Below are 69,372 nucleotides of genomic sequence, written 5' to 3' on the forward strand. Positions count from 1 at the left end.
ATTATTAATAGTATGTTGGACAACCCATTGTTATCAAACTTCTCAGTACAAATTAACGTAACGAGTGAATAATTAAAATATTATTTGTTTCTCTTATCACTTCCTGCATCAACGTATTTGTTTGCGAGAATTTGAACATGTAATTAACAACATTTACCTAAATGTTGTTAATAAATATTGAGCAGCAAGCGCGGGAGTGTAGCAGATATTAGTAATGTACAAAATTACTGTGAATTAACGGCCCAATTTCCTTTGGTTTTATTGCGATTTTATCATGCAATTTTAATATAGTTTGATTTTCATTTACTTCTGTTAACACTTACTGCGAAGTTTTAGCGATTACTTAAGTTTTTTTTAATATATATACACCTTCGTAGTTAGGTTAGGCAGACCAGGTTTGGTTCTCTTAGCATTAAAAGTGCCTAAATGCATTCTACTAAGGTTCCGATCTACTTCTACATTAATTCCCACAAGTCTACGATACTTACCGTCGCTTGTCAATGGAAAATGCATTATCCATGGGAAGCATGCATGCGTAAGGTAATTTTGAAGTTGTGTTTTTCAACATAAATAACTAGTTTTCGAAATCCAAACAGTGCTCATTACTTTAAGGAAGGTTCAAATTTCGTGTGACAATGATTGCAAATTAGTCTTCATGCTATGAGAATTTGAAAAACAATCAGAACCGTGACTGACATGTACACCCTCGAAAATTTCAACTACATTAAATTTAATAGACAGGTTTCAGTGTTAACGTAAAGTAAAATATTCATTAATTTATTTTCCATTCATTAGATCATAATGTACATGATGTTGAACAGGTCAATTCATTTACAATAACATATATCAACACACTATTACATTTACATCGATCTTATCTTCTAGGAAAAAAAAGTAAAGACAACTATCATATCTGTCACTAATTTGGTTATAAGAAAGAAACAAAACATAACTCGTATCCTAATATGAAGTAATATAGCCCAGCAAAGTGAAAAAAAGCAATGGAAATTGCCTATTTTATGTGTCTAGCTACAAGAATTATCTTATGTACGGATCCGGCTTGCATATGAACTTTTTCATTTTTTTTGTTTGTAACTGTCTCTAGTAAAGTAAAAACTTAGTTGTCGCTATTTTATACACTATTTATCCACTTACTAATTACATCACATAAATAAATTTTGCGTAAATAAAGAAAAGCATCACATATGAAAGTGAATAACATTGAAATACTGTACTACAAACTAAAAATGAAGATTATCCTGCACTTACAAACGAGCGATATTTTTAATTCTGATTTACATGCCAGAATACACCTTCTTTTAATGAAGCGTTCCAGGAAACCATTAGTTATTTTATACCGAAGTTCGGAACGAAAAAAGCTATGAACATGTCTTTAATTTTATTTCTACATCGGGATGATGATAATACTATCCCTTATGGATATCTTTTTCTATGCATGTGCACAAATTTACTTTGCACTTACCTTATCACCTTCGCCCATTTCTTCTTCTCAACTTCGTTCGTAGGGAAACGAAAGAAATTACACGAATCTCTCTCACTGTAATGTTTACAGTCTGGTACAAAACACATAACCATCGTTTTTTTGTTTATTCCTACGCACTTCACGGCCTATCAACTACGCTTATCAGTTGATTGGAAACTAGCATGGCGGTTGCCTAGGCAACTAACCGGATGTGACGCACGACTTAGCCAGTCCATTCAAAAAGTGTCTTTGGTTTCTGCTATTCATAGAAATATCTCACTCTCCATCGCCATCTTCTGTGCTGGTTGTCAAGGAAGACGCACTGTATTAAACATATGATATTTCGATTTTGGATAAATTTTTCAAGTTAAGAAATACTCATTATCTTCGCATCCAATCTAATATAATTTCCATAGAAATGTAATTATGGATATTATCGATTTTAAAAGTATGAAATTACATTTTATATCGATTCCTTTATTTGAAATGTTTCAGTAAGATGTATCTTTTTTAGCGTGATGAAGAAGTGAGAAAAAAATGTAAATTAATTAATTTAAATATTATCTTAGTATTAGGTTTACATGAATAAAAATTTCTATGAGTTAGAATTATAATCGACAGTTAATAAGTATCCACAGTTTGCTGTATCTTTGGTGTAGGTTGTTTGTACTTTTCATTTGACCTTGCTTTAGTGCATGCACTGCCTTCAACAATTATTTTCCCTTCTCGTTGTTGCAGAGTAACTATGCCCCTTATATCTACATTTACAAGAAAGAAGAGCATCAAGCATTACTCATTCCTCGATCTCGATCATCATCGACTAATTTGTGTGGATACAGGCCCGTACCCAGGTTATTTTTGGGGGCGGAATATATATATATATATATATATATATATATATATATATATATATATTAATTTGCTGCATTAGAAACTAGGATATTAATTCCTTTAACGACTGATTCAAATTGTCAGGAAATTAGAAGATAGATTGATAGATAGCAGTTAGAATTATAAGGGACAGTTACCGCAGTTTGCTGAAACTTTGGTGTAGGTTGATTGAAATTTGCATTTGATCTTGCTTTAGTGTATATACTGCCTTCAAGACTTATTTTGTTTTCTCGTTGTTGCAGAGTAAACATGCCTCGTAAATCTCCATTTTCACAAAAGAGGAGCATCGAGCCAAGGAATATAGAGATTAGGTAAAGCCATCCGAAGATTGCCGATCTTGCACGAACGCGTGACGTCACCGGAGAAGCAGTGAGCTCGGCTGAAGCAGACGGCCCCTAGCATTTATATGGGAGATTCAGAGAGCGAAAGTATATTATTACTTTTAGGAGGGGGAAAATAATAATTGTCATCCTCCAAGATGGTATTGAGGCATCCTTTTAATGATTAGTAACATAATTGAAAACGCGCTACTTTTAGAAGGGGGCAAAGTACATGTGAAAAAATGTATTTTGAAAATCCATATTCCTGAAACTTTCTGACCGATGCGCTACAAAGAAAGTTGCGTGTTCTCTTTTAGAATTTCGTCATTTTACAAATCGTAATATAATTTTAACAAAAACGCGGCATGCTAAAGAAGAATTAAAGAGTTTAAAAAAATAATTGATTAATAGACTTAGTTTATTTTACTTCGCTTATCTGTCACATTTGGCTAATCGCAAAGATGAGGATGCGTGATGATATGATGAAATTGAAGAAAGGAAAGTAGACCCATGCCCAGGCGGGGATTCGAACCTGGAGGCCCTTGGCATCGTAAAGCGTTGTGCTAACCACTTCGCCACGGAGGTCAGCATTACAAGGAAATAAACAGAAATTGGCATCTATGTTTTAATATGCGAGAAACATTTGCGAGGAGGTTATTGAAGTAACAAATAATTATTACAACACGTTGTGATGAAAATTATTAATATATCTGAAATATCGAGAGTCGACCTTGCAGTCTCTAAATGCACTTTTAGGGTTACGCAAAACCTTTACTCAAAATTGCTAGTGTAAATTTATAAGCTATTAAAATTTAAAACTTATTCCTGTTCGAAAAGAGAAACTGCCAAGTCAAATTAATATTTTGTAGAAATACATATATTTGTCTTTCATGAGGCCAAGAGAATATTTGGAGGGGACGCTGGCTTGGGAAGGCTATAGCCCCGGATCTCGATCTACAAAGGGGCTTCCAGTGGGAAAACATTGCTATGAAATAGTCCAGAAGAAGGGGCGAAATGATTTTTTTTTTAAATGGCTCAAGAATACAAATATAAGTGGATATTTGACAAGCTTAGTCTAAAACTTACAACTGAAGTCGTACGTGTGTGTGTGGGAGGGGGGGTGGCTACGTGAGGTAACACAGTGGAATATGATTCACAATACTAAAATTAAAATAAATATGTGGGAACAATAGAAATCAAAATATGTTGTAGCTAGTGACGGCGCAATAGAAAAGATGGAGGGGTAAATCATATTTTCCAGGGGCAATCATTTTTATTATTCCGTTACATACGACACAAAAATGAACATTTTGGCTAAAAGAGCATTCATTCATTTATTTATTTTGTCGTTTTACTGGGGGCAGATAAGAGAGAGAGAGAATTTGTCGAACCAGAATATGGGGGAATATGTGCCAGAAGTGTTTTTTACGAAGGTGTTACACATGCACGGAATGCACAATCCACTCGACAATACAAGATTCAAACTGTGTGCTGGGAACTGGAATCAGACAGTTCACGAATATTCGAGCCTGAACACCACTAATGTGTCTTGTCCTCCCATGTTTGCAGCTCTTATAAAAGCCGAAACCCACCAAATTGTTCATATTCATGCCTAAGCACTCGCAAGTGTCCAAAATTGTCTGTTGACTGTGTGTCGAACCCAGTAGCCTTAAACAAAAGTATTTTTTTTATGCCATGAAATTCTCGGGCTGCAAACACAAAATTTGGTCCTGGCACAACCAAATCATTACTCAAAACTTTGATTTTCAGTTGATCTGTGCAGCTTATTTCTTTTTTAATAAATCGCTCCAATACCCAGCCCGATACTGCCGAAATATTCACTTTAGAGAGAGAGACCTTCCGTCTCTTCGTCTTTCGACCCGAACTACTCGTAGCACTACTCGAAGTTCCGCTGTCGTCAATGTCTTTAGCTTTGGGACCGAACTGGAACTATTGGTAGACTTCGTTACTTTACGGTATTTAGTTCATTTCATTTTCGAATCACTAGATCTTATAAAGCAACCAATGGACAATGACTGATCACTAATCGACTGTATGAATTGTCACACTTACCTCTGAAGTCTCCACCTATTCTGTTGTACAGATCAACCGGGAAATTGAAGCCGCGTATTAATATCCTCATTATATTCTAGAACGTTTCGCAGATATCACGATTCGTAAATATTGCCAGTAGTTCGACTCCTTCTCTTTTTCAAGAACGTTCCCTCTCGCGCTTTCCAGAGATTAAAAAATTACAATGAATCCGAATCGCCCTACCTGCGGCGCTACCTTTGTTGTGCAGCTTCCAAATGCTGACAAGTCACTTCTACATAGTGTTCAAGTTCGCTACGACAACACCGAAAGCGTAAGAAAAGTTTACGTGCAATATTATCAACAACAGGGTTATAGAACATTCTCCGTCTTGCCTTGATAAGTATTTCTCTCCTAAAATTATCGTCACATTATTCAAGAAGACAAAAACCTAATTTTATCTAGTGTAAAATGAAAAATTTCCTGGTGGGGGGAGTCCACGAGTTACGATCCCCACCTTGGATACGCGCTATAAACAATAAGAGGGTCCGTAGAACATTCTCCTTCTTGCCTCGATAATTATTTATCTCCTTAAATTATCGTCACATTATTGAAGAAGACAAAAACCTAATTTTATCTCGTGTAAACTGAAAAATTTCCTGGGGGAGGGGGCTGGAGACACCTGATGTCCACCTTGGATACACACTATTAACAATAACAGGGTTATAGAACATTTTCCGTCTTGTCTCGATAATTATTCCTCTCCTTAAATTATCGTCACATTATTCAAGAAGTCAAAAACCTAATTTTATCTCGTGTAAACTGAAAAATTTCCTTGGGGAGCGGGTGGGGGCCTCGAACCACCTGATCCCTACCTTGGATACGCGCTATTAAAAATAACAGGCTTATAGAACATTCTCCGTCTTGCCTAGATAATTATCTCTCTCAAATTATCACCATATTATTCAAGAAGCCAAAAACCTAATTTTATCTAGCGTAAACTGAAAATTTTCTGAAGGGGGGCTTGAGCCCCCTGATTCCCACCTTGGATACGAGCTGTTACCAATAACAGGATTATAGAATATTCTCCGTCTTGCCTCAATAATTATTTCTCTCCTTAAATTAACGTCACATTATTTTATTTGACACCACAAGAAACAAAAAATCTCATTTTATCTAGTGTAAACCGAAAACTTTCGGGGCACGTTTATTACACCCTTACATTTACATACAATATTATAAAGTTCTGCTTTTAGATCTCGCACAATGCCTTTTTCACAAAAATGGGCAATCTCGCATTTTTTTAAATCAATCAAGCTGTGATATTTTAGTTTTCTTCCGTTAGTTTTCTGATAATAGTTTTCACAGCTTTCCATAGCATTTAGGCATGATTTCAGTTGACAAGAACAAAATAATATTATTTCAAAACATAGAGCAAAAAGAAATCCAACGCGCTTAAGTTAAAACTTCCTTACATTGGAAGCCTGGAGAGAACAAAACAGGGGTTCCTTAGTAACACGATTTCTTGAAAACCATTTTACACATTTGAATCAACTTTGTGATAAATTGATTAGAAAGGATGAATCTTAACAGTAAAAGTTGTAACTTTTCCCTTGCTACTATATTTTAGAAGATATTCGTTGTCAAATTTCTCAATATTTGCATAAGGAACCAGCCTTTTCCGTGCCGAGTGTTTCGATGGTGACGTCATTCATCCACGGACAACTGCGCATACGATCTGCGCCGCCGAACGAGCACCCCCTGGCATCGAGCATTACTCATTCCACGATCTAGATCATCATCGGCAATTTTGTTTGGATACAGGCCCGTACCCAGAATATAGAGGATGTCAAGACAAACAGTAGTGCAGGTGCACCGGTTGACAAACCTCTTGTGGTGAGCTGAAGTGGTGAGCAGTGTTGCCAGCTTCTTACTCGAAAAAATCACCAAGGTTTTTGTTTTTGGGTCTAACCTAACCTAAAGCAAGGAGCTGGCAATCTTGCTTGAGGTATTTTCTCGCAGTGTTGCCAACTCCTCACTCGAAAAAATCACCAAGGTTTTTTTTTTGGGTCTAACCTAACCTAAAGCAAGGAGCTGGCAACTTTGCTTGAGGCTTGGTTGACAGTGCATAAAGCAAGGTTGCCAACCCACTGGTACTTTGCCATAGCCTTTTACAAGAAAAAAAAAGAGAAAGGGAAGAGTTAAACAACCGACGGCTTACCCACAGCTTTTTTGTCTAACCTAACCTAAAGCAAGGAGCTAGCAATTTTGCTTGTGCAATCAACCAGGTTGACCGCCCCTCAAGTAAAAATCAGCGTTGCCAACTCCTCACTCGAAAAAAAAATCACCAAGGTTTTTGTTTTTGGGTCTAAACTAACCTAAAGCAAAGAGTTGGCAATTTTGCTTGTGCAATCAACCCGGTTGACCCCCCTCAAGTAAAAATCAACGTTGCCAACTTCTCACTCGAAAATAAATTACCAAGATTTTTGTTTTTGGGTCTAAACTAACCTAAAGCAAGGAGCTGGCAATCTTGCTTGAGGCTTGGTTGACAGTGCATAAAGCAAGGTTGCCAACCCACTGGTACTTTGCCATAGCTTTTTACAAGAAAAGAAAAAAGAAAGGGAAGAGTTAAACAACCGACAGCTTACCCACAGCTTTTTTGTCTAACCTAACCTAAAGCAAGGAGCTGGCAATTTTGCTTGTGCAATCAACCCGGTTGACCGCCCCTCAAGTAAAAATCAGCGTTGCCAACTCCTCACTCGAAAAAAAATCACCAAGATTTTTGTTTTTTGGGTCTAAACTAACCTAAAGCAAGGAGCTGGCAATTTTGCTTGTGCAATCAACCTGGTTGACCGCCCTTCAAGTAAAAATCAGCGTTGCCAACTTCTCACTCGAAAATAAATTACCAAGATTTTTGTTTTTGGGTCTAACCTAACCTAAAGCAAGAAGGCGGCAACTTGCTCGAGGCTTGCGTTACAGCGCATAAAGCAATTTTTGCCAACCTGCATATACTAAACAAGGAGAGCCGGCACTGCCGTAAAAGAGAGAGAGAGATGTGTGGATGGCAACGCAGTATGTGCGTGCGTGTGTGCGTATAATATGTAGCGTTATTAACTAGAGTGTATTGGCAATTTACTTACAACTAAAAGAAAATAGAGATGCCAACGTTGGTGTAAGATGAAGAGAGAGAGAGAGAGACCCGTGGCTGGCAACGGTAATGAGCGAATGCGCCACATCGTAATTTTCCAACTCCCGGGGGCCAACGTTTGTATATCGCGACCTTTGTAAACCTCTCTCTCTCTCTCGGGGGGAACGACGTGCCGCGCACACGCACGCACACGCACACACGCACGCGCGCACGCACGCGCGCGCGCGCATGTATTGTGACGCAAACAAACAAACAAAATAATAATTGTTGTTTTTAGGATGCCTGGCCCCTAACCTCGCCAGGGTGCGTGGTGCCCAACCAAAAATGTAAAAATTTTCTAATGGCTGCGGTTATAGATTACCGCACCTCTGTAGAGTTTCACGTGTTTTTTTTTTTCCCCAAACTTCCATGAAACCCTACAGAGGACCTCCGTAATGCATGCAACGTGTACTAACGACTCTAGTGTTATTTGATGTTGTGTCACGTGTTTTTTTTTTCCCCAAACTTCCATGAAACCCTACAGAGGACCTCCGTAATGCATGCAACGTGTACTAACGACTCTAGTGTTATTTGATGTTGTGATATTTTTGGATATAGAGTTTTATTGTGAGATATAGATAAAAATAATTATGTTTATTATTAATATTTTCTTGATGAAGATGGAGAATGTATGTGTATGTGTTACAAATAAAGTTGCATGCTTTTTTCTAGTGTGTGTGTATGTGTTTTTGATGTTTCGACAGCATCTGAAACGACAAAAAAAAGAAATTTTATTGTTAATTTTCACGTGTAAAAACAACAACAATTTTTTTTTTTTTGTGCAAATTTTCTGATTGTCTCTTGTGCTATAGTGCAAAAAAATATTGTAACTGATAACTAATAAAATTAATATTTGTAACTGATCTGAACTAGTGAAATTCGTATTGTGCCATTGTAACTGATTGTGCTAGTACAAAAAATTACTTATTGTGCAAGAAAAGATGTTAAAAACCTGTTAAAACTGCTCTGTGACTCTCTCATTCTTCACGTCGTAGGCGAAGGACTTCTCTGCAATCAGGATGACACTGCATAGGGTATCCTCGGGCAAGGCATCGTGGAACTCGCAGACGACCTTGATGTTGGTTCGATCGTTGACCACAACCTTTTTTCTTTTAGATGTGTTGATGACGAACATCGGCCTGTGGATTTTGAATTCGCTGGGGGTGTAGTACATGTCCACACTTCCCTCGGTCACGCGTTTGTAAGCTGTGTAAGCTTCGTAAAGTTTGAGGTAATCGTTTTTGGCCACGTCGAGGTTGTAATTTTCGCGCGGGAACACTTCGTTGCGCCCATTCTTCAGATAAACGTTCTTGATCTTGCAGTCGTCGAACTTGCTGGAATTTTTTTCCTGGTTGTTATCGCGTCCGGTCTGAAAGAGCACTACGACGAAATCTGGCATGTCGAACTGTATGTTGTTGAACTGCGTCGTCACGTCGAATTCCATGTGACTTCCCGACGCCATCTTCTGCACGCACTGGTAACCGTGAAAGTGAATCAACACCTGCGGACTTTTCAAGATCTCCGCTTTGTACTTGAGGGCGTAGTTCGTTTCGTATTCCACCACCGGCATTCTCAATTCCATGCTTCGGATGACGCACTTGGCTGCTTCGGGTAAAGTGTTGGCTATCGGCGTGGTGCCGTCCGGACCTAAAGTAGCGTATCGCATCAGTGCGTCGTTGTTGTTGGCCGCTCTTCGAAACGTGATCCTCAGTCCTCCCTTCCACATGATCTCCTTGTAGTCCGAGAAGAATCCCGGCAGCAGACGCATGGGAAAGAGCACCGTGTGACTTCTCGTCGATATTTTGGTCCCGGCTTCGAATCCCCCGGCCTGGTAGTACGCTGCGTCCGTTTTGGATAATTTCAACGTTCCCACCGCCGTCGACGTGATGCCTGGATAATCTATTCTGTCGATGACGGTGTTGTGTTTTCTTACTTCTACCTGCGAGAACAGGTGAGGCACGAAGTTGTCCACGAGTATCAAGTTTGCTGCTGCGGGAAACGCGTCTCCGCTTTCCTTCTTCACCACGTCGAATTGAAGGTAGAGGTCTGCTCTGTGAGGATGAATGAACCCATCCCCTACGTCCACGTCGTATTCGATCTCCCTGTTCGCTTCGTTCAGATTGGCGAACGTGCGACGGTTGGGAGGGAAAGATTGCAATTCGTAACTTTCGATTTGCTCCATTTTACATGTATGGTTATTTATTATATGTTGATCTCCACGATGGCCGTCGTAGTGGCACCTGCGAAATCCACCACGTCTCCTTTCTCGTTCGTCACCACCAACTCTATGTCGTCTATGCGGTTGTGACATACTGGAAAATAGATCGGCGAAGAGGGCGTGTAGATGATCGGTTCCATGAACTCGGAACTTGGTTTGAAAGTGGCTATGATTCCCGTCTGCTTGTGACTTCCTAACAATCCGTCCGAAGATTTCGTGATCATGCCTTCCGCCACGTTACAGTGTACGTTCAGAGTCTCTATGGCCAAGAATTTAGGAATGTTGGTTGCCACGTGCTTGATGCCAGCTTCCAGTTTGGTGTCGTTCTCGAAACCTAAAAGTTCTCCCATGGTGCCCAGGTCCACGGTCTCCGTCGCGGATAGGATTTCCACTCTGTGCGTGACCGAATTTTGAGAAAGGTATGTGCCTTTGGGTAATTGAGCTTGCAAAGTGGAAAGATTGTATTGGCCTGGCGTGACGACGATGTGTTCGCTTCCGACGCTAATTTTGTTGTTGTGCTGCGTAACATTGGGTATGAGGTACATGCTGTAGAATGCACGCAGAGCCACGGATTTAGGATAGACGATGTCGTCGTGCAGCGTGAGTTTCAAGATTGAAGATTCGCTCGTGAGATGGAACACGCCCATCCTAGTGATGCTGTTTGAGGTTCCACAATGCTTTCTGGAAATCTTCGACCGTAGGGTTATTTATTTTAGAGAGAAACGCGAGCACGGAGAGGCAGAGATGACCGCAGTTTACGTCTCCGAAATCTTGAATGCGTTCGTCGTTGTAGTATATGGAGGTTTTGTTCGTTTTCAGATAATAAACTAAATTTGTAGGTGGAACACCTCCGAAAGAATCGAAAACGAATGCTTTATCATTGTCGTTTTTGTGGTAACATATCCAATGCGTGCCTGGATTTTCTTGACCGTCCAAGTTGACTACTCCGCATTCTTTTCTTTTAACGCTTGAAGGTAGCGAGTCGGACATGAAAACTCCTCTGAAGTGTTTGATTTGTAACGGTCCGATCAGAGATTCAATGTCTCGGTTGGTGAGTGCTTCTGTTTCTTTTTTTTTAAACTTTTTCATTACGCCCTTCCCCTTCTTCTCCATGGCCAGGTTGTGACGTTTCTGTTCTTCCAATTCCGCCTTGTTCTTCTTCGAGTCGATGACGGTTTTCGCGATGGCGGCACTTCCGCCGGCCAAACTTCCAACGGCCCCCAATGCTGCCAGGATGGCCGGGATGCTGAATATGAAACCTCCGATCTTTTGCTGTTTCCGCGAACGCTGCAATCTTTTCAATTGAGGTGTACTGAGCAGCAATTTCATTCCATGTCCTTTCGACAAGCAAGAACGTTTCTTCTCGCGTTGTTTCTTGGTGAGTAACCCATCGAGAGCACCTAGATTTTTTAGATTCGAATATGGTATCTGGTACACGACACCCTTGGGCTTCATGTTGATGCTCTATGTGTTATTTTCACGGTATGTTATTTATATATATATTCTGAGATTTTTTCTTGTGTAGTTTTTTTACGGTATGTTATTTATATATTTTCAAGGCCTCGCAGTCGTTACACAAATTCTATTACGTGCTTTGTTTTCTTGCCAAGAAGTTCCTTTGTCCCCTTGTACATAATTCGAGTTTTGTTCTCGATTAAAATAGATAGCTTGTCGTCGGATAACATGCTAGCGTATCGATCTGGTAAAAATAGACTGTATTGTGCGTTGAGCAACAGGCGTACCTTGGGACCATACTGGGTAGAAACGATTGAACCAGAAGTTATCGTGTAAGGTTTGTCGACTTCCAATTCCTGAATTTTTACATACTCGACTGACAAATTTAGCATTTGTTTTAATGCTTGGAGATCACTTATTTTTTCAGTCGTCATATCAAAAAAATTTCAAAGTGTTAGAGAGAAATTTAATTGTTTTTTCACGATGTGTGTTATTTATATATACCGAAGATTATTTATTTATATATCAAGTTTTTTTGACACGTATATATATTATTATTTTTTAACAAGGAAGAAAGTCCGTGCTTCGGAAAACGCGATGATGTGCGTAATGATATCTTCCGTCTCCTGCATAGACTTGTACCAATCATCAGTATACCGTCTTCTTCCCTGCATTGCCTCGTGCAATTCATCCGACCTATCGTTTAATTTCCCCCCTGCGGCCGAAAGCAGAATGTTGAGATCGCCGCACCTCAGGCCACTGATCTCCCGAAGATGGTCCTTGAGAACCATTTCACAAGGGATGCGAAATTCCGGCGTTGTTTTTGCTATGATCACAAGTTTATTAACATCTCCGTTAACTACTTTTTTGAATATTTTAGATAGTAGTTCGTGCGGCAAATCAGTTATGCAAGCCATGTTGTTTTTTTTTACTGTATGTTATTTATATACCCCACCCCAATTTTTGTTTCGTGTTCATGGCGATGGTGGTGCCTAGTGCGGCGACCCGTTCACCCAACGATGCGTCTCTGCTCACGAACCTTTCGAAAGCTGCGTGCTCTAACTTTCTATCTGCTTCGTGACGTGCATCCAGATCCGTCTGCGTGGTGTTGTAGGCGATGTCGTGATCTTTGCATGCGGCGTCCAACGGATTCACACCCTTGTCTCCTCTCTCCAATCTTTTCTCGAGTTTGGTACCCGGTCCACAGTACTGGTAGCCAGGTAGATGCATCTCGAAAGGTAACTTGTTGATGATGTCGTTCACAAGTCCCTTTCCTTCGGCCACGTTCCAAAATTTCGGAGGCAGCGTGTTGATGATTTTGATCAGGTAACCTATGCCCTTGTCGTCGTTCACGATGAAGTTGGAAAGTTTCGTGCTGATCATGTCCACGATGCCAACCTTCTCGTTGTAGAAATTACGGTTGCCTGCATTCTCTTCGCCGGCTATCACCAACAATCGGTCCACGAGCTTCCTCACGTCGTCCACCCAAACGAATTCTTTGGGTAACGTGTTGTAGCGTTTAACGCCGCTGCCCGTTTTGACCTGGTTCCAAATCGGTTTGATGAGATTCCTGTACTTCTCGCCGCTGCTCGATTTCACCCTATTCTGCGAGGCGTCGTTGTTCTGGTACAAGGCATCCGTCATGATCAGAATTTCCTTGTAACTCTGGTAATCTTCGTCGGTGTAATCTTTCGGCTGCTTTTTGGCGACGAGTTCCCACAGTCCCACCGTGCCCGGATACCTGTTCCAACTATCCTTGTCGCCTAAATTGATTTTAATGTCGTTGCCTTCGAAGGTCACCTTCGATTTCCCAATCTTCCACACCACACCGCCACCTTCGCTGGTTTCCATGCTGGGATACAATCCGAACACTTCATCCTTGTCGAATTTCCCCGTGCTCAGGTAGTCTCGTGCCAAAGGTCCCAACTCGATTTTATCCGAAGACGTGCTGCCTATGGCTCGACGTCGTGCAGGTGCATCCTTCAGTTCGAACGGCGTCGAAGGAATGCTCGAAATGGGCGTGGGTACGGCGTAACTTTTAGCAGCAAGCGGTACGAGTTCATTAATCAAATTTTTATTTTGTTCCGTGACACTTTTAATTTCTTTACCTAGACTGCTGATGGCATCGATCACGGGTTGATCCTGACGTTTCTTCTCTTCGTAGAATCCACGATTCTCGGATTTCCAACCTTTGAAGCGTTTCGCGAGGTATTCTCGCAACTTGAGATTTTCGTCTTCGATTTTTCGTTTCGTCATGACGTTATTTATATACGTCGTTTCTCACAACGTTGCAACGTTTAGAAAGTCGTTGATTTTGTTTCTGTATTTTCCGTCGTTGGGTTTCCTCGTCATGTCGATCGTCACGAATCCGAAATCGTCACCGTTCCAGCAAGTAGAGCAGCAGCGTTCCGAAAATTGATTGTAGTTCATGTCTCCGCCTACGTAGTCATCGTACGCGTGCTTGAGGTTGGTGTGATCTTGGCGAAACAAACATATGAAATTAGCGTTGTCGCGCACTAACTGTTTTGGAATTTTGGAAAACGTTTGAGCTAGGTAAAAACAATCCATTCCTTTGTGACGACCTTGCGTGAAAAAGTTGCGAATTTCATTTTGATTTTCCAGGATGGCGTCGTCGAACACGACGACTGAATTTTCACGACAATTGTCGAGTGGTTTTATTTCCGAGGCGAACGTTGCAATGTCCAGACCATCGTACAGTTTCATCAGTTGCTGGTATTTGGATTGCTCCAAACTTTTCGAGAACACGTACAGGTGTCTGTTCTTCCAATCTAACCAATTTGGTGCGAGGAGAAAATTGTCCACGAGCAGTGTTGTTTTCCCACACCCCGAAGGACCTACGATCAGACAGCGGATGCTGTCGGGAAGCAACTCGCCGTTCTTTTTCTTCGTTTGACTTTCCGGATCCGGTAGACGCTTCACCACGTTCCACGTACTCACAAGATCACTTCGTTCGCGTCGATCCAACTCTTTTCCGGAAGTCCCAGCCATTTGACAAACAGTTTGTCACCTTTCCTACGCAATACTTTCTCGATGAGGTACGTGTCGGGGTGTTTCGTTTTAGAGAGTTCCTCTTCGTAAAATCTTCCTTTCAAAATCTCGCCGCTACTATCTTTTATTATATACGTGTGTCGGTTTCCGGGTAGAACTCGAACCACGGTAAAGAGTTCCGTGCTCCAATTTTTTGTGAATCCCTTCTCGAAGGTGCGTTTGAATTTGCTGATCCTCACCCGGTCTCCAATTTTGAATTTAGCTTTCTTTGTCGTGGGTGTGTACTTTGGACAGTAAACGGTAGAAATTAAACGCTGCTCGTCGGACTTGGTAACGTCGGCTGGCTTCATGCCTATCGTTCTGTGTGCCGTGTGATTATAGGTGTCGACGAGTTCCGGCAGGACGTCGACCCATTTGTAATTTCCCCGAAGCGTGAATCGTTTCCACATGTGTGTTTTCAAGGTTCGATTGAATCTTTCCACGATGCTGGCTTTGATGTGACTGAAGCTCGAATAATGTCGAATCTTGTGTTTTTGAATAAATTTTTGGAATACGGTGTTGTAAAATTCTTTACCGTTGTCCGTTTGCAGAAACCGTGGTCGTCTGCCGCCGCTTTCGCGAAAAATTAATTTGAATGCTTCCGTGACGCACGTCCCCGTTTTCGCCTTCAAAGGTAGAGCCCATGCGAATTTCGAAAACGTGTCTATGACGGTGAGAAGGTACTTGTTGCCCTTGTTCAATTTATGCACGTTTTTCAAATTGCCGCTACTCATCTCCACGAGGTCGCTTTGCCAGAGGTCGTCGATGCCCTTGGTTACCACAGCCAAACGTTCGTAGTTGCGGCGTGCAGGTTTATGCAATTCTTCGACGATGGCTTGCCTAGACATTTTTTTAGAGATTACGTTTCAAGAGAAGCACAAGCGTGATGGGATTCAAAGAGGGTGGCACTTCGCTCGTGTTTTGAACGATCAGCTTATCGCCGGCACTTACGTCGAAAACGGTGAGATCTTCGTCTTCGTGTATTTCATATATGTTGCGCGTTTCGTTCCAACGTGCCAGAGGAATGTTTCCTGCTTTTTGGACACCACGATTCGATATCAAAGTCATGGTGGGAACGCTAGCTTTTCTACCGTGAGACCAGTACGAAAATTCGTTTATCTGAATCGTGCCATCGAGGAGAAACTTGTAGTACGGATGATAAGGATGCAACATGTACAGTTTGTTACCTTCGACGAACGTGGAGATTCTCTGTTGATTGGGTACGCTGTTGATTTCGATGGCTTGCAGAGAATGCAGTTTAGCGAATTTAGTGTCGACGCCGAGCAGATTACTGTGAACTTGTCCGAGTTTATTTTCGATGGGCAGCAAATGCTCGACTATGGTATCCGTTACGGCAGAAAACGACGGTTTGATTTTCACTTCCACGATCAACTGCTTGTAGTTTTCGTTGAGTTCTTGCAACTTGGCACCGAAAGAGGTCAGCGTCGATTCCTGCGTGGATTCCAGCACTCCAACTTGATCTCTGATGTTGACGACAATGTTCTGAAGGTTCTCGACTTGATTCAATTTCGAGCTCTTCTCGGTAAGATCGTTCACGATGCTTCGCATCTCTGTAAACTGCGTGTGAAGGTCGGCTACGCTCTGCGAAGTGGGCAGCGTCGACACCAGCGAAGCAAGTTCATCTCGAATCTGTTCCACGTTCGCCGTTTCCGTTTCCAGTCGTTTCAGCATTCGAGATATGTTTCTTTTCAAAGTGTGCAATTCTTTGGAGGTGGGGAGATTGGCCACTTTACTCTCGAGATCGCTCAATGAACTTTTGATGTCGCTCGATTCGGATAGTGCCGTCACCGCCGTTTTCAATTTTTCCAAATCTTCGCTCGAAGGCACGCTCGTCCGTAACGATTCCAAGTCACCCTGTATGTTGTCGAGTACGTGATGAAAATGAGCGAGATTCGTTTCGACGTTCAAATTTTCTAAATATTCGATCTTCTGCTGAACCGTGCTTAACGTGTCCTGAATGCTCGTCAACGCTCTTGCTTCGGCGTGAATATTTTTAATTTCTTCGTTGATCAATTCCAAGGATGCCTGAAGCGTAGCGATGGTGGTTTGAATGTGTTCGAAATCTTGATAGGCTTCCAATTGAATTTTTATGTTCGCGACGCTTTTGCCGATGACCTGCAGTTCGTCCGACGATGGTAGGTTCGTCATTGTATCTTCCAAAGTCTGCAACTTGGATTTAATTTCTTCCAACGTGCTGGTGAATTCTTCTTGTAATTTGGAAACGACGACATGCAAGCGTTCTGCGTCTATATCGCTCACGACGGTTTGAAGTTCAGAGAAATTTTTTTCTATTGCGGAAGTTCGTTCTTCGATTTCGAGTTTCAGTTTTTCCAAATCTTCATTTTTCGATTGAAATTGCTGTAATTTGGCCAAATCATTTTGAAGCGAATCCACGCTCAACTGTATATTTTGAACGTTGTCGTAAGAAGGTACGTCGACATAATTTTTTATCAGCGTTTTCAGTTCGGAATCGATTTTCAGAATGGGGTCGAGACATTGCGTTTGGAGCGTAGCGATTTCCGACTCTAAACTTTTGTTTAAGGTTTCCTGCAAAGCGATCAAATCGGTCCTCAACTTCTTAACTCGAATGTCCAACATGAGAATCTCTTCTGCGTGGTCTACACGCTTGGTGTTGCCGAAAATGTCGTTAGGCATTTTTGGTTAACGGTTATTTATAATAGGATAGACAATTCGTAATTCTACGAAGAGAGGAATAAGTTTGTCGTAATCTCCGAGGAGTTCCACGTAAAGATAATCTCCTGCGGAAACATCGTACGTAATGTTAGAAAGCATCTTGTCGTGCTTGATTCAAAAAATATTCTTGCCGGTAGAAATTTTGATTTCGCCTGCGTTTTCCGGATTCACGGTGATTTGAAGTTTCCCGTCGATCGGAATTTCGTAGAAATGTAAATTGTTATTAAAAACATAAAACATCTTGCCCACATCGTCATTCAGTTTCGTCCAAATGCTGTTGAGGTGAATGATCAGCAGACCGTTGAGTTTAGGTAACACGGAAGGTAAGACTTCATGATCTGGTATGGTTTCCATAATGATCTGTTTTTTGAAACCGAACAAATTCATAGGCATGCTGGTTATTTAAGAATACAGTCAAAGTTTCTTGTAATGACAGTCAAAGTGTTTTGTTTTTTTTTGTTTTTTTTTTGTTTTGTTTTGTTTTTATGAATCTTCTGTTGAAGATGGACATATGTTGCAGGTTTTGCTTTCTGCTAAGCGATAGTGCCCCCACGGCAATGTGTGAATACCACACTCGAGGACGCACCTCTTGTCGTCGTTGGGATCCAGGGCAATTTTTCTAACTTTGTTTGTGGTCAACACATGGTCGACGCTCTGGATGCGCTGTTCTTCTCTTAGAACCGACGACCTGGTCTTGAGGCAATCCACAAAGTCCTCGAATGCGAGATGCTCCCGAACCACCTGTCTGCCGACACCCTTGGCCTTCTTGGTAACGCTGCCCTCGGCTTTGATGGCATAGGCCTTGGCGCGAAGACCTGCAAACTCGAGAATTACATCACCATCCTTCTCGTCTTTGAGTTTGCCAGGCACTTTTTTGTTTCGGGGCAGGATGCCGTACTGGTTCGGCTGGGGATAGCCCGAGGTGTCGAAGAGGTTAACCAAAGCTGGTACCGTGACTATATCCCCGTATGCATCGGCTGAGTGGACGTGGTACACCAAGCTGTCCGTGTCCGTGTAGAGTAGGCTAATATTGTCGTTATAGTGCTGACGTAGTTTCCCATAATATGTTTGAAACATGTGCAGCTTGCTCAGGTCTAATACTGAGGCGCCAACATAAATTGGCTTGTTGAGCTTCACCTCGCTCTTCCTCATATGCACCAGAGCAAGCTGTTCGTTATAAATCGTCCTCGATTTGAATAACGGGTTTGCTACGAGCCTGCGACATTGTGCTTTGTTTGATATTAGCCTCACATCTACACGATTCCGTACATTCTCCATGGTTTTCCCGAACACCGCATTGTTCATAAGCTTGAAGAAATCCTTATCAAGCTCGGACGTGGCTGCGGTGCGGTGTTTGGTGTTGACTTCAATATATGGACGCAACCACGGAGAATGCTCGAACTTGAGGATGCGGTGAACTGCGCAGACCGTGACCCCTCGCTGCATCAACCACCGGAGATTCTGGTAGTGCAGGACATAACGCTCTTTGGGCTCGAAATCCATGACGAGCTTCTTCTGGTTGGAATCGGGTGGACACTTGAACTCGGGTGCAGGGGGAAGATCGCTGAACAAATCCTGCAGCTTCTCGGAGAACTCAAGGTCCACCTCGGCGAAGAACCCATGTTCCGAATCGTCAAAGCTTTCGACGTCGAAGTTGGAAGGGTCAGCCCACTCGAAGCCTCTAAAGGGGAGTGGCTGCATCATGGAGTGTCCGTAGAGGTTATTGACGTCCGTGTACATGATGTAGCTGGACGGTCGTGAGGGGTCGTAACCGGTGGCCATGTGGTGATTGTTGGCGCGCGAGTGTCGCTGCGACACCTGGACCATTCCACCCCGCACGGCGCGTTCCACAAACAGCATCATGTCCACGTTCGAAAGAAGCTCCAGCTCGATCTTCGTCACCAGAAACATGGCCGACCACGCCAGTCCGGGGAGACTGTAGAAGTATGCAGGGTCCAGCTTGTAGATGGTCTTCGCCGTCGCACGGAACGTCTGGAACACGTCGGCGAGGAGCGTCACATCAAGTCTGAGGTAGGCGTCGTGGTAGTCCCCGAGAGTTCGACAGCCCAGCTCGCGCCACATGGACTGGGCATGGTGATATTCTTCGTCGGTGATGTTCGAGCCTCGCAGCTTGCTGTAGAAGTTTGCTCGAGGAGGTAGCGACGTCTCTGCGAACTTGGAAGGGTCTGTGATGTATTCGTAGGGGTAGACCCCCTTACGCTTGAAGAGACCGGCGTCCAAGTTCGGAAAGTTTGCTGAGGTGATGAGCATTTGCTCGTCGCTAAGCTTCCCCGCGAGAGCATCGAGGCTTGCCGGGAGGAACCTCAGGGAGTCGAGAAAGCGAAGCTCGACGGTAGAGCGTGATCCTGGGATTGGCACCCACTTGCTCACACTGATGTAACGCTCCTCGTTCTGCGCCAGGATGTTGATTCGCATGTCGTCGTACCCAAGATGCTTGACGAGGTGGTGGAAGTCGTATCCCGAGCCATTGTGAAAAAACACAGGGATAAATCGCGGGTCCCGGGCCATGAGGTTGCATCCGTTGCACCAAGGACCAACATACCTACCGTCAAAGTGATCGTGGTGTTGGACTTTACGGCTGTTGGTGGTGTACTCCTTGACGCAGACAGGGCAAGCGATGGACTCGTCGTGTCTACGCTGATCGTCGGGGGACAGTGGGAGCATAGACTTGGGGGCCAACAGTACTTTTGTTATCTCGCTGGCTTCCACAACCATCCTCTCGAGGAAGTGTTTGGCTGCGTCGGGACCACGGTACACGTAGGGCTCGGGGGCAATGTGCTGGTCACGTTGCACCACAACGTATGCATAACTCGAAGCCTCGTGGAGTTGGTAAGGGGTGGTGGAAGAAACTTCAGGGTCAGGATCGCAAGTGGACAGGGGTTTGAGGAAGGCCTCGAAATCCGCGATGATGATAGCGGGGTGCTCCACCATAGCACCGTGCATGTGGAAACGCTCCACGGTACCAGGTTTGGGCAAGACTGCCACACCCGGCTCGTTGGCATTGCAGTAGATCTTGTGGCTGGCAAGCTTCTCTGCAGCGATGTTGGGGCCTCTGGTGCGCTGGTAGTCCTGCTGTTTTTGATTGTCAAAAGTTGACAAGCACCTTCGACACACCTCGACGTGGTGACTATCACTGCTCCGCTGGCTCGAAACAAGTCTAGAGAGGGAACGGATAAGAGTGTAGTGGTGATGGGTCTCGTTCTTAATGAGCAGAAGGTGAATTTCCTGCGCACCATCATCCTTTACGTCGCTCACCCGGATGGGGTACACCGCATTTTCGTCAGTGAGACCGTAAACATTGATGGCCAACCGAGGGTTGTGTGTACGGGCCTCAAACTTTCGAATATCCGGGACCTCCACCGGGTAGTTGATCCCAGCCATCGCAACTTCCAGCTCTGACTCGTAGGGCAGGTAGTGGTTAACTCGGCGCGGTTGGTTTTTCCAGTGGACAGGGTGCAACGCTGCAAGCACCGACCAGACGAAGCACTTGGCGTCACTGTTCTGAATGTTCAGGACGGCCTTCTTTTTCACGATGGCAGATGGTAAGGCGACGTAGCTGGAGGCGGAAAGGGGCACGAACTTGCAAAGTTTGACGCACAGTTCGTGAGGCTCGCCGCACAGCGAACCTCCCGACCCCTTAGCTTGATGTTCTTCTTGTTTGGTCACCAGCTCATCGGCAAACTGGTTGTAGATGGCCTCGAGGTTGTCGACATCCGCCGGATGCAGCGTCTTCGCCTTGGTGTTGTGGCAGAAGCTGTAAATTTCGTCAGACGGCTTCTTGTACTGGCAACGTAGCGATGCGTAGAATTTGGTGGAGTGTATTGCAAGCGCATCGTCGAGGATGGAAATAATTTCGGCTCGCACGTTCTCCAAAAAGCTACGCACGTCGCATGAACCCTCCGAAGTGATGACAAAATCCTCTAACAACCGCTCGAAAGCAGACTGGTTAGCTTTCGCCACAGGCTTGACGCGTTTGGCGGATAGTGGCGAGTCGGCTTCCGCTTTCCTCTTGGTCGAGCTGGTCGACGGTTGTGGAACAGGTGCTCCGACGACAACTTTGCATGATGTTATATGCCTCTTCAAATTATTAATGGTAATAGGTATACCGCACCTGGGACATGGTTTTTTAGCGGTTACACGCTTACCAGGTGCACAGGTACGACAATGTCTTGCAAAATGTGCGCTTGATATGGTTATCTTGCACACAGGGCAATTTTTCTCAGATTGCATCTTGTTGAAAATATTTGTGGGGTATGTTATTATATATATATAGTGGAGTGCCACAAAATAAATACTGTGCAATAATTCACAATAGTGTTGGGTTTGATGGGAGTGTGTTATTTATGCTATTTCTTGCTTCTTAATGAATCCTGTAAATAATTGAAAAAAATAATTAAGCTTGAGTATAGAAAACACAAAAAATATTATGTGTGCATAATTCTACCAAACAATCTTTTTTTTCTAACCCTCAGCCCTCTTGGCGTATGAAGTATAAATCATAATTTCAGAAAACATAGTTATTTTCCGCTCGCCATTTTTTAAAATCAAACCATAAGCATTATTTATGTTATGTAGCGGACGCTACTTCGTGTTTTCATTTCGCCGGTTGAATACTGTTTTGAATCTATCTTCAATAGATGCTCATTGAAATTAAATTTAAACCGGAACTGTATTTTTTCTCTGCCGCCAAGCATAGTTGCGAAATGCATGTGGTGATTTCTAGTTATTTGTATAGAAATAGAGCAACATATTTTCTGTCACCGAAAAACCCATTTCCGCCCTAGTCAGATAACAAAATTGTCAGGAAAAAAAAATATACGGTTGACTACGTATTTGTTGAATTTGTGTCATTGTGCCAACGTTGATAGCATATACAGAGAGAGGGAACGAAATTGTCGTTTTTCTAGATATCCACAGGCAAAAGCATAATATTTTTTCAAATACAATATGACAGTCGCTTTTCGATACCGAAAAACTAAATACAATAAGTATATATATATTTACAATATTAATATTTATTTAACAACATCTACCTACGAATTTGCCTCGAACAAAAACATGTCATAGAAAAACATTTTTCCAACCGTAAATTCAAAAATTTTGGCCCCCGCGCGCGCGTGCGTGCGCGCGTGCGTGTGTGCGTGTGCGTGCGTGTGCGCGGCACGTCGTTCCCCCCGAGAGAGAGAGAGAGGTTTACAAAGGTCGCGATATACAAACGTTGGCCCCCGGGAGTTGGAAAATTACGATGTGGCGCATTCGCTCATTACCGTTGCCAGCCACGGGTCTCTCTCTCTCTCTCTTCATCTTACACCAACGTTGGCATCTCTATTTTCTTTTAGTTGTAAGTAAATTGCCAACACACTCTAGTTAATAACGCTACATATTATACGCACACACGCACGCACATACTGCGTTGCCATCCACACATCTCTCTCTCTCTTTTACGGCAGTGCCGGCTCTCCTTGTTTAGTATATGCAGGTTGGCAAAAATTGCTTTATGCGCTGTAACGCAAGCCTCGAGCAAGTTGCCGCCTTCTTGCTTTAGGTTAGGTTAGACCCAAAAACAAAAATCTTCGTAATTTATTTTCGAGTGAGAAGTTGGCAACGCTGATTTTTACTTGAAGGGCGGTCAACCAGGTTGATTGCACAAGCAAAATTGCCAGCTCCTTGCTTTAGGTTAGTTTAGACCCAAAAAACAAAAATCTTGGTGATTTTTTTTCGAGTGAGGAGTTGGCAACGCTGATTTTTACTTGAGGGGCGGTCAACCGGGTTGATTGCACAAGCAAAATTGCCAGCTCCTTGCTTTAGGTTAGGTTAGACAAAAAAGCTGTGGGTAAGCTGTCGGTTGTTTAACTCTTCCCTTTCTTTTTTCTTTTCTTGTAAAAAGCTATGGCAAAGTACCAGTGGGTTGGCAACCTTGCTTTATGCACTGTCAACCAAGCCTCAAGCAAGGTTGCCAGCTCCTTGCTTTAGGTTAGTTTAGACCCAAAAACAAAAATCTTGGTAATTTATTTTCGAGTGAGAAGTTGGCAACGTTGATTTTTACTTGAGGGGGGTCAACCGGGTTGATTGCACAAGCAAAATTGCCAACTCTTTGCTTTAGGTTAGTTTAGACCCAAAAACAAAAACCTTGGTGATTTTTTTTTCGAGTGAGGAGTTGGCAACGCTGATTTTTACTTGAGGGGCGGTCAACCTGGTTGATTGCACAAGCAAAATTGCTAGCTCCTTGCTTTAGGTTAGGTTAGACAAAAAAGCTGTGGGTAAGCCGTCGGTTGTTTAACTCTTCCCTTTCTCTTTTTTTTTCTTGTAAAAGGCTATGGCAAAGTACCAGTGGGTTGGCAACCTTGCTTTATGCACTGTCAACCAAGCCTCAAGCAAAGTTGCCAGCTCCTTGCTTTAGGTTAGGTTAGACCCAAAAAAAAAAACCTTGGTGATTTTTTCGAGTGAGGAGTTGGCAACACTGCGAGAAAATACCTCAAGCAAGATTGCCAGCTCCTTGCTTTAGGTTAGGTTAGACCCAAAAACAAAAACCTTGGTGATTTTTTCGAGTAAGAAGCTGGCAACACTGCTCACCACTTCAGCTCACCACAAGAGGTTTGTCAACCGGTGCACCTGCACTACTACAAACCACTTTTCTCAGTGACATATTTCTAGTTGGTGCATCATTTCGACGCTACAGCCTTTCAAAAAACACAGTTTGCCGCCTGTATGCTGGCAACCCAACACAGGATTTGATCGTATCTGTGACGTCATTTCCTGCGGCGATACGGCGCACGGCAGGGTTGCAAGGAACACACAAATTTTGTGAAAAATGACAAAATATCAACCACATTGTTAGCTGTAAAACGAAGCGAGAAACGCGTCCAGTAGAACGAACATCATAGCCTACCAGCCAGAAGATCAGCAGTCATCTCAGGGGAAGAAGGAAGTGAACTAACGATATGAGAAATGGTAAAAAACGTTTATAATGAAGTGTCAATATTGGATTTTATCTCAGCCTACATGTCATTTTATTGGGCTTAGAGCTTAAATGTGGCTGTTTACGCTCTATGTCAATTATACTTGCAAATCTCGTTGCAAGGTTGATATCTGTTTGTTTGTGTGCAGATGCCTTGTGGTACTTTTGTGCTGATAACGAAAGAATCCGAGGTTCACGTTGTTACATTACGGCTAAAACACGTACAACCACAGTAACGATCTAATGATGCGTCAGTAGCGAATAATACTGCCCTGTTTACAGTTGCAAACTATTACATGTGTATCCGGTGCGTAGATAAACACAGTCGTCGGAGAGCTTGTATTAATACCACCATTTTTGCCAATTGCCTCATTAAGCTCTGAATACATTATATTATGTGTTGCTTACCTTGGGAATTTTGAGTTCCTACATTTATATTTTGTCATCTGTTCAGTGTGTCACAGACAACTAGTATGAGAAGGACGAAGTGGGTAGACTAAATTGTAGATGCCAACTTTGTAACTAGATTTGCAAATATTTGACATGTAAACTGAGACAAAATTCGATATGACCACTTCCACTTGAATTATATTTTCTTTCTACCATTTTTCGTATCGTTTGTTTACTTCCTGTTAAGTTACAGAACGTGTTTTCTCGTTTTGTTTTACGGTACATAATGTAGCTGATTGTAGCTATGTCATTTTTCACAGAATATGTGTGTTCCTGGCAACGCTGGAACGCATCGCTTCACGACGGGATATGACGTCACAAATGCATTCAAATGTTGTGTGAGGTTGCAGGAATTCAGGCGGCAAAACAGGCTTCTTTGAACGACTGTAGCGCCGAAATGATGCACCAACGAGAAAAATGATACTGATATATATACAGGGTGACTGGTAATTAGATGTATTCCCTGAAATGGGTTAAAGTAGAGACAATTTGCAATAAATTTGACCATATGATACCCCGTCCGAAAATTAGTAGTTTTCGAGATAATCGAATTTCTATTGTTTTTTTTAAAAAAATGACAATTTTCCACGTAAAAGGATGAATTCAGAAAAAACAGCTCATTGTATGGCACATATTTCAGTGTTTTCTCATAGATAACAAACAAGTGGTTCGTTGAAAATAAAGTTTTTCCCAAATAACAATCACATGTAAGTAACGGGTGGGTCTAAACTTACAAGTGATGATTAAAAAAATGCACTCTTAGTTTACTTGGCAACGTACTAATAACAAAAATGGTATGACACGATGCGTACACATTACTTAAATTACTTCCTTGTGTCATCTGCTATCCAACAAGGTACAAATGTTGCTAACATTCACATTTGTGTACAACAAATAATACTTCATTCATCTTCATGTGAATGGAATCAATGAACAATACAATTAAAGAACATTTGAAATCTTGCTCAAAGTGGGCACCTCCGTTACGAATGCAGGCACGCAGGTTTTTATGGACATTTGATCTCTTAACTCGTGATGTGATGGTGTCCTTGATGTGTTGACCAGACGTTAACATCGTCTCCCTGAGCTCTTATTGCGAGTTTACCGGTGTCTTGTCATGTGGCTCCAAATGTAAAAGTCGCAAGGCGTCAAATCGATCGGGGGATCGAGCTGGGCAGTCATGATGCTAATAAATCATGTCACGTCTTGTACGAGGGTTGATCAAAAAAAAGTTTACAAAGCCTATTATGGCGTATGTGTTAGACATAGCTGGAAGATCAACACACCTGATGATGGAGGGCACTCAACACTAGTCCTCGATGTAATCACCTTTTTTGTTCAAGCACTTGTCACAACGGTAGATGAGGTTTTCCATACCGGTTGCACAGAAATCCGCGTCAAGTTCACGTAGCCACCGTGAGGCAGCTCTTTTGACATCATCACATGTCAGATAATGGTGGCCAGCCAACCAAATGGTAGTCCAAGCTCAGCTGATATTGAGCGTAATGTTCTTCTTCTGTCCTCACGAATACACTCATCCACAAGAGCACAGTTCACGTCAGTGGTTGAGGTACTGGACCTACCGCTGTGTCCAGGGTTGTCATTAACAATACTGGTCCGTCCTTCTTTGAAGGTACGACACCACTTCGCTAATTGTTACCTTGAAATTGTCCCCTCCCCATACACCTCCACAATCTGCCTATGAATGTCAGCAGGTGTAGTGTTTTTGGCCCACAGGAACCGCACCACTGCCCTCACTTCTACTCTTGACCAATTTTCTAGACGAGTCACCATTTTAAATGTCCGCTTCTCGGGTATCCATGGCCAGAATTCGAAGTCCTCAAACTCGCAACAAGACAAACATGTTATTAATTTACACATAAATTTTTGTTACGTTACAGTGAATAAAACAAAAGTTATATGCTTTGTAACCTTTTTTTCCGATCATCCCTCGTAGCTAGAGGCACATCCTCCAACAACATTGCCATCTCGTTCCTCAAAAAATGCTCATAAGTGTTAAGATTTGGGGCAGGAAAAATGGCTCGACCAAATGATTGTTGATGACGCCCATCCGCGGTGGCTCAGTCGGTAACGCGTCTGACTACCATGCTCAAGGTCCCGGGTTCGATCCCCGGGCGGTTCAAATCCGGGAACTTTTCTAACGGTGGAAGCGGCCCCGGCGCCCACCCAGCGTCGAATAACATGGGTACCTGGGGGAAACCCTGGGGGGTAAAGGCGGTCAGGGGCGTGATGCTGATCACATCACCCCCACTCACGACCGGATCAAGAAAGTGTGGGGCGTTACCCCCACACCCCCTATACGCCTTCATGGCGTGGTGCTATGCACAGGGGAACACTTTACCTTTTACCTTTTTGCCCATCCCTATTCCTTTCCATGGGCGTGCGACAGTGGCTGGATGAAAATTACCCAAAGAAATGGATTGGCCGAGGCGGCCCGATTCCCTGACCGGCTCGATCCCCCGATTTGCCGCCTTACGACTTTTACATTTGGAGCCACATGACAAGACACCGGTAAACTCGCAAGAAGAGCTCAGGGAGACGATGTTAACGTCTGATCAACACATCAAGGACACCATCACATCACGAGTTAAGAGACCAAATGTCCGTAAAAACCTGCGTGCCTGCATTCGTAACGGATGTGCCCACTTTGAGCAAGATTTCTAATGTTCTTTAATTGTATTGTTCATTGATTCCATTCACATTGTAAGCCCATAGTGTAATATTGCTCATGAATGACGGATGGAGACTCAACAGACAGGTGACTCTGGAAGGTTCTGCCATTGGCTGGGCTTCTGCGCTGGTAGAGCGAGAAGTTTAGCGTGGCAGATCCTTGCCGACTACGAGAGACTTCTGACGTACTGGACACTGGCTGGACAGGCTGAGTATATTGCATTACAGTCTATGGCCCTTTATTGGCCCTCATGGCCGGGTGTAATTTACCTAAAGTCCATTGATTTATTTTGAGTTCTTAAAAGTGCTAGAAAAGGAAATTGTTTTAGTTTAGATTTTTTTGGTGGATTGCTCCGGGTCATGTTGGCTGTGGGGGGTTTTGGGCTGGGTTGCGATTTGCTCTGACTCGTGTAGCCTTTACTTACTGACTGCTGACTATCAAATGGGACAAATTAAACTAGGTTAACTGGGAGATAATCCATAGACATTTCTGTTGAATTAATTGTATTTGGAAAGTATAAGTACTAATATGTTTTGTAATAAATATTGGGTTAACGAATATTAAGTTCCAATTGTATACTTTAAGTACCTAATATATGATCATCCACTGCGCCGATAAGACAATCCTCGTCTCACTTCTTTGGTATTAAAGGGGAAACAAGAGACGTAGAGGATTATAACATGAAGATGAATGAAGTATTATTTGTTGTACACAAATGTGAATGTTAGCAACATTTGTACCTTGTTGGATAGCAAATGACACAAGGAAGTAATTTAAGTAATTTGTACGCTTCGTGTCACACCATTTTTGTTATTAATACGTTGCCAAGTAAACTAAGAGTGCATTTTTTTATCATCACTTGTAAGTTTAGAACCACCCGTTACTTACATGTGATTGTTATTTGGGAAAAACTTTATTTTCAACGAACCACTTATTTGTTAGGTATCAGAAAACGCTGAAATATGTGCCACACAATGAGCTGTTTTTTCAGAATTCATCCTTTTACGTGGAAAATTGTCATTTTTTAAAAAAAACAATAGAAATTCGATTATCTGGAAAACTACTAATTTTCGGACGGGGTATCATATGGTCAAATTGATTGCAAATTGTCTCTACTTTAACCCCTTTCAGGGAATACATCTAATTACCAGTCACCCTATATATATATATATATATATATATATGCATGTAATTCTCGAATTGTCTTTGGTTTCTGGTACTCATAGCAAGCTCTCGCTCTCCATCGCCTTCTTCTGTGCTGATTGCCAACGAAGACGCACTGTAAAATAGATCTGATATTTCAACATAAAATGTTCAAGTTATGTAATACTCATTATCTTAGAATTGAATCTAATATCATTTCCATAGAAATGTAATTTTGGTTGTTATTGATTTTAATCGTATGAAATTACATTTTATATCGTCTTCTTTATTTGAAATGTTTCAGTAAGAGGTAACTCTTTTAGCGTGATGTAGAAATGAGAGGAAAATGTGTATTATTTAATTGAAATATTATCTTAGTACTAGGTTTATATGAGTAAAAATTTCTATGATACACTGCCTTCAATAATTATTTTTCTTTCTCGTTGTTGCAGAGTAAACATGCCTCTTATATCTACATTTTCACAAAGGAAGAGCATCGAGCATTACTCATTCCACGATCTCGATCATCATCGACTATTTGGGTTGGACACAGGCCCGTACACAGGATATTTTTAGGGGAGACAAGCCTGAAACCTTGGTTATTAACATATGTGTGTGTGTGTGTGTGTATATATACAGGGTGTTTCTAAAGGTCGTTTACAACGCTTGGGAGGTGATTCCTCTCACGAAAACAAGCAAAAAGTCTAAGTTCCATTTTTACGACTGAGGCTTCGTTTCCGAGATAGGAGCCTCGCAAAAGGTGACAAAGTGAACGTCACACCTAACTGGGACGAATACTATCACAGATAGAGAGGCGGTTCCAAGGGAATCATAAAGGAATCGTATGTGCTCAGTCCGGAAGTCACTATGAAAAGTTCACTGCACGCATGCGCAATGGAGTCCTCAAAGGAATTGGGGATTTCCAGCAACAACAATGCATGGAAAAGGTATGTAACGCAGCAAGAAGGACCGTGACAATGAGAAATGCGTTCAAGACAACACATCCCGACCTCAAACATCAAAACATGACCACCGAACACAAAATCCGAAAAGTTGAGCACGGTTGCATACCCCAGTTACACGCGAGGAATGAACGAATCATGTCATGTGGCATACGAGAGACAGGAGGAGGGAAAGAAAAACACAATATCAGATGATTGCGACAACGTGTATTTTTACACGCGACAACTACGTAATATCCCCCCCCCACACACACACACACAACAAACAACAAATGCTACAATATCTTACGCACAGACAGTCCGTGTCACTGTACACCAACTGAAGATGTCACTTTCACCACACAAAGGGGGTGGGGAGCAATACCAAAAGTGTTCGCACGCGATCATTGTGACGTAAAAGAGACCAGTTTTGGAAGCGCTGCACAGGCAAGTCAGGCTCTCGTAGTCTACGTTTGACCTTCATGACTGCTGTTCCCGCGAGAGGAGCTCGAAGGGTTGGTTCTCTCCGGCAGTCGTCCCAGTCGTGTTGCAGGTGCTGGGATATGATCAGCAGTTCGCTCTAGGTTGTCATACGCATTGAAGAGTACTAGTATGTTGCATTGAAAGAAGTTGACGTGGTGGAGTGGGCAAGTCAAGTATCGCAACAATTGGTCTGTGGTGTTCGTACGGTGATACGGCCAATTTGTGCAGTGTGCCAGTGTTAAACAAAAACAATACTTTGCAGTTCCAGCTCCCTATTACACAGATGGCTGCGTATACGACCCAGCAGCTAGCAGACATGCATCTCATGTATGGGGAGGCACGTGGTAATAGCCGTGAGGCAAGGCGTCTTTATGGAGAACGCTTTCCACATATACGTTTACCGTCTCACACCTTCTTTCAGGTAGTGGACAGTCGACTGCGTGAAACAGGGTCAGTGTTACCACCGCGACAAGAAGTTGGAAGACCCCGAAGTGTACGCACACATCAGTTTGCAGAAGATGTGTTAACAGCGGTCGCAGAACATCCTAGCACCAGTACGCGAGTGCTCGCTCGGGCACGAAACACGTCTCATGTGAATGTTTGGCGAGTGTTGTCAGATGAAGGAATGCACCCTTTTAAACTGCAGAAAGTACAAGAACTGTTACCTCGTGACTTTCGCCCTCGTATGGAGTTTTGCCAATGGTTGTTGCATCAGCTGGACACAAACCCTCACTTCGGGGCAAACGTATTGTGGACAGATGAAGCCATTTTCACCAGGATGGATGTCTTCAATAGTAGAAACAGTCATGTATGGGACTTTGACAACCCACATGCACTTTTTGTGGCCCATCACCAGCACAGGTTTTCAGTGAATGTGTGGTGCGGGATAGTACATGATCATTTAATTGGACCATACATTCTCCCTGTTCGCCTGAATGGTCGCACGTATCATGCATTTCTTAGTGAGGTTCTGCCTGAACTGTTGGAGACCGTACCTTTGGCACTGCGGCAAGAAATGTGGTACCAACACGATGGTGCACCAGCTCATTTCGATCGTAATGTACGACATTTCCTGCATGACGTGTTTTGCAATACGTTCATTGGTAGGGATGAGCCTGTGCCTTGGCCACCGAGGTCGCCAGATCTCAACCCTCTCGATTTTTTCTTCTGGGGAGAAATGAAAACCCTCGTATACGACACACCTGTCACATCAGCTGAGGACCTCGTTGCTCGCATCAACGTCGCCGCCGCGACGGTAGCAGATACACCTGGCTTGTTTGCTCGTACTCGACAATCCTTGATTCGTCGCTGTCATCTCTGCGTAGAAGTAAACGGCAGACATTTTGAAAACCGTCTGTGATTATTGCCCTCGGCAAATACCAGTGAGAACACTTTTGGTATTGCTCCCCACCCCCTTTGTGTGGTGAAAGTGACATCTTCAGTTGGTGTACAGTGACACGGACTGTCTGTGCGTAAGATATTGTAGCATTTGTTGTTTGTTGTGTGTGTGTGGGGGGGGGGATATTACGCAGTTGTCGCGTGTAAAAATACACGTTGTCGCAATCATCTGATATTGTGTTTTTCTTTCCCTCCTCCTGTCTCTCGTATGCCACATGACATGATTCGTTCATTCCTCGCGTGTAACTGGGGTATGCAACCGTGCTCAACTTTTCGGATTTTGTGTTCGGTGGTCATGTTTTGATGTTTGAGGTCGGGATGTGTTGTCTTGAACGCATTTCTCATTGTCACGGTCCTTCTTGCTGCGTTACATACCCTATCCATGCATTGTTCTTGCTGGAAATCCCCAATTCCTTTGAGGACTCCATTGCGCATGCGTGCAGTGAACTTTTCATAGTGACTTCCGGACTGAGCACATACGATTCCATTATGATTCCCTTGGAACCGCCTCTCTATCTGTGATAGTATTCGTCCCAGTTAGGTGTGACGTTCACTTTGTCACCTTTTGCGAGGCTCCTATCTCGGAAACGAAGCCTCAGTCGTAAAAATGGAACTTAGACTTTTTGCTTGTTTTCGTGTGAGGAATCACCTCCCAAGCGTTGTAAACGACCTTTAGAAACACCCTGTGTATATATATATATATATATATATATATAAAAATTGTCATGAAATATATGTCAATTTTTAAAGAAATAATTATAATTAATATCAATTATTACATACATATTTATTTATAAACATATATAACCAAATGAATTTGCTACATTCAAGAGCTAGGAAATTAATTCCTTTAAAGACTGATTCAAATTGTCATTAAATTAGAAGATAAGTGAAATGATTTTAATAAGTGTTAGATATTATTTAATTATAGCTTTTTGTTAAAAATTATAATTAAATGTTCAAACGTTTATTGCATTATGTTATTATAATGGTGAAAATCTATCAATGCTCTTGAAAGGATATATTTTTTTATCAGAGTTGTAGCTAGAGAATTCAGCGAACAGGACGAGAATGATTCTCGCACCCCTTGCACACAATTTGCACCCCCCTACCTAGATGTTAAAATTTTATGTACTTACTAAAATAACAATTTTCTTTTCTTTTTGTCCACAGGTATTATAGTAAACTTCTATCTTCTCCTTACCTGATGCCACTAACAAGATTTACCAGGAATGAGTTCAATATTGGGTTCTTGTTTTGAGTAGCTCGGGTCAGTGGCATGTTATTCTAGAAGTGTCTTTGGTTCCTGCTACTCATAGTAAGATCTCGCTCTCCATCGCCTTCTTCTGAGCTGATTGCCAAGGAAGACGCACTGTATAAAACATCTGATTTTTCGGCTTTGCATAAATTTTTCACGTTACGTAATACTCATTATCTTCGCATTGAATCTAATATAATTTCCATAGAAATGTATTTTTGGTTAGTATCGATTTTAATCATTTGAAATTACATTTTATATCGATTCCTATATTTGAAATATTTTTGCGTGATGTAGAAGCGAGATGAAGATGTAAATTATTTATTGAAATATTATCTTAGTATTAATTTTACAGGATTAAAAATTTCTGTGTGTTAGAATTAAAAGGAACAGTTAAGAAGTATCCACAGTTTGCTGCAACTCTGGTGTTGGCTGTTTGTACTTTGCATTTGACCTTGATTTATTGCATACACTGCCTTCAACATTTAATTTCCTTTCTCGTTGTTGCAGAGTAAACATGCCCCGTAAATCTCCATTTTCACAAAAGAAGAGCATTGAGCATTACTCATTCCACGATCTCGATCATCATCGACTATTTTGTTTGGATACAGGCCCGTACCCTGGATATTTTTAGGGGAGACAAGCCCGAAACCTTGGTTATTAACACACACACACACACACACACACACACATATATATATATATATATATATATATATATATATATATATATATATATATATATATATAGTCATGAAATATATGTCAATTTTTTATAGAAATAATTAATATCAATAATTATATACATATTTAATTATAAACATATATAACCAAATTAATTTGCTACATTTAAAAACTAGGAAATTAACCTGCTTCTTTCTGTTTTCTCTAATTTTCGTATGTTTTGACTTAAGTTATTAATTTGCATGGGTGCAAGATCTTCACTGTTCATGTTAATGCATTTCGGATAGTGAGCTGTTGTTTATTCTTTAATTTTAATTAAAGCAAATTTGTGGATCGCTTTCATTGACAGGAAAGTTTTCTGTAAGAATAAAGAATTTAAGTTTCTCAATAAGAGATGTACTGTTTCAATTAATATATTGTACTCTAGCTTGAAATATATATCTCTGTATGCGCGTGAGTCCTTAGTAAATAATTATATTTGTTTCAAAACGTCTCTTGCCAAAATGTTCCGATTTAAATATAAGCTGATGTTTTACTTACCTACATTCTATTGTGTTTTCTTTCATGTAGTAAGCAAAAGTAATGTCATCAAATCATATTTGAATCAATTAGACACAATATTTCATGTCGAGTATATTAGATCTAATCCATTGCTGCTTGATATTTTTAAATATTCTCCTTGGCAGATGTCGAATCCTTGATCATATGAGTGTGAAATAGTATGTTGTTCAGGATATAGTAAATCTGTGGTGAAAATGGTAACATACATTTCTGCACAGGTTTATTAGTACTTTTTGAATGTTGCCCTCTCAACCTAATGAGAGGACGTCATTTGGTAAAAGGGGATTTGTTGTGGGGAATTTATTGCTGTTACTTGAAATAATTGCATGTCACGGCGATAAATTGCTAAGAACACGATCCCTTCAGCCTTCAGAGATTTGCAGCAAAATATCTCGTCTACTGAAATTCCCATGGTACACCATTTCTTCAAGTATAACAAGTTAAGTAATCCAAATTATTTGGAATATACACAAAGTCTGTTTGCATAGTGGTCGTATTTCCTTCATCTATGCTGTATTAAAATTCTCGAAGAAATCATAATCTACATTCTGGCAATTTTCATGACCTTTTAAGTTGTTTTGAAGTTTCATCTTCAGAAATATACCTTATTCTATTTCTTTAACTTAATTATATATTCATAAGTACTGAATTTATTAAAATACTAATTGCATTTATTACTATGTGTTCGTAGTAAATATGTTTTGTTAAACTTTCCAGCAATTTTGCAAAATTATTCGAGTTTTGATGTAAATAAGCTTATTGGATATTTTATAGCATTGTGTTTCATTTGCTAAGGAAAACACAATCCCTAAAGTCATACATTGAAAGCGTCTAGAATCAGCATTTTAATCTTACTTGCCCTTGTATACTTGACACTTCTAAACTTTATCATTGTTTCATATTTTCTCTGTAGAGACCCAAAATTTCTTGTTGTGTTCTTGCTTCAAGTTTACATTATGCACAGGAAGGCTAAATGGAGTTAGAGTTCAAAGTGAGGTCTGGACCACCTGGTTCCTTCGACAGGTATCAAACCCGTGATTCCTGGAAAAGAGCTTTGGCGATCTACGATTTTACTGCTCTAAACCTAATAAATATTAAAGGATGGAATTCTGAAAAGGGGTTTTGTTGTGGGGGATTTGTTCCAATTGCATTAAGTTTAAATGTTCCTGGCGTAGATATCCTACATCGAGTTTCTTTCAGTCTTCTGTGATTTACTGTGTATGTGCAACCAAATGTAGCACCTACAAAGATTCATATTTTTCTGTAATTCTACAAAATTAAGCATTTACTTATCCCAAGTTATTATGTATATTCCGGAAGTGTGTCTTGCTTCTTCACAAGAGCTGTACTTTCTTTCTCTTTTCAATATTCGAACTTTTTGTTTGTGAAAGTAGCTGCATGGCATAACTCTTAAAATTCATGTTACTGAATGTGGCTGTTTCTCTCGTTTTCCTTTATGATCCTACGATTGTGAATAAATATATTGTTCCGGATATTGTAAATCTATAGTGAATATAGTAACATACTTCTTTCTCACAGGTATTATAGCAATCTTGGAATGATGGCTTCTCAACCTAACAACGAGACGTAATTTTCTAAAGGGAGTTTTGTTATGGGGAATTTGCTGCTGTTACTTGAAATAATTGCATGTCACTGCTGTAAATTGCCCAGAACACAATTCTTTCAGCATTCGGAGAATTGCAGCAAAATGTCTCGTCCACTGAAATTCCAATGGTATACCATTTCTTCAAATTTAACAAGTTAAGTAATCCAAATTATTTCGAATATTCACAAAGTTTGTTAGCATAGTGGTCGTATTTCCTTCACGTATGCTATATTAAAATTATCGAGAAACCCAGCATCTATATGCGGCCAAATTTAAGTTGTTGTGAACTTTTATTTTAAGAAATACCTGATTTTATTTGGTTAACGTAATCATATATTAATAAATACTGAATTAAATAAAATAATGTATGTACTTATTACCATGAGTTTGTTGTAAATATGTTCCGTAAAACGTTCCAGCAATATTGCAATATTATTCAAGTTTTCATGTAAGAAGTATATAGGATATTTCTAATAGTATTGTGTTTCATTTGCTAAGGAAAACATTAAGACCTAATGAAATGTATTGAAAGCATCTAGATACAGCATTCTAATCATATTTACCCTTGCATACATGGTACTTTCAAACATTATCATTGTTTTGTATTTTCTCTGTAGAGACCTTGAGTATATCGTTGAGTTCTTGCTTCAAATTTACATTATGCACATCAAGACTAATCCGGACTGGACCTATAGTTCAAAGTGTATCCCATCCACCATTCACCTTCACCGAGTATCGGACCCGTAACTCCTTAGTCACAAGACGACGACACTACAACAAACCCCATAGGAGACGTCCGTCTTAAATCTTGGGGCTGTGAACTCAGATTCACATATCAGTTATTACTTTCCTCCAAATGTGAAAGTATATGTTCATAGTTTGTGACACATAGACTAAATCTGTGGTAACCATTGTAAGTTACATGTTTACCCACAGATATGATAGCAATCTCCGATTCTACTGTTATAAACCTAATAAAAGTAAAGGATGGAATTCTGAAGAGGGGTTCTGTTGTGTGGATTTTGTTCCAATTGTATTAAGTTGAAAATGATCCTGGCATAGATATCCTACACCAAGTTTCTTTCAGTCTTCTGTGATTTACTGTGTATGTGCAAACAAATGCAGCACCTACAAAAAATATATTTTTCTGAATTTCTAGAAAATTAGCATTTCCTTATTTGTAATTATGTATATTCCGGACGTGGATTCTGCTTTTTCACAGAGGCTGTACTTTCTTTCTCTTTTCAATATTCGAACTTTTTGTTTGCGAAAGTAGCTGTATGACATAACTCTTAAAATTCATGTTACTGAATGAGGCTGTTTCTCTCGTTGAGAAAATATATAGTGAAAATCTATAGTGAATATAGTAGCATACTTCTTTCCCACAGGTATGATAGCAGTCTTTGAATGATACCTTCTCAACCTAACTCTGGACGTCATTTTGTAAAGAGAGTTTTGTTGTTGGGAATTTTTGGCTTTTTCTTTCGTTATGTAACTTGTCACCCATCAAAACATGCCAATTTTAACACACACACATAAAAAACCAACATGCATCGCATTAAGCAGGAAAAATAAGAGCTTCCATCATACAATTCCTACAAGAACACGTGTCGGTGCCGGAGACGAGGGTTGAAATGCTCATGCATCCACATCATTTATTTCTTTTGAGCAATTCTAAAGTGATGAAATATGAGCAATAGTACTGGAAGCATTATGGAATTTAACGTTCACTAACCAAACACATGAACTTTCACTTACACACACGCAATACACGCACACAATGTCAAACCAGTCAAATACTTAAAACAAATATATGGTGTTTACAATCCAACAAAACTCTCCGTCATTTTGCCTTTCTCCTTCCGTAACAGAAACAGTGCTCCATATTTACATTTGACAACACTAGTCAATAGCTAGCCAATGAACATGCACTCCATAAAAAAGCAACCATTACGCCTTGCTATATTGCCAGATTACCGTCCCTAACGAACGGTGTGAACCGCGAGCTGGAGCGCTATTCAGTTGTTTTCAATGATGTTTGCGCGAGTGTGTCCAGGAATGGAATTTCAATATGGCAACAATGGCGAAGGTTGGCGATCAGGGTAGAACACGTGATGCTAAGAGAGAGGGAGACGAAACGAAAATTGGTATCTGCGCAACGGCAAAGATATTTGTGTTGCACTCTACACGGCCTGCCGGTTGTCTCTCTTCGGAATGAAGTCACGCAGCAGATAGTGCATGCTTGCTAAAGCGCGGGAAATCTGAATAGTATCCCCTGCATCTGGTGAATGGATGGATTTTCACGAGCTGCATCATTTTCTTTTGGCCGTAATAAAAGCTCCTTAATATAGGCAACCTTCTCTTCTTATCTTCAACCTTCTCATTGATTCATTTGTTTGCTTCATTTTACTTCGCTTGTTGTGCCACTTTTGGGTAATTTGCGAAGATGTGGATGAGCGATGATATGATGAAATTGATGAATGGACACTCACAAACATCCATGTCCAGGTTGAGATTAGAACTCGGAACCCCTGGCGTCGTAGCGCGATGTGCTAACCACTCCACCACGGGGGGCGGCTATATCCTCTCTTGTTGAGGTCAGTGTCCTCTACAAGTATCGAGTGTCAGTAGCGCATAAAAGATTTTTTTAAAAAAATTCTGACGGGAAAATAAATGTCAGGGGAACAGTGAATCTGTACCTCATGGTTGCATACCTGCGAGATAGCAAAGGCAATGTTTCGAAGAGTCGTGACTAGGGCTGAGTGGATACCGATGCTAATATAACAGTCAGTGGTATCGGTATCGGAAAGTATCGCTTAGATTTTATTTACCGATACCAGCCGATACTTATCCGGCACTTTGATCGTTCACGGGGTCCGCAAAGATGCTGTGCAACACTTTCGTGGAGTCTAATTATCCTAGAAGTTATGCAAAATTCGAGTTAACCTTGATTTTGTACCAATATTATGTGCGAAAAACTATATTTCGTGAAAATATAAAAGGTATTATTAAATTCTGACATAATTTTTAAATAATTTAAAGCAAAACTCAAGGTTAACTCATGCTTATAACTTACTCACCCACTAATATTTATTAATATTTTGAACAAGTTTTAATCGTTCCAGTTTTCAAGCATCGGTATCGGTGAGAACCGGTATCGGTATGGGTATCGGTTGAAAGTGGTATAGGATCATCCGTAGTATCCCAGGCTATACTTTGTTTTGGACCCTGCCAATTATTATTTGATTTGATTTGATTTTCTTTATTTTTACTTCACTTGTTGTGCCATTTTTGGATAATTTGCGAAGATGGGAATGAGTGATGATGTGATGAAATTAATGAATGGACACTCACAAACGTCCATGCCCTGGACAAGATTCGAACCCGGCCCCCCTGGCGTCGTAGAGCGGCCAATTATTATTATTTACAGTTATGTTATCATGGTATTTCACTTCCACTAATTGCATACCCTTTGTTAATAAACTTGTAAGCTTTAAAATAGAGACATGTTGCTACCTCTATTTGTGCAAGGTACATATATCTTAATATTAAACCACGGCTAATGTATCTTCAGGGTAGGGTTATTTTTTGAGAACGAAACCAGACAGGATGCCTTCCAATGGAGACGTTTAAACTATTATATTATCTCAACAAGGATACATGGATTTATATATTTACATAATGAGATACGTATTGCTCTTATTCTTATTTACATTCAGTTTGTATACTCTTAAAATGTCTTTCTTTTTTCCAATTTGTATAATCTTCTTTAGTATAAGTATGCTTCCTTCTATACTTCTTTCTTGTCTTCCATCTGAACTTCCATCTTTGTGGGAATTCGGATCTTGACTTCCTTCTGGACTTCCTTCTTTGTGAGAAATCTGGATCTGGACTACCTTCTTCTGATTTGGACTTCCTTCTGGACTTCCTTCTTTGTGTGAAATCTGGATCTGGACTTCCTTCTTTGTGATAAATGTGGATCTGGACTTCCTTCTGGACTTCCTTCTTTGTGTGAAATCTGGATCTGGACTTCCTTCTTTGTGATAAATGTGGATCTGGACTTCCTTCTGGACTTCTATGTAATCACCGGAACGTTCATCCTTTATGCCAATTCCTCTGGTATTTTCATATTTAGGTTTTCCCTCTTCACTAAGTCCTTTTTTCGCAAGCTGGTAACACCTCACCTTTTCTTCATTCGCACCAAGTCCTAGAGGGTTACGAGTTCGAGGGTAAGGGTTGATACCTACGTCGCCTATTTCTATTCTCCTCCCTTGAGGCAACGGCTGGAACGCGCCAACACTAAAATACAGTAAGTCCAACAAGATGTATACTTTGTGCCAGACGATTGAAACGCTCATCCAAGTAGGTGCAAAGGCTGCGACGTGCAACCAAAGGTAATGTGGTTCGCGACTGGAACGCGCCGCCACTGGTATAAATCAAAATTTCCACTAAGGGAATGGTAAATCAAGGTATCAGTGTTTTCACTTCTTTAGTTTTCCGGTATATTTACATATGAGCATCAATTTAATTTATTAAGTATTTACATTAATTTATTGTTTTTATATCTTTTCTTCGTCCTCTTATAATGGATTCGATTGTTGTCCATCTTTCCAAATTACCTTGCGCTTATTTACACTGCCATTCGCGTATCTAGTGTTAATTCTCAATCTTGCACACCTTGTGCTGCCATCTATATTCCACCTCGGCAAACTGTTTACATGAGTTGGTCCCATTGGGTACGTAACAATATATGTTTAAGAATTTTTCATGAAACTTCGGTTTCGTTTAAAAGTGGCACTTGCACTATGCATTTCGCCACACAAGACCAATACTGCACACACTAATGGAAAAGAAACCGACACTATATTACGGTAACCACACTGGCCGCTAACTGAGAAACAAGGATGATCATTTCAATCGCCAATTGGCCTCCCCGATGGCGTAGTGGTAACGTCGCTGCCTTGTAATCAATGGGTCCCGGTTTCGATACCCGGTGGAGGCACATAGCACAGTGGTTCAAATCCCACTTTAAACTGTAGGTCGAGTCCCGGTTTCCCTTTCTGTGCATAAAGTGGACACAAAACAACAAATCATTCGTTAAACCCCAACTTTCGTCTATTTGACTTTTAATTATTGGCATTCAAAATATTTACATTCGTTTCTTCGAGGAACAATTGCTTGCATTAGAGCACTGTTGACCTCTGACCTCTGAAAATATGGTTCTGTTGATGTAAGAAGTTATTCAAACTCTAGAAACTCCTTCCTTCTACCTTCTATCATGGAATAAGAAAGTAAAAGGACTTGCCATGTTGTCTTATTTTGCTATTATCACAATATTAAGGACCTTTATTTGTCGCTGGTGTTAGTCACATCTGCCCCTTCAGCGTCTCTTTTTGTTTTCGGAACCCCTGGACTTGGGGCTCCTAGACAATAGCCTAGGATAGCCTAGTGGCAAGTTCCCCCTGGAAACGAGACCGGAAGGAGCAATGTGTTACTAAGAGAGGTTGTTCATAATGATGTTTTCTTGGATCTATGAAATTCTTCACGGTGTAGTATGGCTACACCCTGTATGAGTGAAGATATAAAAATTTCCACGTCTTTCATCTACGTAATATGAAAAATAGAATTGATTACATGTTACTAATACTTTGCCATCTTTGAAAGTCTTATTCCTGTGATATTATTATGTACGATTACAATTAAACTATAATTGGAATAACAAAATGTATTTTTTATTTCTTGCAATAAATACAACACATAGGTAGTATCAATAATATTTGATCATAAAATTAACATACATGAATAAAATAGTGTTTCAGCGAATGTTCGATATACAAACGAACCTACGTTTCTGGAAAGTGCAGGAAATACATAGTAACCTCCTCTGGTTCAGGATCACAGAGAGCAAGCGTCTGATTTTCGCAGCAAAAGTCGATGCTTTTTCTCATGCCAAGGTATACCCAACCCCATCCACAATATTTCTTAAACAGCATGCCCTGCAAAAACTAATAAGAAACACATTATCATTACTTTATAAGATCGTTGTAAAGTTATTAAAACTTTCTTGAATATAATTAAGAATTTACAAATATATCTAGCAGGCACGTATCTAGAAATAGTGCACTTTTTTTTTCATTTGAACTCCAAAAGGACACGAAAAAGTTCGAATTATCCTAAATTCGAATTAACAAGAACACGTATCACATGATTTCAAGGGGAATAAATATGTGTTCGATTTACCGAATAGTTCGAATTATCCAACTTCGAATTAAAAAGAGTCCGGAGGGGGTCCGAACCATGTGTCTCAGAAATAATAAAAATTATATAAATGTCTAAATTAAAATAATCATATTATAATTTAAACCAAAATTTTTAAAAAATAATTAACCAAAATATGTATCTTAATTAACATTGTATTTTCACTATTACGTGAATAAGTATAAAGACAGTAGGGATATATATATATATAAGCACGTATTCATTATCTCGCTTACATCGCCAAACTTTATATGAGAAACTAAGGTCAAATTGATAAGGAAATGGAAAAGGATGTTATGTTCTGTTGATAAGAAGTTAAGTTCTTGATTAATATATTATGCACAATATTAAAAGAAGCAATGTGTATAGATATTATTAGATGGTGTCAATTCAATGCCGTACTGTCAACATAATCCTTGCCTGCCAATAAAGTCAGAGGAGATAAATAACCATCCATTAAACAACAAATGAAATGATATACTATTCCTTTCTCTTTACATTAATGCTTGGTAAGTCTTTTGGGGGGGCTAAGGACCAGCTGGACTCCCCTGATTACGTCCTTGATATCCAGCCAGTTATTTCATTTAAAATGAACATAACATTTAAAATTGTAATAACTTCATACATTTTCATGGCAGAGCTACATTTGTACCGAATAAGTAAAATTCTCAAAGTGATGTATTTAAGTAAAGATCTGGAAGCACATTGATTCGATTTGAGTTGAATTAAATTATCTTATGATGCTTTTCTGCCACTTTGGCTAATGGCGAACATTGAGAAGGAATACGAATTATGAACATATTTATGAATAGCAAACTGTGAATGCAAATCAATTTATACACAACAATCTCTCCGTACTTAATTAAATGCATCTATAAAAATCCATTTGGTGTCATTTGATACTTTCAGTTAGTTTACCAAAATGTAATGTTAGAAATCATTGTAAATTTAAAAACTAATTATTTACCCAGGATTCTTTTTCGGTTCCATTCATACTGGCACATGTTTCCGTCTGAACCTTTTCAAACAGGACCACGCCTTCCTGGAAATTCAATAAAATTATTTACACCCTTCTGGTGTAACATTGATATCCTTTATTTATCCACTAATTACTAGAAGCAGGTAATGTAATAGAGACAGATCCGCAAAAAATAGCTAATACTTTTAATAATTATTTAGTTAATGTAGCACTTAACCTGCAACGTAACATCAGCCTAACGGACACATACAAAGAAAAGTTAAATAACGTGAAAAGATCTTTCACGCATTCTTTTTATATGACGCCTACTACAGACGAAGAAATTTCCAACATAATACGAAATATGAAAAACAAAAAGTCATCAGGGCTAGATTCAATGCCGATTAACGTGATTTGCACGTACATCAACGAGCCTTTGGCTAAATTAATTAACGAGTGTATGGAAAATGGCAGCTTTCCAGATTGTCTAAAAATATCAAAAGTAATACCCTTATATAAGAAAGGAAATAAAACAAAAATTGAAAACTACAGAGCAATATACTTATTGTCAATTTTTCAAAAATTTTCGAAAAATTAATTTATAATAGGATAATAAAGTATGCAGAAGATAAAAAGGTACTCATAAGGCAACAAAATGGGTTTGTGAAATCGAAAACGACAAAAAATGCCATTTTTTATGTAATTGATAATATTCTAAAAAAAAAAGGTAAAGTGCTCCCCTGTGCTTAGCACCACGCCATGAAGACGTATAGGGGGTGTGGGGGTAACGCCCCACACTTTCTTGATCCGGTCATGAGTGGGGGTGATGTGACCGCCTTTACCCCCCAGGGTTTCCCCCAGGTACCCATGTCATTCGACGATGGGTGGGCGCCGGGGCCGCTTCCAACGTTAGAAAAGTTCCCGGATTTGAACCGGCCGGGGATCGAACCCGGGACCTTGAGCATTGTAGTCAGACGCGTTACCGACTGAGCCACCGCGGCCACTATTGATAATATTCTTTCCGCCATAAACAAAAAGTATTCTGTTGTTGGAATATTTTGTGATTTATCAAAAGCGTTTGACTGTGTGAATCATCACATACTACTAGAGAAATTAAAATACTACGGATTCCGCGGTCTATCAAACAAATTAATAGAATCCTATATATCGAATAGCAAACAGAGCCATGCAATAAATAGCTTATCCAATAATGGGACACAATTAACATATTACTCCGAATTGAAAGATGTGGTTATTGGAATCCCCCAAGGATCGATACTAGGACCCCTATTGTTTTTATTGTTCATAAATGACCTTCCAGCAAATGTTGAAACCGCCCAAGTTACTCTTTTCGCTGATGATACTACGGCTTTAGTAGATTTTGTTAACGATGTAACTTTAATTCAAAAAACGGAAGATGCTCTTACTGAACTACAAAGCTGGTTTTCAGCAAACAAACTTTCTATGAACAACGAAAAAACGAATATAATAAAATTTGGTGTATCTAGAGCCAAAAACTCTTCTATTAAGCAAGATAATTTCACAGTAGGGCATGCCGTTATAACAGCTACTAACAATACAAAATTTCTTGGAATATTTATAGACTATAACACCATTAAGCCTTGTTTCCATGATTATGAAAAACTAAATATGCTGACCAAGGCAGTAATTTATTTTATTGTATCTTGTTACTTTTGTACTTGATACAGAGTCTGATGAAGACCTTGCTAGAAGGTTGAAACGTTACGTTTTAGTTTATGTTTTTAATAAAATAAATTACTGCCTTGGTCAGCATATTTAGTTTTTCATATTTATAGACGAGTGTCTAAACTGGAAAGTTCACATAGATCATTTATGCAAGAGGCTAAACACCGTATGTTACCAATTAAGAACCTTAAAAAAATAGTTTCAATACAGTATGTATGTTAAATATCTATTTCTCAAACTTCGAAAGTATTTTAAGGTATGGTCTCCAATTTTGGGGGAACTCGGCTTAATCGCAGAAGACTTTTAAAATTCTAAAAAGAGCATTGCGTATTTTGGCAAATGCACACAAAAGTGATACATGTAAACCTCTTTTCAAAAAATTCCGTATATTAACACTTCCAAGTTTGTACATACTTGAAGCACTTACTTTCATACACGAAACAAAAATCGAACTATCCAAAGAACATAGCCACTCACAATTACAATACCAGACAAAAAGATAACTTCCACATTCCCAAAGTGCGGCTAACTGCATACCAAACAGGACCTTTTTACTCAGGCATCCAGTTATACAATATATTACCAAAAAGTTACAAAAATTTTGAAAGAACCACAATCCTTAAAAGTAAAGTGAAAAAATTGTTATTGGAATACACATTATATTCAGTTCAAGAATTTCAAGAATTAAATAACTTTATAAAATAAATTTAGATTGTATACACTATATAATATGTACTTTTGCAGCACTAGTTCACTTCAAGAAATAATTTGTCATTGTATGTTTTACTATTATATTATGTTATATTATTATAAACAAATTCTGCCAAATTGATGTATAGATATACATTATGTGCGATGTCAACATGTTGTATTTTGTAATGTACATGCACCAATGCCCCTCAGGCGTACTTTCGGTGTGAAAATTGATCAATAAACTCAATAATATACAATCGCCAGATTTTTCGTGGAAAGTACCTAGAATTGTTTTAAAGACTTAATTTGATAAAATAATGTTAATGAGTGAAGGACTGAATATAGGTTCTAGCCTAAGTCCAGCATTGGCTGAATTGGTTATGAATCAATGGGAAAAGAAAGTGATAGAAAAAGGAGGTGACAAAATAATTCTGTTTTGCAGATATGTGGACGATTGTTTTGGCATATGGAAGGGAACGAAGAGGCAGCTCGATATTTTTGCCAAAGAAATACAAGATGAAGAAAGAGGGATGTTATTGGAACTCGAAATAGAAGAAGAAGACAAGTTAAGCTACCTAGATATATTGATGAAAAGGAAGAGAGGACAAGAAATTGAAACCGCTTGGCATCAGAAGAAGTGTGCAGCAGGGGTATTCTGCCACAAAAGAAGTGATGTAAGTGAGGTGACAAAAATAAATTTTATAAAGAATATAGAGGACAGAATAAAGAAAATATGCACGAAAGAATGTGAAAAAGAAGGCAAAATAAATAGCCTATGGAAACAGCTGGAAAATGATTGATTGATTGATTTAGTTTATTTTACTTCGCGTTTTGTGCCTCGTGGCTAATTTGCGAAGATGAGGATGAGTGATGAAAGGATGAAATTGATGAATGGACATTCACAAACAACCAAACCCGACCAGGATTCGAACCCGGGACCCTTGGCGTCGCAGCGCGATGTGCTAACCGCTCGGCCACAGGGTCGGGCGAAACAGCTGGAAAAGAATGGCTATGAAAAGCAGGATAGACTGGACATAAACAGAAGAAGGAAGAAATGGGGCAGGGGAAAATTGGAAGAGAAAGAAAAAGAGGAAGAGAAAGAAAAAGAGAGAAGGTTTGAAATAAGGAGTATGGGGAAGACCACAGAAAAGATATGCAAAGTGCTTAGGAAAGCGGGCATTAAAACTTACAGGAAGGGAGGGAGAAGCATCTTAGGAATAGCAAAGAATGCAAACAAGAAAAAGGAAAACAGAGAAGAGGAAGAGAAAGGGGTTATCTACGAAGTGAAATGTAAAGAATGTCAGAGTGTGTACATAGGAGAAACGAAAAAGAGGCTGAAAGACAGGTTGAAACAACATTGTGATGATGTACGACTTAAGAGAGAGAGAAATGTGATATTTAAACACACGAGAGAAACAGGACATGACATACAGTGGGATGAAGCTAAGCAGATAGGAAGGGAGAAGAGAATGCTAGTGAGAAAATGGAAGGAGGCCAAGTAAATATAGAAGAAAGGTGAAGAAGACACAATGAACTGGAATGGGGGACTGAAGTTAAACAAAGAATGGAAGAAGGTGTTAGAAAGAGTGGAAAGGACAAGAGAGAAAGAGGAGAGGAGAAGGGAGAAAAATGAAGGAAAAAGAGCGTGAGATAAAAAGTCCAACCACATTCTATATGGAAGTAAATATGCTTAGCCTTTTAGGTGAAAGTACTGTTGACAAGGGAAAGCCACCTGCTAGAAAGTTCCAGAACAACTTTCTAATTGTCTGGAGGGGGTAATGTTTGTGTGTATATATAATGCCCTGTTTTTGTATCTTGTTACATTTACTTGATACAGTGTCTGAAGAAGACCTTGCTAGAAGGTTGAAACGTTACGTTTAGTTTATGTTTTTAATAAAATAAATTACTGCCTTGGTCAGCATATTTAGTTTTTCATAAGAAAACAAATTGCTACATACATACAATATGAAGTTATCTATATCTTTTGTGTGTGAATCTTCAAGATAGTCAGATGTGCAACATGTTCTATACCTTCATTATACATGGTTACTTTTTAAAACTTCATATCTCCTCAGTCGAACGTTTGATTTACACTAACAGAAGACAATTCGCTTGTTACGCTTGATGTCCCATTGGACTATAACTACAGATTTTCGTCAGAGAGTACTAAAGTCGTTAATTTAACTGAAAAGACTAATTTATCATTCAAACATATATATTTCTAGCTCATAAATAAATTACTTAGACCTAAGAAAGGGTTAAATCACTATTTCAATTTTAGAGTAGTTACTTGAAAACCTTCCACTAAAGAATGCTTACCTCCTTCTCACAGACTGTAGTGCAATTGTTAATATTAAAGATGCTGCATGGGGTCTTGTAGTTGATGGTCGTTGAAATCAAAGGTTCGCCTTCCGGTCTGTGCCGCTTGTCTACCTGACTTTCACTGAAGATGGCGCAAGTGCAAGTCCAATCCTTAGACCTTGAAACAACAATATACCGTGTAAAAATCTTCAATAAGTATACCTTAGTGAAAACACTGAACTATTAAAAACAGCCGTTCTAACAAAGTAAGTTCTCGACTAGCCCTTTTAGTGCAGAAGTCCTTGAGAGTAGGGCCACCAGGCTTGATTCTTTATGTTTAAATTTTTGTTGCGTCTAATCTATTTATTTATTTCGCTTGAAGTTCACACTGCCACCTTTCTGTAAAATGTGAAATTATTGTATTTGTGTGTTTTCTTTGATCACGTACAAATTCAGATCTTTCGAGATTTCCAATGTGAACGATGTTCAACGGCTTTCAAAGTGTCGATATTGTTGGGACATGAATGCTCAGTTTCAATGACAATTGAATCGTGTAAGGACGGCTTTAGACAGATCGAAAAGGAGTCAGATAAAGAACTTACTTCCTGACATACGTCGAATCGGTGCCCTGGCTTGCCACCAGGCAAATGAGGATGAGCGCCATGAGATTTCCTGCAAGCAAGAACAGAAATAAATTATAATATATTTTTTTACAAAATCAGGGTTACATGCAACGCTGGTTAGCATGCCATGTGGAACATTTACTAGGTGAGTAAATGTTTTAAGTCCACTTATGCACAGTAAGGCTAATCGGAACTGGACCTACGGTTTAAAGTTGGATCCGAACCACTATGTGCCTCCACCTGGTATCGAACTCGGGACCCCTTGATTACAAGACGACGACGCTATCACTACGCCATCGGGGAGGCTCACCAATAATTGAATCGTGTATGGACGGCTTTAGACTAGACGCCATGTAGTTGTAGGAGTTTCAACTAAAGCAAAGAAGTAAGCGAATATAAGAATCTTGACAGTTTCAACTGGTAGTTCCAATATCAATTGACAACATGCATTCAATATGCCTGCACACCCTTCACCTGCAAATGTTCAAAGAGACCAAGAAATAGAAAAACCATGCTTACGTGTCATTGTGGAACCAGTTAGCAGCACCTTCGGTTGGACTCGATATGACTTCAGAATGAATAGTACCGCAATTATATACTCTTCTGACACGTATGGGTCAAAGGAATTTCAAGAACTGTGCATTACATTTCCAGAAATAAGTCAGTACGTCACAGCAGAACGACAATAACATGAAATGGAATTCTTAGAGGCATTGTTCTTTTGTTCTATGCATTGCAATCGCAGTGTTCGGGGAAATATCGTACTGTTAAGTATTAGGAAAACAATGTCAACTAGAAGAAGTAAATAACATAGAAGACAAAGAGACGCAGAAAATACAGAAAATTCCAATGCTATTTTTCAAATTCACTTTGTAAATATCGTTCTTCATGTACCAATTACAATCGGAATGTATTTGTATTACCCAAAACTGCACTTACTGTGGCTCATGGCTAGAGAACAGATCATTTTCTTGAATAAAAATATTGCTTTTGTGAATATTCAAATGTTCATAAAATATAAATCAGTTTCAATAGGATTGGATGTTGATGGTGATATCTCGAGCTACACATAAATGGTTATTCAAGTTTCTCTCTCTCTCTCATTTACGTCGATTTTCTACCTCTTGGGTTAATCGCTACGATGATGAGCTAACCAGGGTTTTAGCTTCGGATTACCGTAGCCGACCTCCGTGGCGGAATGGCTAGGAAGCAGGGTGCGAAATCTCTGTAGATTGGTGGGGGAAATGACCATAAATACATACATAATGTCATTAAATATGTGTCAATTATTAAACAATCAAATTATATTACGTAATATACAATATATTATATCGACTGTCCTTCATTCAAAAATCGATTGCAAATTGAAGATTTTAATATACTGCTAATTTTATAACATTGATTTGCGTGACTAAGGGAGGAGGGGGAAAAATTAAAATACATTAACAAGATAATAGTTTCCTGTATAAAATTCACATTTAAAGGCCATTACTTGTTTTAGTAATTTTATTAATATATTTATGTACTTTATGGTAGCTGACGAGAGTCGATGAGAAATGGAGAAGAAACAACAAGTCAGACTAATTTCTGTGGATTGCTGGGTTCAGTGTTCTTAGAGTTGAGGCTCTTTGTTGTGCGTTCTTTGTTTATGTTTTCGACATTATTCTAGTAAAGTATATTCGGCTCCAAAACTAGTTATTTATGTTTATTGTTAGAACAAAAACTCTGCCCCCTGAAAAGTATTGTTGGTGGGGGGTTCAGAACAAGATCGTTGGTGGGGGGAATTCCCCACTGTCCCCCCCTGGATTTCGCACCCTGTTAGCATGTAAAATAACCAACTAGAATGTGTCAGTTCGATAAGATCAGACAAGATCAATTGAAATATAACAAAATTTCACATTTAATGCATCAATTGGCACAGCCAAATATGTAATTTTGTTATATTTGAAATGATCTTGTCTAATCTTCCGAATTGATGCATTTTTAGTGCATTACACGGAACACCAGTTGATAAAAGTGGCCTTTTATGCATTTCTGTGTGTAAGTAGACCAAGTGGGCGGTTTCAACGTCCTCTTTTGGGGCTCAGGGGGCTCGCAGTGTTGCCAGCTGCTTATTTGAAAAAATCACCAAGGTTTTTTGGTCTAACCTAACCTAAAACAGCAAGGAGTTGGCAATTTTGCTTGAGAGTTCACAAACCGGAAGTGAGGCTCAGGGGGCTCGCAGTGTTGCCAACTTTTTACTCGAAAAAAATCACCAAGGTTTTTTTTTGGTCTAACCTAACCTAAAGCAAGGAGCTGGCAATCTTGCTTGAGAGTTCTGCAACCGGAAGTGGGACTCGCAGTGTTGTTAACTCCTCACTTGAAAAAAATCACCAAGGTTTTTGTCTTGACCTAACCTAACCTAAAGCAAGAAGCTGGCAATTTTGCTTGAGGCTTGTTTTACAGTGCATAAAGCAAAATTGCCAACCTACTGGTATTTTTGCCATAGCCTTTTACAAAAAAAAAGAGAGAGGAGAGAGAGAGAGGGAAGAGTTAAACAGCCGACAGTTTACCTACAGCTTTCTTTGTCTAACCTAGCCTAAAGCAAGAAGCTGGCAATTTTGCTTGAGGTTTGCTTTACAGTGCATAAAGCAATTTTTGCCAACCTGCATATACTAAACAAGGAAAGCGGGCACTGCCGTAAAAGAGAGAGATGGATGGATGGGAACACTACACGCGTTCAACGTCATCAAATAAAAATCATGCCTTACAAGAAAACCATTAAGGCATGATCTCTATTTTCTCGCAGTGTTACCAACTCCTACCTACACTTTTTTTTAGTTGGCAAGGGCTAGAGAGAGAGAAAAACCTATAGCTGGGAACAGTAATGAGCGAATGCGCCATATCGTAATTTTCCAACTTTGTATATCGCGACCTTTGTAAACCTTTCTCTCTCTCGGGGGAACGACGTGCCGCGCGCACACACACACACACACGCACACGCACGCGCACACGCACACGCACGCACGCACGCGCGCGTATGTATTGTAACACAAACAAACAAACAAAATAATAATTGTTGTTTTTTAGAATGCCTGGCCCCTATAACCTCGCCAGGGTGCGTGGTGCCCAACCAAAAAAAGGTTCTAACGGCTACGGCTCTAGATAACCGCACTTCTATAGAGTTTCACGTGTTTTTTTTTTTCCCCCAAACTTCCATGAAACCCTACAGAGGACCTCCGTAATGCATGCAACGTATACTAACGACTCTAGTGTTATTTGATGTTGTGATATTTTTGGATATAGAGTTTTATTGTGAGATATAGATAAAAATAATTATGTTTATTATAATATTTTCTTGATGAAGATGGAGAATGTATGTGTGTGTTACAAATAAATTTGCATGCTTATTTTCTAGTGTGTGTGTATGTGTTTTTGATGTTTCGACAGCATCTGAAACGACAAAAAAAAAAGAAATTTTATTGTTAATTTTCACGTGTAAAAACAACAACAAATTTTTTTTGTGCAAATTTTCTGATTGTCTCTTGTGCTATAGTGCAAAAAGATATTGTAACTGATAACTAATGAAATTGACATTTGTAACTGATCTGAACTAGTGAAATTCGTATTGTGCCATTGTAACTGATTGTGCTAGTACAAAAAATTTCTTCTTGTGCAAGAAAAGATGTTAAAAACCTGTTAAAACTGCTCTGTGACTCTCTCGTTCTTCACGTCGTAGGCGAAGGACTTCTCTGCAATCAGGATGACACTGCATAGGGTATCCTCGGGCAAGGCATCGTGGAACTCGCAGACGACCTTGATGTTGGTTCGATCGTTGACCACAACCTTTTTTCTTTTAGATGTGTTGATGACGAACATCGGCCTGTGGATTTTGAATTCGCTGGGGGTGTAGTACATGTCCACACTTCCCTCGGTCACGCGTTTGTAAGCTGTGTAAGCTTCGTAAAGTTTGAGGTAATCGTTTTTGGCCACGTCGAGGTTGTAATTCTCGCGCGGGAACACTTCGTTGCGTCCATTCTTCAGATAAACGTTCTTGATCTTGCAGTCGTCGAACTTGCTGGAATCTTTTTCCTGATCGTTATCGCGTCCGGTCTGAAAGAGCACTACGACGAAATCTGGCATGTCGAACTGTATGTTGTTGAACTGCGTCGTCACGTCGAATTCCATGTGACTTCCCGACGCCATCTTTTGCACGCACTGGTAACCGTGAAAGTGAATCGGCACCTGCGGATTTTTCAAGATCTCTGCTTTGTACTTGAGGGCGTAGTTTGTTTCGTATTCCACCACCGGCATTCTCAATTCCATGCTCCGGATGACGCATTTTGCTGCTTCGGGTAAAGTGTTGGCTATCGGCGTGGTGCCGTCCGGACCCAAAGTAGCGTATCGCATCAGTGCGTCGTTGTCGTTGGCCGCTCTTCGAAACGTAACGCGCAGTCCTCCCTTCCACATGATCTCCTTGTAGTCCGAGAAGAAACCAGGCAGCAGACGCATGGGGAAGAGCACCGTGTGACTTCTCGTCGATATTTTGGTCCCGGCTTCGAATCCCCCGGCCTGGTAGTACGCTGCGTCCGTTTTGGATAATTTCAACGTTCCCACTGCTGTCGACGTGATGCCTGGATAATCTATTCTGTCGATGACGGTGTTGTGTTTCCTCACCTCCACCTGCGAGAACAGGTGAGGCACGAAGTTGTCCACGAGTATCAAGTTTGCTGCTGCGGGAAACGCGTCTCCGCTTTCTTTCTTCACCACGTCGAATTGAAGGTAGAGGTCCGCTCTGTGAGGATGAATGAACCCGTCGCCTACGTCCACGTCGTATTCGATCTCTCTGTTCGCTTCGTTCAGATTGGCGAACGTGCGACGGTTGGGAGGGAAAGATTGCAATTCGTAACTTTCGATTTGCTCCATTTTACATGTATGGTTATTTATTATACGTTGATCTCCACGATGGCCGTCGTAGTGGCACCTGCGAAATCCACCACGTCTCCTTTCTCGTTTGTCACCACCAACTCTATGTCGTCTATGCGGTTGCGACATACTGGAAAATAGATCGGCGAAGAGGGCGTGTAGATGATCGGTTCCATGAACTCGGAACTTGGTTTGAAAGTGGCTATGATTCCCGTCTGCTTGTGACTTCCTAACAATCCGTCCGAAGATTTCGTGATCATGCCTTCCGCCACGTTACAGTGTACGTTCAGAGTCTCTATGGCCAAGAATTTAGGAATGTTGGTTGCCACGTGCTTGATGCCAGCTTCGAGTTTGGTGTCGTTCTCGAAACCTAAAAGTTCTCCCATGGTGCCCAGGTCCACGGTCTCCGTCGCGGATAGGATTTCCACTCTGTGCGTGACCGAATTTTGAGAAAGGTATGTGCCTTTGGGTAATTGAGCTTGCAAAGTGGAAAGATTGTATTGTCCTGGCGTGACGACGATGTGTTCGCTTCCGACGCTAATTTTGTTGTTGTGCTGCGTAACATTGGGTATGAGGTACATGCTGTAGAATGCACGCAGAGCCACGGATTTAGGATAGACGATGTCGTCGTGCAGCGTGAGTTTCAAGATTGAAGATTCACTCGTGAGATGGAACACGCCCATCCTAGTGATGCTGTTTGAGGTTCCACAATGCTTTCTGGAAATCTTCGACCGTAGGGTTATTTATTTTAGAGAGAAACGCGAGCACGGAGAGGCAGAGATGACCGCAGTTTACGTCTCCGAAATCTTGAATGCGTTCGTCGTTGTAGTATATGGAGGTTTTGTTCGTTTTCAGATAATGAACTAAATTTGTAGGTGGAACACCTCCGAAAGAATCGAAAACGAATGCTTTATCATTGTTGTTTTTGTGGTAACATATCCAATGCGTGCCTGGATTTTCTTGACCGTCCAAGTTGACTACTCCGCATTCTTTTCTTTTAACGCTTGAAGGTAGCGAGTCGGACATGAAAACTCCTCTGAAGTGTTTGATTTGTAACGGTCCGATCAGAGATTCAATGTCTCGGTTGGTGAGTGCTTCTGTTTCTTTTTTTTAAACTTTTTCATTACGCCCTTCCCCTTCTTCTCCATGACCAGGTTGTGACGTTTCTGTTCTTCCAATTCCGCCTTGTTCTTCTTCGAGTCGATGACGGTTTTCGCGATGGCGGCACTTCCGCCGGCCAAACTTCCAACGGCCCCCAATGCTGCCAGGATGGCCGGGATGCTGAATATGAAACCTCCGATCTTTTGCTGTTTCCGCGAACGCTGCAATCTTTTCAATTGAGGTGTGCTGAGCAGCAATTTCATTCCGTGTCCTTTCGACAAGCAAGAACGTTTCTTCTCGCGTTGTTTCTTGGTGAGTAACCCATCGAGGGTACCTAGATTTTTTAGATTCGAATATGGTATCTGGTACACGACACCCTTGGGCTTCATGTTGATGTTCTATGTGTTATTTTCACGGTATGTTATTTATATATATATTCTGAGATTTTTTCTTGTGTAGTTTTTTTACGGTATGTTATTTATATATTTTCAAGGCCTCGCAGTCGTTACACAAATTCTATTACGTGCTTTGTTTTCTTGCCAAGAAGTTCCTTTGTCCCCTTGTACACAATTCGAGTTTTGTTCTCGATTAAAATAGATAGCTTCTCGTCGGATAACATGTTAGCGTATCGATCTGGTAAAAATAGACTGTATTGTGCGTTGAGCAACAGGCGTACCTTGGGACCATACTGGGTAGAAACGATTGAACCAGAAGTTATCGTGTAAGGTTTGTCGACTTCCAATTCCTGAATTTTTACATACTCGACTGACAAATTTAGCATTTGTTTTAATGCTTGGAGATCACTTATTTTTTCAGTCGTCATATCAAAAAAAATTTCAAAGTGTTAGAGAGAAATTTAATTGTTTTTTTCACGATGCGTGTTATTTATATATACCAAAGATTATTTATTTATATATCAAGTTTTTTTTTGACACGTATATATATTATTATTTTTTTAACAGAGGAAGAAAGTCCGTGCTTCGGAAAACGCGATGATGTGCGTAATGATATCTTTCTCCTCCTGCTTAGACTTGTACCAATCTACTGTGTACCGCCTTCTTCCCTGCCTTGCCTCGTGCAATTCATCCAACCTATCGTCCAATTTCTCCCCTGCGGCCGAAAGCAGAATGTTGAGATCACCGCACCTCAGGGCGCTGATCTCCCGAAGACGGTCCTTGAGAACCATTTCACACGGAATTCGAAATTCCGGCGTCGTTCTTGCTATGATCACAAGTTTATTAACATCTCCGTTAACTATTTTTTTGAATATTTTAGATAGTAGCTCGTGCGGCAAATCAGTTATGCGAGACATGTTGTTATTATTATTATTTTTTACTCTATGTTATTTATATACCCCACCCCAATTTTTGTTTCGTGTTCATGGCGATGGTGGTACCCAGTGCGGCGACCCGTTCACCCAGCGATGCGTCTCTGCTCACGAACCTTTCGAAAGCTGCGTGCTCTAACTTTCTGTCTGCTTCGTGACGTGCGTCCAGATCCGTCTGCGTGGTGTTGTAAGCGATGTCGTGATCTTTGCATGCCGCGTCCAACGGATTCACACCCTTGTCTCCTCTCTCCAATCTTTTCTCGAGTTTGGTACCCGGTCCGCAGTACTGATAGCCAGGTAGATGCATCTCGAAAGGCAACTTGTTGATGATGTCGTTCACGAGTCCCTTTCCTTCGGCCACGTTCCAAAATTTCGGAGGCAGCGTGTTGATGATTTTGATCAGGTAACCTATGCCCTTGTCGTCGTTCACGATGAAGTTGGAAAGTTTCGTGCTGATCATGTCCACGATGCCAACCTTCTCGTTGTAGAAATTACGATTGCCTGCATTCTCCTCGCCGGCTATCACCAACAATCGGTCCACGAGCTTCCTCACGTCGTCCACCCAAACGAATTCTTTGGGTAACGTGTTGTAGCGTTTGACGCCGCTGCCCGTTTTGACCTGGTTCCAAATCGGTTTGATGAGATTCCTGTACTTCTCGCCGCTGCTCGATTTCACCCTATTCTGCGAGGCGTCGTTGTTCTGGTACAAGGCATCCGTCATGATCAGAATTTCCTTGTAACTCTGGTAATCTTCGTCGGTGTAATCTTTCGGCTGCTTTTTGGCGACGAGTTCCCACAGTCCCACCGTGCCCGGATACCTGTTCCAACTATCCTTGTCGCCTAAATTGACTTTAATGTCGTTGCCTTCGAAGGTCACCTTCGATTTCCCAATCTTCCACACCACACCGCCGCCTTCGCTGGTTTCCATGCTGGGATACAATCCGAACACTTCATCCTTGTCGAATTTCCCCGTGCTCAGGTAGTCTCGTGCCAAAGGTCCCAACTCGATCTTATCCGAAGACGACGACGTGCTGCCTATGGCTCGACGTCGTGCCGGTGCGTCCTTCAGTTCGAACGGCGTCGAAGGAATGCTCGAAATGGGCGTGGGTACGGCGTAACTTTTAGCTGCGAGCGGTACGAGTTCATTAATCAAATTTTTATTTTGTTCCGTGACACTTTTAATTTCTTTACCTAGACCGCTGATGGCATCGATCACAGGTTGATCCTGACGTTTCTTCTCTTCGTAGAATCCGCGATTCTCGGATTTCCAACCTTTGAAGCGTTTCGCGAGGTAATCGCGAAGCTTGAGATTTTCGTCTTCGATTTTTCGTTTCGTCATGACGTTATTTATATACGTCGTTTCTCACAACGTTGCAACGTTTAGAAAGTCGTTGATTTTGTTTCTGTATTTTCCGTCGTTGGGTTTCCTCGTCATGTCGATCGTCGCGAATCCGAAATCGTCACCGTTCCAGCAAGTAGAGCAGCAGCGTTCCGAAAATTGATTGTAGTTCATGTCTCCGCCTACGTAGTCATCGTACGCGTGCTTGAGGTTGGTGTGATCTTGACGAAACAAACATATGAAATTAGCGTTGTCGCGCACTAACTGTTTTGGAATTTTGGAAAACGTTTGAGCTAGGTAAAAACAATCCATTCCTTTGTGACGACCTTGCGTGAAAAAGTTGCGAATTTCATTTTGATTTTCCAGGATGGCGTCGTCGAACACGACGACTGAATTTTCACGACAATCGTCGAGAGGTTTTATTTCCGAGGCGAACGTTGCAATGTCCAGACCATCGTACAGTTTCATCAGTTGCTGGTATTTGGATTGCTCCAAACTTTTCGAGAACACGTACAGGTGCCTGTTCTTCCAATCTAACCAATTCGGTGCGAGGAGAAAATTGTCCACGAGCAGTGTCGTTTTCCCACACCCCGAAGGACCTACGATCAGACAGCGGATGCTGTCGGGAAGCAACTCACCGTTCTTTTTCTTCGTTTGACTTTCCGGATTCGGTAGACGCTTCACCACGTTCCACGTACTCACAAGATCACTTCGTTCGCGTCGATCCAACTCTTTTCCGGAAGTCCCAGCCATTTGACAAACAGTTTGTCACCTTTCCTACGCAATACTTTCTCGATGAGGTACGTGTCGGGGTGTTTCGTTTTAGAGAGTTCCTCTTCGTAAAATCTCCCTTTCAAAATCTCGCCGCTACTATCTTTTATTATATACGTGTGTCGGTTTCCGGGTAGAACTCGAACCACCGTAAAAAGTTCCGTGCTCCAATTTTTTGTGAATCCCTTCTCGAAGGTGCGTTTGAATTTGCTGATCCTCACCTGGTCTCCAATTTTGTATTTAGCTTTTTTTGTCGTGGGTGTGTACTTTGGACAGTAAACTGTAGAAATTAAACGCTGCTCGTCAGACTTGGTAACGTCAACTGGCTTCATGCCTATTGTTCTGTGTGCCGTGTGATTATAGGTGTCGACGAGTTCCGGCAGAATGTCGACCCATTTGTAATTTCCCCGAAGCGTGAATCGTTTCCACATGTGTGTTTTTAAGGTTCGATTGAATCTTTCCACGATGCTGGCTTTGATGTGACTAAAGCTCGAATAATGTCGAATCTTGTGTTTTTGAATAAATTTTTGGAATACGGCGTTGTAAAATTCTTTACCGTTGTCCGTTTGCAGAAACCGTGGTCGTCTGCCACCGCTTTCGCGAAAAATTGTCTTGAATGCTTCCGTGACGCACGTTCCCGTTTTCGTCTTCAAAGGTAGAGCCCATGCGAATTTCGAAAACGTGTCTATGACGGTGAGAAGGTACTTGTTGCCCTTGTTCAATTTATGTACGTTTTTCAAATTGCCGCTACTCATCTCCACGAGGTCGCTTTGCCAGAGGTCGTCGATGCCCTTGGTTACCACAGCCAAACGTTCGTAGTTGCGGCGTGCAGGTTTATGCAATTCTTCGACGATGGCTTGCCTAGACATTTTTTTAGAGATTACGTTTCAAGAGAAGCACAAGCGTGATGGGATTCAAAGAGGGTGGCACTTCGCTCGTGTTTTGAATGATCAGCTTATCGCCGGCACTCACGTCGAAAACGGTGAGATCTTCGTCTTCGTGTATTTCATATATGTTGCGCGTTTCGTTCCAACGTGCCAGAGGAATGTTTCCCGCTTTCTGGACACCACGATTCGATATCAAGGTCATGGTGGGAACGCTAGCTTTTCTGCCGTGAGACCAGTACGAAAATTCGTTTATCTGAATCGTGCCATCGAGGAGAAACTTGTAGTACGGATGATAAGGATGCAGCATGTACAGTTTGTTACCTTCGACGAACGTGGAGATTCTCTGTTGATTGGGAACGCTGTTGATTTCGATGGCTTGCAGAGAATGCAGTTTAGCGAATTTAGTGTCGACGCCGAGCAGATTACTGTGAACTTGTCCGAGTTTATTTTCGATGGGCAGCAGATGCTCGATTATGGTATCCGTTACGGCAGAAAACGACGGTTTGATTTTCACTTCCACGTTCAACTGCTTGTAGCTTTCGTTGAGTTCTTGCAACTTGGCACCGAAAGAGGCCAGCGTCGATTCCTGCGTGGATTCCAGCACTCCGACTTGATCTCTGATGTTGACGACGATGTTCTGAAGGTTCTCGACTTGATTCAATTTCGAGCTCTTCTCGGTAAGATCGTTCACGATGCTTCGCATCTCTGTAAACTGCGTGTGAAGGTCGGTGACGCTCTGCGAAGTGGGCAGCGTCGACACCAGCGAACTAATTTCGTCTCGAATCTGTTCCACGTTCGGCGTTTCCGTTTCTAGTCGTTTCAGCATTCGAGATATGTTTCTTTTCAAAGCGTGCAATTCTTTGGAGGTGGGGAGATTGGCCACTTTACTCTCGAGATCGCTCAATGAACTTTTGATGTCGTTCGAATCGGATAGTGCCGTCACCGCCGTTTTCAATTTTTCCAAATCTTCGCTCGAAGGCACGCTCGTCCGTAACGATTCCAAGTCACCCTGTATGTTGTCTAGTACGTGATGAAAATGAGCGAGATTCGTTTCGACGTTTAAATTTTCTAAATATTCGATCTTTTGCTGAACCGTGCTCAACGTGTCTTGAATGCACGTCAACGCTCTCGCTTCAGCGTGAATATTTTTAATTTCTTCGTTGATCAATTCCAAGGACGCCTGAAGCGTAGCGATGGTGGTTTGAATGTGTTCGAAATCTTGATAGGCCTCCAATTGAATTTTTATGTTCGCGACGCTTTTACCGATGACCTGCAGTTCGTCCGACGATGGTAGGTTCGTCATTGTATCTTCCAAAGTCTGCAACTTGGATTTAATTTCTTCCAACGTGCCGGTGAATTCTTCTTGTAATTTGGAAACAACGACATGCAAGCGTTCTGCGTCTATATCGTTCACGACGGTTTGAAGTTCAGAGAAATTCTTTTCTATTGCGGTAGTTCGTTCTTCGATTTCGAGTTTCAATTTTTCCAAATCTTCATTTTTCGATTGAAATTGCTGTAATTTGGCCAAATCATTTTGAAGCGAATCCACGCTCAACTGTATATTTTGAACGTTGTCGTAAGAAGGTACGTCGACATAATTTTTTATCAGCGTTTTCAGTTCGGAATCGATTTTCAGAATGGGGTCGAGACATTGCGTTTGGAGCGTAGCGATTTCCGACTCTAAACTTTTGTTTAAGGTTTCCTGCAAAGCGATCAAATCGGTCCTCAACTTCTTAACTCGAATGTCCAACATGAGAATCTCTTCTGCATGGTCTACACGCTTGGTGTTGCCGAAAATGTCGTTAGGCATTTTTGGTTAACGGTTATTTATAATAGGATAGACGATTCGTAATTCTACGAAGAGAGGAATAAGTTTGTCGTAATCTCCGAGGAGTTCCACGTAAAGATAATCTCCTGCGGAAACATCGTACGTAATGTTAGAAAGCATCTTGTCGTGCTTAATTCGAAAAATGTTCTTGCCGGTAGAAATTTTGATTTCGCCTGCGTTTTCCGGATTCACGGTGATTTGAAGTTTCCCGTCGATCGGAATTTCGTAGAAATGTAAATTGTTATTAAAAACATAAAACATCTTGCCCACATCGTCATTCAGTTTCGTCCAAATGCTGTTGAGGTGAATGATCAACAGACCGTTGAGTTTAGGTAACACGGAAGGTAAGACTTCATGATCTGGTATGGTTTCCATAATGATCTGTTTTTTGAAACCGAACAAATTCATAGGCATGCTGGTTATTTAAGAATACAGTCAAAGCTTCTTGTAATAACAGTCAAAGTGTCTTTTTTTTTTTTGTTTTGTTTTTATGAATCTTCTGTTGAAGATGGACATATGTTGCAGGTTTTGCTTTCTGCTAAGCGATAGTGCCCCCACGGCAATGTGTGAATACCACACTCGAGAACACACCTCTTGTCGTCGTTGGGATCCAGGGCAATTTTTCTAACTTTGTTTGTGGTCAACACATGGTCGACGCTCTGGATGCGCTGTTCTTCTCTTAGAACCGACGACCTGGTCTTGAGGCAATCGACAAAGTCTTCGAATGCGAGATGCTCCCGAACCACCTGTCTGCCGACACCCTTGGCCTTCTTGGTAACGCTGCCCTCGGCTTTGATGGCATAGGCCTTGGCGCGAAGACCCGCAAACTCGAGAATTACATCACCGTCCTTCTCGTCTTTGAGTTTGCCAGGCACTTTTTTGTTTCGGGGCAGGATGCCGTACTGGTTCGGCTGGGGATAGCCCGAGGTGTCGAAGAGGTTGACCAAAGCTGGTACCGTGACTATATCCCCATATGCATCGGCTGAGTGGACGTGGTACACCAAGCTGTCCGTATCCGTGTAGAGAAGCGAGATGTTGTGGCTATAATGTGGACGTAATATGTCGTAGTACGTCTCGAACATGTGCAGCTTGCTCAGGTCTAATACTGAGGCACCAACATAAATTGGCTTGTCGAGCTTCACCTCACTCTTCCTCATATGCACCAGAGCAAGCTGCTCATTATAAATGGTCCTCGATTTGAATAACGGGTTTGCTACGAGCCTGCGACATTGTGCTTTCCTCGTTACCAATTTTATGTCCATGTGATTCCGTACATTCTCCATAGTTTTGCCAAACACCGCATTATTCATTAACTTGAAGAAATCGCGATCAAAATCAGAAGTGGCGACTGTGCGATGTTCGGTGTTGAGCTCGATGTATGGCTTCAACCACGGAGAATGCTCGAACATCAAAACTCGATGTACTGTGTGGACGGTAACCCCTCGCTGCATCAACCATCGGAGATTCTGGTAGTGCAGGACATAACGCTCTTTGGGCTCGAAGTCCATGACGAGCTTCTTCTGGTTGGAATAGGGTGGACACTTGAACTCGGGTGCAGGGGGAAGATCGCTGAACAAATCCTGCAGCTTCTCGGAGAACTCAAGGTCCACCTCTGCGAAGAACCCATGTTTTGAATCGTCGAAACCTTCGACGTCGAAGTTGGAGGGGTCAGCCCACTCGAAGCCTCTAAAGGGGAGTGGCTGCATCATGGAGTGTCCGTAGAGGTTATTGACGTCCGTGTACATGATGTAGCTGGACGGTTGTGAGGGGTCGTAACCGGTGGCCATGTGGTGATTGTTGGCGTGCGAGTGTCGCTGCGACACCTGGACCATTCCACCCCGCACGGCACGTTCCACAAACAGCATCATGTCCACGTTCGAAAGAAGCTCCAGCTCGATCTTCGTCACCAGAAACATGGCTGACCACGCCAGTCCAGGAAGACTGTAGAAGTAGGCAGGGTCCAGCTTGTAGATGGTCTTCGCAGTTGCACGGAACGTCTGGAACACGTCAGCGAGGAGCGTCACATCAAGTCTGAGGTAGGCGTCGTGGTAGTCCCCGAGAGTTCGACAGCCTAGCTTGCGCCACATGGACTGGGCATGGTGATATTCCTCGTCGGTGATGTTCGAGCCTCGCAGCTTGCTGTAGAAGTTTGCTCGAGGAGGTAGCGACGTCTCTGCGAACTTGGAAGGGTCTGTGACGTATTCGTAGGGGTAGACCCCCTTACGCTTGAAGAGACCGGCGTCCAAGTTCGGAAAGTTTCCGGAGGTAATAAGCATTTGCTCGTCGCTAAGCTTCCCTGCGAGAGCATCGAGGCTTGCCGGGAGGAACCTCAGGGAGTCGAGGAAGCGAAGCTCGACGGTAGAGCGTGATCCTGAGATTCGCACCCACTTGCTCACACTGATGTAACGCTCCTCGTTCTGCGCCAGGACGCTGATTCTCTCGTTGTCGTACCCAAGATGCTTGACGAGGTGGTGGAAGTCGTATCCCGAGCCATTGTGAAAAAACACAGGGATGAAGCGCGGGTCCGGGGCATTGAGGTTGCATCCGTTGCACCAAGGACCAACATACCTACCGTTAAAGTGATCATGGTGTTGAACTTTACGGTTGTTGGCGGTGTACTCCTTGACGCAGACAGGGCAAGCGATGGCCTCGTCGTGTCTACGCTGATCGTCGGGAGACAGTGGGAGCATAGACTTGGGGGCCAACAGTACCTTCCCTATCTCGTTGGCCTCGACAACCATCCTCTCGAGGAAGTGTTTGGCTGCGACGTGACCACGGTACACGTAGGGCTCGGGGGCGATATGCTGGTCACGTCGCACCACAACGTATGCGAAACTGGATGCCTCGTGGAGTTGGTAAGGGGTGGTGGAGGAAACTTCGGGATCGGGATCGCAAGTGGACAGTGGTTTGAGGAAGGCCTCGAAATCCGCGATGATGATAGCGGGGTGCTCCACCATGGCACCGTGCATGCGGAAACGCTCCACGGCACCAGGTTCGGGCAAGACTGCCACACCCGGCTCGTTGGCATTGCAGTAGATCTTGTGGCTGGCAAGCTTCTCTGCAGCGACGTTGGGATCTCTGATGCGCTGGTAGTCCTGCTGTTCTCGATTATCAAAAGTTAACAAGCACCTTCGACAAACTTCTATGCTATCACGATGCTTGCTTTTTTGACTCGACACCAACCGGGAGAGGGAACGGATAAGGGTGTAGTGGTGATGGGTCTCGTCCTTGATGAGCAGAAGGTGAATTTCCTGCGCACCATCGTCGTCTACGTCGCTCACCCGGATGGGGTACACCGCATTTTCCTCAGTGAGGCCATAAACGTTGATGGCCAACCGAGGGTTGTGTATACGGGCCTCAAACTTTCGAATATCCGGGACCTCCACCGGGTAGTCGATCCCAGCCATCGCATCTTCCAGCTCTGCCTCGTAGGGTAGGTAGTGGTTAACGCGTTTTGGATTATTTTTTGGCTCAACTGGGTGCAACGCTGCCAGAACACACCATACGAAGCACTTGGCGTCACTGTTTTGAATGTTCAGGACGGCCTTCTTTCTCACAATAGCACGTGGTAAGGGGACGTAGCTGGAGGCGGAGAGAGGCACGAACTTACAAAGTTTGGCGCACAGTTCGTGAGGCTCGCCACACAGCGAACCCCCCGAGCCTTTAGCTTGATGTTCCTCCTGTTTTGCCACCAGCTCCTCTGCAAACTGGTTGTAGATGACCTCGAGGTTGTCGACATCCGCCAGATGCAGCGTCTTCGCCTTGGTGTTGTGGCAGAAGCTGTAAATTTCGTCAGACGGCTTCTTGTACTGGCAACGTAGCGATGCGTAGAATTTGGTGGAGTGCATTGCAAGCGCATCGCCGAGGATGGAAATAATTTTGGCTCGCATGTTCTCCAAAAAGCTACGCACGTCGCATGAGCCCTCCGAAGTGATGACAAAATCTTCTAACAACCGCTGGAAAGCAGACTGGTTAGCTTTCGCCACAGGCTTGACGCGTTTGGCGGATGGTGGCGAGTCGGCTTCCGCTTTCCTCTTGGTCGAGCTGGTCGACGGTTGTGGAACAGGTGCTCCGACGACAATTTTGCATGATGTTATATGCCTTTTTAAATTATTAATAGTAATATGTATACCGCACCTGGGACATGGTTCGGTGGCAGCCAAATGCTTGCCTGGCACGCAGGTACGACAATGTCTTGCAAAACGTTTGCTTGATATGGTTCTCTTGCACACAGGACAACTTTTCATGGAGCGCATCTTGTTGAAAATATTTGTGGGGTATGTTATTATATATATATAGTGGAGTGCCACAAAATAAATACTGTGCAATAATTCACAATAGTGTTGGGTTTGGTGGGAGTGTGCTATTTATGCTACTTCTTGCTTCTTAATAAATCCTGTAAATAATTGAAAAAAAATAATTAAGCTTGTGTATAGAAAACACAAAAATATTATGTGTGCATAATTCTACCAAACAATCTTTTTTTTTTTCTAACCCTCAGCCCTCTTGGCGTATGAAGTATAAATCATAATTTCAGAAAACATAGTTTTTTTCCGCTCGCCATTTTAAAAATCAAACCATAAGCATTATTTATGTTTATAGTATTCGTCGAGCGATAGCAGATAGAGCAAGAATTGTTTTCCTACAACCCATAGTTGATGAATTACAAAACATCTTAGAAATTGCATCTTGAAATTTTAATCCAAAATAACTCGAAAACAGCAGGCAGTAGTCATCATCCCTCCAATAAGTTGTAGAGTACTTCTAATTTTGTATCGAATGCTATTAAAATTTTCGAATTAGGGCAAAAACTAAGCCTGCAAATCAAGTTTCTCAAAAAAAATAAAAAATTGTCTGTATTTCCGAAACTTGAGGGGGTAGAATCGATTTTATTTGCTAGTCGAATAGTTCTCGTCGAATCCTATCCAACAAACCTAAAATCATCATCCTAGCTTAATTAGGAGCCGAGAAAATCAATATCTTGGAAAACGTCTTAAGATTTTTGTCTTAAGAAAATTTTCTTGACAGACCGGAAGTAACATCTTGAGATACCGGAAGTCGACTTTCTTAAAGATTGAGATATTTGTCTTAAGACGTTTTCCAAGACATTGATTTTCTCGGCTCCTATGGGGTCTAGAACCATGTAATTTTGGTCTATGTATATACCAGCACTTGCCCGACCCTGTGGCCGAGTGGTTAGCACATCGCGCTGCAACGCCATAGGGTCCCGGGTTCGAATCCCGGTCGGGCTTGGTTGTTTGTGAATATCCATTTCATCACTCATCCCCAATCTTCGCAAATTAGCCAAGAGGTACAAAACGCAAAATAAAATAAACTAAATCAATAAATCAATTATTAAGTTCCGTGTTGCAATCATGAAATTAAATTTTAATTAACTTTTTTTCATCCATCTCTCTCTCAAATCTATATAGCCTGTTCATATTTGGCATGTCAGCTATTTTGTTTACGTAGCAAAAAAAAATCTCAAGCCATTTTTTTTTTGCAAACGCTCGTTGTAGCCATAAGTATAATTAGATATAATTGCCGGATTTTATTTAATTTTAGGTTTAAAATCAATAAGCGTGCATAAAAAAAACTAAATATTTTAAATAAATAAGATTCGAATAACTATGTACTTCCACTAGCCTTTGCGATGGCGCAGCGGTAGGCTTGTATTCAAGGGTTCGATACCCGCACAAGTGGTTCTTGAAACTGTAGGTCCAGTCCCGATTAGCCTTACTGTGCATAAAATAGACTTAAAACATCAAATCAATCAGTACTTCCACTAGCCTCTGCGTTAGCACAGCGATAGTCTTGTAATCAAAAGTTCGATACCCGCAAAAGTGGTTCTTGAAACTGTAGGTCCAGTCCCGATTAGTTTTACTGCGCATAAAATAAACTTAAAACATCAAATCAATCAGTACTTCCACTAGCCTTTGCGTTAGCACAGCGATGACGTAGCGATAACATCGTTGTCTTGTAATCAAGGGTTCAATACCCGCATAAGTGGTTCTTGAAACTGTAGGTCCAGTCCAGATTAGTTTTACTGTGCATAAAATAAACTTTAAAAAAAAAAACGTCAACTCAATCAATCAATCAGTACTTCCATTAGATATCAAAAACACGCAACTCTCATCTATTTTTCCTGTCTTCCTCTAACAATTTAACACATTTATTTTTTGAAATATGCCCCGCACACATATTTCCTACCTACCAACAACGGCACACGGAAGAAAAAAAATATTCCAGCTACCAAGATGCATGCTTCAAATATATATAAGCAGAAAGAAACATAAAACACCTTCTATATTCTCTCTCTTTTTGCATGTTTTGTGAGTATATTTTCTTCCACAAAAAACCAACTCATGCGAGCTAAGAAACAAAGTTACTTACTTTTAGAAATTCTGCAGAAATGCTCTTCACTAACGTTGAAAATAAAACAAAACTTTATACACCAGCGCTTTGTTGAAAATAAAACAGAACTTTATACACCAGCGCTTTAAGTTTTATACGGTTTTCTAATAACGTCAAAAATGATATGTTAGCCAACGCAACGTGGACCAATAGAAATCCAAGATTTCAGCCACATGCACTTCGCAACTATGCCTAGTGGCGGGGAGAGAAAACGAAAAATGCAAGCAACAAACAGAAAATACATCCGCCACTGTGAATAGCCAGAAATGCCGCCCCGCCCAGTCATCCATCTCTCTTACAATAATGTGCGTGTGTTGGCAACTCTTTCTAGTTGACGGGAAATGCTTTCCGTGTAAAATACAGAGAGAGAGAGAGAGAGACAGAGAGAGAGAGAGAGAACGAAAAATGCAAGCAACAAACAGAAAGTACATCCGCCACTGTGAATAGCCAGAAATGCCGCCCCGCCCAGTCATCCATCTCTCTTACAATAATGTGCGTGTGTTGGCAACTCTTTCTAGTTGACGGGAAATGCTTTCCGTGTAAAATACAGAGAGGGAACGAAATTGTCGTTTTTCTAGATATCCACAGGCAAAAGCATAATATTTTTTCAAATACAATATGACAGTCGCTTTTCGATACCGAAAAACTAAATACAATATATATATTTACAATATTAATATTTATTTAACAATATCTACCTACGAATTTGCCTCGAACGAAAACATGTCATAGAAAAACATTTTTCCAGCCGTAAATTCAAAAATTTTGGCTGCGCGCGCGTGCGTGCGTGCGTGTGCGTGTGCGCGTGCGTGTGCGTGTGTGTGTGTGTGTGCGCGCGGCACGTCGTTCCCCCGAGAGAGAGAAAGGTTTACAAAGGTCGCGATATACAAAGTTGGAAAATTACGATATGGCGCATTCGCTCATTACTGTTCCCAGCTATAGGTTTTTCTCTCTCTCTAGCCCTTGCCAACTAAAAAAAAGTGTAGGTAGGAGTTGGTAACACTGCGAGAAAATAGAGATCATGCCTTAATGGTTTTCTTGTAAGGCATGATTTTTATTTGATGACGTTGAACGCGTGTAGTGTTCCCATCCATCCATCTCTCTCTTTTACGGCAGTGCCCGCTTTCCTTGTTTAGTATATGCAGGTTGGCAAAAATTGCTTTATGCACTGTAAAGCAAACCTCAAGCAAAATTGCCAGCTTCTTGCTTTAGGCTAGGTTAGACAAAGAAAGCTGTAGGTAAACTGTCGGCTGTTTAACTCGTCCCTCTCTCTCTCTCCTCTCTCTTTTTTTTTTTGTAAAAGGCTATGGCAAAAATACCAGTAGGTTGGCAATTTTGCTTTATGCACTGTAAAACAAGCCTCAAGCAAAATTGCCAGCTTCTTGCTTTAGGTTAGGTTAGGTCAAGACAAAAACCTTGGTGATTTTTTTCAAGTGAGGAGTTAACAACACTGCGAGTCCCACTTCCGGTTGCAGAACTCTCAAGCAAGATTGCCAGCTCCTTGCTTTAGGTTAGGTTAGACCAAAAAAAAACCTTGGTGATTTTTTTCGAGTAAAAAGTTGGCAACACTGCGAGCCCCCTGAGCCTCACTTCCGGTTTGTGAACTCTCAAGCAAAATTGCCAACTCCTTGCTGTTTTAGGTTAGGTTAGACCAAAAAACCTTGGTGATTTTTTCAAATAAGCAGCTGGCAACACTGCGAGCCCCCTGAGCCCCAAAAGAGGACGTTGAAACCGCCCACTTGGTCTACTTGTGTATTTTGACACACGAAAATTTGCATCGTTAGCAGTTTATGCACGTTAATGTGTTACTGGATTCAAAATATATGTGTCAATACGCACGTTTTTGGGTTCTGTGTGTAGGTATACACTTTCCAATATTTCAGTCAAAATTGGTACACTTCCAAGGAAACTGAAATCCCGTTCCTTATAATTTACTGATTATATGTTGCACAAAGTCTTAAGTTATCATCTGCGTTGAAGCTTTAGAGATATATCTGTAGTGCAGTGGCGTGCCCAGGATTTTCAAAAGGGAGGAGTTACGTACACTTTTTTTTGGGTAGTCGGCCCTCATTTTGCAATCTTTTCCTATTTTTCTTTTCTAGGAATACTGGGCCAATGGGGATTATAACCCCAACCAACCTTTCCTTGGGTACGCCACTGCCATAATGGATAACTGAAGCTGAAAACATTAAATAAAGTACAGAACGATTCGAAAATCCCTTAACACCTCCTATAAAAATGTAAAGGGGTTAGGCTGGGCACAATTTGTCATTTGAAACAGGTTAGGCGTAGAGGACGTTCGCCATATTGGTGCCACCATATTGAATTCTTATCTCTATATTAATTAGCATTTACATTTACAAGGAAAAAGAATGGACACCGCAGATAACAGAACGTTCAGGTAAGAGGATTACAAGTGTCAGCCGATTAAATAATATAAATTAATTAATAAATTTAATTATTTTCGGAGGTGACTAATCATATTTTAAATAGTTCTTACATAGGCCTCCGAAGAAAATAAACCAAGAAAAATCTTAAAATCGAAAAGCTGCACTAATGTTATGTATGTTGACATCATTTTTACATGTAATTACAAGATAGAAGTGTTTTTAGGGAGGTAGAAAAAAGAGAGATAAAGGAAGTGGTAGAGAATGAGAGGATGGAAGAGAAGTAAAGAAGTTACAAAGAGAGAGAAAAGAAACATAAGTTACAGAAAG

The 69,372-nt window shown here is 41.3% G+C and overlaps 1 protein-coding gene across 2 annotated transcripts; it reads right to left on the reverse strand.

Annotated features, from left to right (window-relative positions):
- Nucleotides 1-41,307: 41,307 nt before the first annotated feature.
- LOC145980873 (uncharacterized) lies at nt 41,308-48,688 on the reverse strand. 2 transcript variants are annotated; one of them, XM_083113957.1, is made up of 5 exons: nt 48,603-48,688; nt 48,063-48,132; nt 47,479-47,638; nt 42,769-42,843; nt 41,308-41,548 (listed from the first exon to the last, which is right to left on the reverse strand). In XM_083113957.1, exons 1-5 carry the CDS (start codon nt 48,607-48,609, stop codon nt 41,387-41,389), a joined length of 474 nt encoding a protein of 157 aa, XP_082970083.1. In that variant the 5' UTR covers nt 48,610-48,688; the 3' UTR covers nt 41,308-41,386. The 2 variants fall into 2 exon arrangements, with proteins under 2 accessions (XP_082970083.1, XP_082970087.1); XM_083113961.1 differs by lacking the exon at nt 42,769-42,843.
- Nucleotides 48,689-69,372: the final 20,684 nt, after the last annotated feature.

The sequence above is a fragment of the Lepisma saccharinum genome, chromosome 2 (genome assembly GCF_977018435.1).
Source record: "Lepisma saccharinum chromosome 2, izLepSacc3.1, whole genome shotgun sequence".
NCBI lineage: Eukaryota > Metazoa > Arthropoda > Insecta > Zygentoma > Lepismatidae > Lepisma > Lepisma saccharinum.

Coding starts and splice junctions, on each gene's coding strand:
- LOC145980873 (XM_083113957.1), bottom strand. Junction 47,639..48,062: donor GATTCGACGTATGTCAGGAA/GTAAGTTCTTTA, acceptor TGTTGTTTCAAG/GTCTAAGGATTGGACTTGCA. Junction 42,844..47,478: donor CTACAGTCTGTGAGAAGGAG/GTAAGCATTCTT, acceptor TTGAATTTCCAG/GAAGGCGTGGTCCTGTTTGA.